The sequence below is a fragment of the Triticum urartu genome, chromosome 6, assembly GCF_003073215.2.
Source record: "Triticum urartu cultivar G1812 chromosome 6, Tu2.1, whole genome shotgun sequence".
Classification (NCBI taxonomy): Eukaryota; Viridiplantae; Streptophyta; class Magnoliopsida; order Poales; family Poaceae; genus Triticum; species Triticum urartu.
In genome coordinates this window covers 29948807-30020895 of record NC_053027.1, presented here as the reverse complement: position 1 = coordinate 30020895, position 72089 = coordinate 29948807, and the positions used below count along the sequence as shown (strand labels likewise).

The following is a 72089-nucleotide window of genomic DNA, read 5'->3' as shown; positions in this document are numbered from 1 at the left end:
AAACCAGCACATTCGACGCCAGGAGAATCAGATGTGCGCAGACATGATGGAGTTGAAGAAAGCGAAAACCAAGATTATTGAGCTAGAAGGAGAGTTGAAGGCCACTCGCAAGGACTACATGGATGAGATAGTGGCTCTAGTGAGACAAAACGGCGATCTTAAGGAGAAGATTGAAGAACTCATGGGGAATTCCGCACCCGAAAGAGAAGATGAAGATTGCACCTATCCAGATAACTACATCATCATCAAAGACACCGATTCCGAACCTAGTGATGATGATTTCGAAGACGAAGCTGGAGCAGATATGTCTTTTCTTCAATTCGGCGATCTTCAGTCTGCATAATATAGTGAGGATAATTATAAATACATGCAATTAAAGAGCTGAGCTATATAGAGAGACTTAATGACAAAAGTAGTAGTACTTACAGATAGTAGCAGGTGACCGTTGCTTTATCGAGGGCCAATTGATGGAAAAACTGATAGAACTCCTCAAATGGAATAGGCAACAGTTCAATTCCAACGAGGTCATGCTCCGGTTTAGCTCTCGCATACAAAGTACTCCTCCCCCCAGACTCTCTGCAGATTTTCAAGTACCAATCATGCAATCTTCGCATCATCGTTGATAGAGATTTTTCATCTTTGACGAGAGGCTTCCCGTACTCGTATATGTGTATCTGCACCTCCATGGGATCATAATGTACATCCTCGGGCAGGTAATCGTCAAGATTGCTATAACCGGGCACCATCCTCGGATCGACGATGTCGCTAGGCACCTTGAGCGGGGGGCACGATTGCTTCGCTTGTTCGCCGAGCTGGGCAATTTGTTTCCCAGCTGCTCGTCATTCTTTCATCCTTTGATCACTGACTGTACTTCCTGATAGCTCCGCTTCGGCCCATGTCTTTGCAATAATGCGCTCATAGTTGCCTTTCGGCGGAGACTTGGGTGGTTTTGCCAGGGCAGCCAGAGTGCGCTTCACTTTCACCGGATCTACCTTCTCCTCCAGAGGTGGATGTCTCTTTGCTTTCAACCCTTGAAACCAGTCATCCACTTCGGTTCGCGTGATCTTCGTGTTCTCCTCTGGGGTCTTCTCGTATGGTAACTTCTCTAGAGTCTTCAGAGAAGGACCGAATCTGTATGTCCTCCCGCCTCTGGCTGTACTGCTAGACGCCGGCCGAACATACGGAGCGGCTGTCTTCTTTACTTGCTTACGAGGCGGAGGAGAAGGACTACGACGCGCCGGAGCAGCTGCCGGAGTGGCGGCGGGTCTCTTCCGCCCTTGCTGACGAGGCGGAGAAGGAGGAGGCTGGCTGCTCGGGCGCGCCGGCTTAGGCGGAGAAGGAGGCGGAGTGCCGCCACGCGCCGGACAAGGAGCCGGCCGAGGGCCCTGATCGTCACTTGCCGGAGGAGGAGGCGGTGGAGGAGGCGGAGTGCCCTGACTCGCCGGAGGAGGAGGAGGAGGCGGAGGCGTCCAGTTCGGAAGGTTGATGAGCTCCTTCCGCCATAGGCATGGAGTCTTCAGAGAAGAACCCATCCGAGTCTCCCCTTCTCCGGTAGGGTGGCCAAGCGGGAGGTCCTCAAATCCCTCCGTTATTTCATCCACCATCACCTTAGCATATCCTTTTGGAATCGGCCGGCAGTGAAAAGTTGCGCCGGGTTCATTAGGAAAAACAGAGCCAACAGCTGCCTTGACCTTCATATTAATCCATTGCGTCATAAGGTGGCAATTTTGAGCCTCCGTGATAGCATCCACGGGATAGCTGGCAGGAGCCGTCAAGACAAGCTCCGGCTGAAGCAGCTCGGTGGAAGCCACGCTGCTTCTCTGCTGAGATGGCGGGGTAGCTTCAGGGGAAGCTTCGGCAAGTCGTTTGCTGCGATTTGCTTCTCGTTCCTCTATCGCTTGTACCCTTGCGTGCAGCGCGTGTAGTTCGGTCTGCTGCACTTTTTTCCTCCTCTCGTGGCTTTTGTAACCGCCTGCGTCCGGAAACCCAGCCTTCCACGAAATGGAGCCTGGCGTGCCTCGTGTCCGTCCAGGGTGCTCAGGATTTCCGAGGGCCTTTGTGAGCTCGTCGTTCTCTCTGTCTGGAAGGAACGTCCCTTTCTACGCTGCATCGATATAGTACCGAAACTTCTTCAAGGGTATGTCAAGTTGCTCGTCCGTCCAGATGCACTTTCCTGTTACAGGCTCCAAGGTTCCGCCAGCCCCGAAGAACCAAGTCCGGCAACGGTCTGGCCAGTTCATTGTCTCTGGTTCGATCACTTTTTAAACCAGATCATTCTCAGCCTTGGCCCACTTAGGCCGGGCTATGAGGTAGCCACCTGACCCCGTGCGATGGTGAAGCTTCTTCTTCGCAGCATTTTTCTTGTTTGTCGCCGACATCTTCTTACTCTTTTCCGATGTCTTGTTGGCCACAAATGCGGGACAGTGATCTCTGATCTTCTCATATCTGCCCTTGAATTCTGGTGTCTCTTTTTTATTGAGAAACCTATTCAGCTCTTTCTTCCACCTCCTGAATAGGTCTGCCATCCTCTCAAGAGCAAAAGACTTGATTAATTGCTCTTTAACTGGCTTCTCCCGATCATCCTCTGGCGGTAGGGTGAAATTTGACTTCAGCTCAGTCCAAAGATCATTTTTCTGCATATCATTGACGTAAGACACCTCAGGGTCTTCTGTAGCCGGCTTTAACCATTGCTGGATGCTGATCGGGATCTTGTCCCTAACCAAAACCCTGCACTGAGCAACAAATGTGTTCTTTGTTCGGATGGGTTCAATCGGTTGGCCGTCAGGCGCGATTGCTATGATCTCAAACCTTTCATCTGAGCTCAACTTTTTCTTCGGGCCTCGTCTCTTTAACTCAGTTGTGCTCGATCCGGAGGGCTAGAAAAAGAACAAAGACTTAATTAATATGTGTACATACCAAAACAATGAATGCATCAATTAGCTAGTCAGCACAGGCTTAACTAATATATATACCTGGCCGGACTCGGTTCGGTCACCGGAGCCGTCATCACGGTCTCCTTCTTGCACCGGCATTGGGTCACCGGAGCCGTCCTCACGTTCTCCTTCTTGCACCGGCATTAGGTCACCGGAGACAGCTTCTTCACCCTCTCCTTCCAGACCATCGGTGTCGTTGAGAAACAACGAGACATCATCACTTCCTTCTGCGATTATGTCCCTCAACAACGCTTCTTTTGCTTCGTCTCGGGCGGTGTCCATAGTTTCTACAAATATTTACAACATGGCAATTATTATTCAAACATGACAGATGGATATATTAGTGGCAAACGTAGAACCAGCTAGCTAATCATAGTAAGGAATCATATATATTAATTAGTGGCCTCGACGCTGCTTCTCTAGGGTTTGGGGTGGCCTCGACAACGCTTCAAGGGTTTGGGGTGGCCTCGAGAGAGTTTGTCGGGTAGGGGCGCGGCGTGAGGGGGTAGGAGACCGACATCTTTTTTTCTAGGGTTTGGGTGTCCTCGAGAGTTTTGGTCGAGCGAGAGGGTCGGGGGGTGCTCCCGTGGTATAAGTTATCACAGTCGAGAGGGGGTATATATATCGACCGCCCCTCATTTCGAAGTTATCCGAGGGGTATATCGACCCCCCCTCGTGTTGAAGTTATCGGGAGAGGGAATAGAGGAGAAGAAGAAAGGAATAGAGGAGAAGATCGAAGAAAAAAAAAGAAGAAAAAAAAGAGGAGAAGAAGAAAGGAATAGAGGAGAAGAAGAAAAAAAATAGAAATTTCTATTTTTTGTTCTTCTCCTCTATTCCTTTCTTCTTCTCCTCTTCTTTTTCTTCTTTTTTCCTCTTCTTATTTATTTCTCCTCTTCTTCCTCTCCTCTTCTTCTTTCTTCCCCTTCTTATTTTCTTCTTTCCTATCCTTCGTTTTCTTCTAAATTTTAGCATATTGTAAATTTTTTCTAACTTTCTATATATGAACAAAAAACTTTATATATATATATATATATGAACAAAATTTCTATGAACAAAAAAATTAAACTAACCACATACACATATACATTATACATACACATATACATACACATACTGTCGGTGTACTAGAGTAGGGGTACCCTTGTACCCCGAACTTGTGCACGGGCAGTTGCAGCGTCCCGCGGCAAGGCCTGCCAGGTCACCGCCAAGATTCCTTGTGGTCCCTCTGAAGACCATTCAAGAACAAAGTACTCAAGACAAGACCCCGGCAAGAGGTGCTTGCCGGGAAAAAGGCAAGACCCCGGCAAGAGGAGCTTGCCGGGAAGGCCATCAGAAGCGTCCCAAGACCCCGGCAAGAGGCGCTTGCCGGGAAGGCCGTCCGAGGCATTCCAAGGAACTTGTCGCGGCGCGCTACGCGCCCCGACAAGGCCCGGTGAGCGACAAGCTCCCGGAAGCGACAAGTCGACAGCCGCGGCAAGGCGCTTGCCGCGGCAAGCCCCCACTCCACGCCCGCGCTCCAGCACATCCACCCACGTGTCGCTCCGGGGCCCCTCCCGAGCGCACGTGGCAGGAGGCTGTGCAGCTAGGGGCGTGCGGTGGCACGAAGGCGCTGACAAGACAACCACCGTGGCAAGACGGTGGCGTCCCTAGCGGTCCCTTTCGGTGCTGTCTAGGCGACACAGACGGGCATTTAATGCCCTTGTCCCCTGCCGTCAGGGTTAGGTATGATAACACTGTAGCAGCTAGCTGTGCCTACTACAGCACCTAGCTGTGCCTACCCACGGCACCCTTTCCACTTTTGCCCTTGGCCCCCGTTGCTCTATGTCGGTAACCCCTTGAGTATAAAAGGAGGCCCGTGTGCAACGTAGGGGGGGTCGGCGACCTCGAGAGCCCTCGCGAGGTTTAGCATTCCCACACACTCACGCTCGCTCTCGCTCCCGAGCTAGAGATCAATACCAATCCACAAAGCAGGAGTAGGGTTTTACGCATCCTTGCGGCCCGAACCTGGGTAAATCGCTCGCGTGTTTCACCTCGATTTACCCCTCGCACGACCAACCGCCCGCTTGCTCCGCCTCGATCTGCTCTTTGCGCTACCTCCGCCCCCCGCCGAACCAAAAAGGGACTCGGTTCGCCGGTCCCATAGGTGCCCGTGGATCAGAAACCCCGGCATCTCTGGCGCGCCAGGTAGGGGGCGTCGAAGTGGTGTGAATCAGATCTGGCGTTCTTGCGGGCTAGATCTTCATCTTCTTCATCGATCTTCACCATCTTCATCAACACGCCGCCGAAGAAGAAAGTCTCGGAGGCAGCTGCTCCGTCCGCGCCGAGCCACCCACCGCCGGAGCAAACGGACGGCGGGGCAGGCGCCGGCGGAAGGACACGCATCGACGAGGGAACTCTTGGTGCTACCAGGTCCCAGGACAAGGCTGCGCTGCCCATCGGCGGCGTGGCTGGCTCCCACAACGACCGGGCGCACTCCAAGACCTCGGCGTCCGTGCATGCACCGCGCTCATCTCAGGAGGTGCGGGACCGGCAGCGTCATGGTACTCACAGTACCATGCGCTCGCTGGATCAAGATCGAGCTGGTGGATCCCGGAGCGTCAAAGGTCACCATGCACGTCAACACGCCCAGAACAGATAAGTTGCCAAAGCCTGAGCAACCAGATCTCTAATTTTGAGTTACCCCCCCTGGATCGGCTCACCTTGTATGAAAAGCCTGTGCGCGGAGGAGCCGACTCGTAGCTGGCTGCGCACTTGCGTTGTTTTGAGCTTGCTCGACAACATTAGGTGAGCTGCGGCTGGTTGCTACACTAGCCGCGCCCTTGCATTGTTTCGAGCCTGCTCAACAACGTAAGTTAGCTGCGGCTAGTTGCTACACTAGCCGCGCCCTTATTTTGCTTCGAGCCCCGCTCAGCAACTTAAGTGAGCTACAGCCGGCTGCGACAAGGTTTCTTGCCGGTAGCGGCACTGCCAGTTCCGCGCTCAGCGCTCGCGGTCTGGATGCCTGCGCCGGCAAGTTCCCTAAAAGCGTGGGGTAAAAACATACAAAGTTGACGCCGGAATGGGAAGGCCCTTACCGGGTGAAACGAGTCACTGGGCCCGGCGCCGGCCGCCCTGAGACCGAAGATGGCATCCCAGTGAACAACTCCTGGAGCATCGAGCATCTTCGTGAGTTTTACCCGTAAGGCGCGGTTGCCGGAACCCGTTCCGGCAACCACCTCTTGTACAAAGTCTTGCCGCTGTTGCATGTAATCCTTTGTACGAGGCCGGGCGCAGATCCCGTGCGCAGCAGAGCCCGCGTGCTCCGCACATCTTGTCGATTTTATGCTTTCTAATTTCTGGCATATATGATCTGACATTTGTGCAGCACCAACACCACGGCAAGCGTTGACGAGCTGCTAGGCTCTCTATCTTTATTTTCTCTTCTTTCTTTTCTTCCTTCTTCCAAGGAAAGAAAGGATCCCCCGCCCACAAGTTTGCCGGGGGGAAAGGGGAGAAGAGAAGGATATGGGCCAGGCGTCGTTCAAGAATTTCGTCTTGCCGGGAAGCAAACGACAGAAAAGCTAAGTTGCCAAAGTTTGAGCAGCCAAATTTTTTAAATTTCAAGTTATCTCCCTTGAACGACTGCACTTTGTATGGGAAACCTGTGCGCGGAGGAGCCAACTCGTAGCTGGCTGCGCCCTTGCGTTGTTTCGAGCTCGCTCAACAACATTAGGTGAGCCGCGGCTAGTTGCTACACTAGCAATGCCCTTGCATCGTTTTGAGCCTGCTCAACAACGTAAGTTAGCTGCGGCTAGTTGCTACACTAGCCGCGCCCTTACTTTGCTTCGAGCCCCGCTCAGCAACTTAAGTGAGCTGCAGCTGGCTGCGACAAGGTTTCTTGTCGGTAGCGGCACCGCCAGTTCTGCGCTCAGCGCTCGCGGACCGGATGCCTGCACCGGCAAGTTCCCTAAAAGCGTAGGGCAAAAACATACAAAGGGAGGAGTCAAGTAAAGGGAATAACATTGCAATGGCTATCCAGAAGAAAATTATATTACAAAGTAGCTTGTCGCAGCTCTAATAAATGTTTTCTATAACATCGCTAGCAGCGACAAGGAAAGAAGGAAGCCGGTGGCCTAGTCGACGCGGTCGCCCTCGACCCTCTTGATCCCGCTCACCTTGTCCATAATGGGTGCGACAAGGGCCTTGAGCTCTTCCTGATCGATATCAGGCGGCAAGGATCTGAGGACGTTGTGGAGGCGGAGGCCTGGATTGCGGAAGGCCACCTTCATCAATACCTTCTGAAGGGCTCCCGCACAAATCTCGCGCGACTCGTCGGCCAGCCGCTTCGGGATCTCATCCCGGAGCCGCTGGAGCGCCGTCGCCACGCCTTGGAAGAACATAGTGAGCTTGGCGCTAGGTTGGAGGTTTTCATCGGAGGAGTACCCGAAGTCCTCCACCCCCAGCTGCGCCAGCTCCTTGTCGATGTCCCCGGCGGCGTTCACGAGGCTCTCTGTCCAGTGCTCCACCGTATCCCTAAAGGCGTTTTGGGTGGTGGCAGCACTCTCCAGCAACGCCTTGTCGGCGTCGATCTCCTTCTTCAAGGCCGCCTCCCGCTCCTTGGCGCCGTCCAGCGCCTTGGTCAAAGCGACCAGCCTCGACTCGAGGGCGGCGTTGGAGTCCTTGGCGGCGCTGAGCTCTTCGCCATATGCCTTGCGGTCAGCCTCCAGCTGCACCACCTTCATCTCCAGCACCTTTTTGGCGGCCTCGGCAGCGGCGGCAGCGTCCTCCGCTTGCTTGAGGGCTCCGCCCAGCTTCTCCTCGCGCGCGGCGAGCTCCTCCTCGTGAGTGTCGAGGTTGACCTTCCGCTGCGCCTGCTCGCCCACTTCCGCGGCTAGCTTCATGGCGGCAAGTCCCTGCAGCTCTTCGGCTTCGGCCTTCTCGAGGAGAAAGGCCTTCTTTGCCTCAGCGAGCTGCTCCCGCTCCTCTGCCAAGGATCGGACGGCTTCCCGGTGGAAACCCGCGAGCTCGTCTGCGCGCTTCTCAATGTCTGCTCCCGCCTTCGCGACAAGCGCCTCGCGGGACTCCAGCTTGGCTTGTCGCGCGCGGTAGAGCGACATCAACCTGCGCAGCAGCCGCTCCTCTTCGGGCTCGTTGCTACTGCTGCTTGGCGCATCGACCAGCTTCAGACCCACAGAGGCAAGCACTTCCCCGTCGAAGACCTCCCCCTCGACCGGCGCCCTGGAGCTTGATGCCCAGGGGAGGTTGATGAAGACGCCTTCACCGGCTTTCAAGTAAACGCCCGGCCGGGGCTCCTCGATGCTTGGCGCTACGGCTTCGGCGGACGGGACGGCGGTCGGTGCAGCGCCTGGCGCTCCTGCGGCCCCTGGGCCGTCAGTACGATCGCCAGACCCCTCGCCAGCCGCCGCGGCACCAGCCTTGGCGGCCTCGGCGCCGGCGGCGTCTCCAGCACCGGTAGCTTCGTCGGCGGCGGCCTCTCTCTCCATCTGCTCCCCAGCGAATGGATCTGACGGCCGGCCAAGGGGAGAAGAGTCAAGCAAAATCCGGCAAAAACTCAAAGAGATCAGAAGAAGAAGAACCCAAGGGAAGATTTGAAGCAAGAAGATTACTTGCGCTGGGCTCGGTGGCCATGGTCTCTGCCGCTGGGGGGATGCTGGCGTCGTCCCTTGGCGGAGAGCTCCCCCTTGCCGGAGAGCCACCCCCTGCCGGAGAATCTCTTGCCGGAGAATTTTCCCTGGACGGCGTAGTTGAAGTAGGTGGCATGCCGGGGGCTGTCTCCGGACGCTCTTGGTGAGGCTGCTTTGCTCCTACGCAAGGCAACAAGCGGATATCAGCAAAGACAAGTACCCATGCGCGCCTCACCGCGGCAAAAAGTTCACACACTTACGCTGGGGGCTGCCATGGAGGAAAGTCGCCAGGTCCGGCAAGGTTGTCTCAGGCGCGCCACCTGTTGTCCTGGTGGGCACGTCCTCAATGATGACCGCTGGAGCCTTAGCTCTCTTTGCCGCTCTCTGGGCCAGAGTCCTAAAAAGGAATAGGCTCAGGAAAAAGCAATTGAGAAGCAAGAACAACAACAAAAATTGAAGAAATGCGAGTGCAGTAAGAAAAGCTTACTCTTCTTCATCCTCCTCGTCGGAGCTCAGAGCGGAGAGATATGCGGCGCGACCTAGGCCGCGCGTGCCCGTGCACTGTTTTGGGCCTGGCCCAACAGCGCTCGGCACCGTGTCTGGCCCAGGCCCGGGGGCTCCTGTCGGTGTACTAGAGTAGGGGTACCCTTGTACCCCGAACTTGTGCACGGGCAGTTGCAGTGTCCCGCGGCAAGGCCTGCCAGGTCACCGCCAAGATTCCTTGTGGTCCCTCTGAAGACCATTCAAGAACAAAGTACTCAAGACAAGACCCCGGCAAGAGGAGCTTGCCGGGAAAAAGGCAACACCCCGGCAAGAGGAGCTTGCCGGGAAGGCCATCAGAAGTGTCCCAAGACCCCGGCAAGAGGCACTTGCCGGGAAGGCCGTCCGAGGCATTCCAAGGAACTTGCCGCGGCGCGCTACGTGCCCCGACAAGGCCCGGTGAGCGACAAGCTCCCGGAAGCGACAAGTCGACAGCCGCGGCAAGGCGCTTGCCGCGGCAAGCCCCCACTCCACGCCCGCGCTCCAGCACATCCACCCACGTGTCGCTCCGGGGCCCCTCCCGAGCGCACGTGGCAGGAGGCTGTGCAGCTAGGGGCGTGCGATGGCACGAAGGCGCTGACAAGACAACCACCATGGCAAGACGGTGGCGTCCCTAGCGGTCCCTTTCGGTGCTGTCTAGGCGACACAGACGGGCATTTAATGCCCTTGTCCCCTGCCGTCAGGGTTAGGTATGATAACACTGTAGCAGCTAGTTGTGCCTACTACAGCACCTAGCTATGCCTACCCACGGCACCCTTTCCACTTTTGCCCTTGGCCCCCGTTGCTCTATGTCGGTAACCCCTTGAGTATAAAAGGAGGCCCGTGTGCAACTTAGGGGGGGTCGGCGACCTCGAGAGCCCTCGCGAGGTTTAGCATTCCCACACACTCACGCTCGCTCTCGCTCCCGAGCTAGAGATCAATACCAATCCACAAAGCAGGAGTAGGGTTTTACGCATCCTTGCGGCCCGAACCTGGGTAAATCGCTCGCGTGTTTCACCTCGATTTACCCCTCGCACGACCAACCGCCCGCTTGCTCCGCCTCGATCTGCTCTTTGCGCTACCTCCGCCCCCCGCTGAACCAAAAAGGGACTCGGTTCGCCGGTCCCATAGGTGCCCGTGGATCAGAAACCTCGGCACATACACATATACATTATACATACACATATGAAAAAAAATTAAAGTAAAAAATTAAGGGCAGGGGCGGCGCGCGGCGGCCGCGCAGGCAGGGCGGCGCGAGGCGGCAGCGAAGGGCAGGGCGGCGACGCGATGGCAGCGCGCGGCGGCGACGGCCAGTACAGGGGGAGGAGCAGGGGAACGGGGCGGCGCTCACCGCAAAGTGGCATGGCGACGAGGAAGGCTCGGGTGGAGGCGCGCGCACTCGGGGGCGAGGGCAGGGGTGCGCGGGCTCAGGGAAGACGTCGGCGACGGCGACGGCGAGGCACGGGCGACGGCGACGGCGAGGCATGGGCGACGGCGACGGCGCGGTCGGGGGCGATGGCAGGGGCGGCGGACGGCGTCGGGGCAGCCTGGCGGCGTCGATGTGCTCGGCGTCGTCGGGCGGGCCAGGGGGCAACTGGCGATGAGTTCGTCAAATTTTCTTAAGTGCTACTTATATACCCAGGCCTTTGGTCCCGGTTTATACCATGAACCGGGACCAATGCCACCCTTTGGTCCCGGTTCGTCCCACCAACCGGGACAAATGGCCTTGTGCTGCCCCGCGCCCAAAAGTTTAGTCCCACCTCGCTAGTTGAGAGGGCTCGGGAGTGGTTTATAAGCGCTGCTGTGCCCACCCTCTCGAGCTCCTCTCAACTGCAGGCTTTCGGGCCTAATTTGTCACTTCAATGCCTGTGGGCCTACTGGGCCTGCTGCGGGCCTGAATCCTGGCCCATGGTTGGGTTTCTAGTCATATTCAGGCCGTGGTGGCCCAGTAGGTGGCATTTTTTTGCTATTTTTTCATTTCTACTTAGAACTAATAAATACTTATAGTTTTGTAGTGATTTCTTTTTTATTTTATGTCACAAAAATTATAAACTTTCTGTTACTGCAATTAGTTTTAAAATTAGAATAGTTTAAATTTGAATTTTTTAAAATTTGTGTGAATCACTAGTTTATGAATAACTTTACTATAAAAATTGATTTTTGAGTCATTCTTTTTCCTGCTATTTAATATTACTGTGTTTTATCATTATACTCAATTTGGTAATTTTAGTTAGTCATAACAAATATTATAGGCATTTTTTTCTTTTTTGCTATTTATTTTTTCATTTCTACTTAGAACTAAATACTTATAGTTTTTTAGTGATTTCTTTTTTCTTTTAGGTCACAAAAATTATAAACTTTTCTGTTAGTGAACATAGATGCACCTATAGAGAAAATTCGACCTAAATTCATAGTTTTCAAATAAACTCAGAAAAAGTTGGCATAGCATACTCGTTTGTTACAAATTTGGCATGGTATCATCATAATAGTTGCGGGAGAAAGTCTTCACTTTTTCTTCGCTTGTGTCATTTGCTTATTGCGCCGTAACCATGGATAATCTTCAACGTTTATCAGGATGCTTGGGTCAGCCTTGACATTGAAGGGAGGAATTTCATGAAACTTTTCATAATCTTCAGACATGTCTATCTTGCCCTCCACTCCGAGGATGTCCCTTTTTCCTGAAAGAACTATGTGGCGCTTTGGCTCATCGTATGATGTATTCGCTTCCTTATCTTTTCTTTTTCTCGGTCTGGTAGACATGTCCTTCACATAGATAACATGTGCCACATCATTGGCTAGGACGAACGGTTCGTCAGTGTACCCAAGATTTTTCAGATCCACTGTTGTCATTCCGTACTGTGGGTCTACATGTACCCCGCCTCCTGACAGATTGACCCATTTGCACTTAAACAAAGGGACCTTAAAATCTTGTCCATAGTCAAGTTCCCATATGTCCACTACGTAACCATAATATGTGTCCTTTCCCTTCTCGGTTGTTGCATCAAAGCGGACACTGCTGTTTTGGTTGGTGCTCTTTTGATCTTGGTCAATCGTGTAAAATGTATTCCCATTTATCTCGTATCCGTTGTAAATCAATACAGTCAAAGATGGTCCCCTGGACAACAAGTACAACTCATCACAAATAGTGTTGTCACCTCTGAGACGTGCTTCCAACCAACTGCTGAAAGTCCTAGTGTGTTCACATGTAATCCAGTCGTCGCACTGCTCCGGGTGTTTGGAGCGTAGACTGTTCTTATGTTCATCGACATACGGGGTCACCAAGGTAGAGTTCTGTAGAACTGTGTAGTGTGCTTGAGACCAAGAATGCCCGTCCCTGCATATTATTGAGTCCGCTCCTAGCGTGCCTTTTCCAGTCAGTCTCCCCTCATACCGCGATTTAGGGAGACCTATCTTCTTAAGGCCAGGAATGAAGTCAACACAAAACCCGATGACATCCTCTGTTTGATGGCCCATGGAGATGCTTCCTTCTGGCCTAGTGCGGTTACAGACATATTTCTTTAGGACTCCCATGAACCTCTCAAAGGGGAACATATTGTGTAGAAATACGGGCCCCAGAACGACAATCTCGTCGACTAGATGAACTAGGACATGCGTCATGATATTGAAGAAGGATGGTGGGAACACCAGCTCGAAACTGACAAGACATTGCGCCACATCACTCCTTAGCCTTGGTACCATTTCTGGATCGATCACCTTCTGAGAGATTGCATTGAGAAATGCACATAGCTTCACAATGGCTAATCGGACGTTTTCTGGTAGAAGCCCCCTCAATGCAACCGGAAGCAGTTGCGTCATAATCACGTGGCAGTCATGAGACTTTAGGTTCTGGAACTTTTTCTCTGGGATATTTATTATTCCCTTTATATTCGACGAGAAGCCAGTCGGGACCTTCATACTGAGCAGGCATTCAAAGAAGATTTCTTTCTCATCTTTCGTAAGAGCGTAGCTGGCAGGACCTTCATACTGCTTCTGAGGCATGCCCGTCTTTTTCGTGCAAACGTTGCAGGTCCTCCCGTGCCTCAGGTGTATCTTTTGTCTTTCCATACACGCCCAAGAAGCCTAGCAGGTTCACGCAAAGGTTCTTCATCACGTGCATCACGTGATTAAGAGCGGACCTCTAGGTCTTTCCAGTAGGGTAGGTCCCAAAATATAGATTTCTTCTTCCACATGGGTGCGTGTCCCTCAGCGTCATTCGGAACAGCTACTGCGCCGGGACCCTTTCCAAAGATTACGTAGTGTAAATCATTGACCATAGCAAGTACGTGATCACCGGTACGCATGGCGGGCTTCTTCCGGTGATCCGCCTCACCTTTGAAATGCTTGCCTTTCTTTCGACATTGATGGTTGGTCAGAAGAAATCGACGATGGCCCAGGTACACATTCTTCATGCATTTGTCCAGGTATATACTTTCAGTGTCATCTAAACAGTGTGTGCATGCGTGGTATCCTTTGTTTGTCTGTCCTGAAAGGTTACTGAGAGCGGGCCAATCGTTGATGATCACGAACAGCAACGCCTTTAGGTTAAATTCCTCTTGTCTATGCTCATCCCACGTACGTACACTGTTTCCATTCCACAGCTGTAAAAGTTCTTCAACTAATGGCCTTAGGTACACATCAATGTCGTTGTCGGGTTGCTTAGGGCCTTGGATGAGAACTGGCATCATAATGAACTTCCGCTTCATGCACATCCAAGGAGGAAGGTTATACATACATAGAGTCACAGGCCAGGTGTTGTGATTGCTGCTCTGCTCCCCGAAAGGATTAATGCCATCCGCGCTTAAAGCAAACCATACGTTCCTTGGGTCCTTTGCAAACTCATCCCAGTACTTTCTCTCGATCTTTCTCCACTGCGACCCGTCAGCGGGTGCTCTCAACTTCCTGACTTTCTTACGGTCCTCACTGTGCCATCGCATCGACTTGGCATGCTTTCCGTTTCTGAACAGACGTTTCAACCATGGTATTATAGGAGCATACCGCATCACCTTCGCAGGAACCCTCTTCCTGTGGGGATCGCCGTGAACATCACCAGGGTCATCTCGTCTGATCTTATACCGCAATGCACCGCATACCAGGCATGCGTTCAGATCCTTGTATGCACCGCGGTATAGGATGCAGTCATTAGGGCATGCATGTATCTTCTCCACCTCCAATCCTAGAGGGCATACGAACTTCTTTGCTGCGTATGTACTGTTGGGCAATTCATTATCATTTGGAAGCTTCTTCTTCTTCAATATTTTCAGTAGCTTCTCAAATCCTTTGTCAGGCACAGCATTCTCTGCCTTCCACTGCAGTAATTCTAATACGGTAACGAGCTTTGTGTTGCCATCTTCGCAATTGGGGTACAACCCTTTTTTTGGATCCTCTAACATGCGATCGAACTTCAACTTCTCCTTTTGACTTTCGCATTGCGTCCTTGCATCGACAATGACCCGGCGGAGATCATCATCATCGGGCACATCGTCTGGTTCCTCTTGATCTTCAGTAGCTTCACCCGTTGCAGCATCATTGGGCACATCGTCTGGTTCCTCTTGATCTTCACCAGCTCCCCCCGTTGCAGCATCACGGTATTCAGGGGGCACATAGTTGTCATCGTACTCTTCTTCGTCGTCTTCCATCATAACCCCTATTTCTCCGTGCCTCGTCCAAAAATTATAGTGTGGCATGAAACCCTTGTAAAGCAGGTGGGTGTGAAGGATTTTCCGGTTAGAGTAAGACATCGTATTCCCACATTTAGTGCATGGACAACACATAAAACCATTCTGCTAGTTTGCCTCAGCCGCATCGAGAAATTAATGCACGCCCTTAATGTACTCGGAGGTGTGTCTGTCACCGTACATCCATTGCCGGTTCATCTGCGTGCATTATATATAATTAAGTGTCCAAATTAATAGAAGTTCATCATCACATTAAAACCAAAGTACGTACATAGTTCTCATCTAACAACATATAGCTCTCCAGAGCATCTAATTAATTAAACCATACATTGAAACTATGTAAAACATTTTAATGCAAAAACAAAGGCGATCATAATCGCAACCAAGGTAACAATTGATCCAATGGCATAATGATACCAAGCCTCGGTATGAATGGCATATTTTCTAATCTTTCTAATCTTCAAGCGCATTGCATCCATCTTGATCTTGTGATCATCGACGACATCCGCAACATGCAACTCCAATATCATCTTCTCCTCCTCAATTTTTTTATTTTTTCCTTCAAGAAATTGTTTTCTTCTTCAACTAATTTAACCTCTCGACAATAGGGTCGGTTGGAATTTCCGGTTCACATACATCCTAGATAAATAAAATCTATGTCACGTTGGTCGGCATAATTTTCATAAACAATAAATGAACCAATAGTTATAAAGATAATATATATACCACATCCGAATCATAGACAGGACGAGGGCCGACGGGGGAGGATACCAAAACCATCGCACTATATAAGATGCAATAATAAAAGTAAGAAAATGATACAAGTATCTATCTAAACATACAAGTAAGAATATTTTTTCCTTTCAGAAAGAAGATAAGAACAAGAGGCTCACCACGGTGGTGTCGGTGATGATATCGGCGCGGGTGATCGACGGCGGTGAAGACGGGGGTGGGGCGTGACGGACCGCTAAATCTAGACAAATCTCGAGGAAAATGGAGCTTTGAGGTCGAGCTTCGAGAGGAGAAAGCTTAACTACTGTGGCTCGGGCATTTCATCGAACACCTCATGTGCATAGGAGGTGAGCTAGAGCACCACAAAGCCCTCCCCTCGCCGGCCAGAGAAAAACAGGGCACTGGAGTGCTCTACTCGCGGGCGAGGGTATATATAGGCACCTCATTGGTCCCGGTTCGTGGCATGAACCGGGACTAAAGGGGAGCCTTTGGTCCCGGTTCAGGCCACCAACCGGGACCAATGGTGGTGGGCCAGGAGCTAGGCCCATTGGTCCCGGTTCGTCCCACCAACCGGGACCAAAAGGTCCAGACGAACCGGGACCAATAGCCCACGTGGCCCGGCCGGCCCCCTGGGCTCACAAACCGGGTCCAATGCCCCCATTGGTCCCGGTTCTAGACTGAACCGGGACTAATGGGCTGACCCGGCCTGGACCTTTGCCCCCTTTTCTACTAGTGACCCCCGCACCCTCCCCCGCTCCACCGCCGCCGCCGATGATATTTTCAAATAACAATTTTGATGATATTTTTAAAAAAAATTATTACTGTTTTTATAAAAAATATTACTATTTCATATTCATATTCATTTAAAAATAATAATAATAATAAAGTGTAGACTACAATTGTTGTTAAACAACAATTATTACTGTTTTTATAAAAAAAATATTACTGTTTCATATTCATATTCATTTTTTTTAAAATAATAAAAAAAAATCTTACTTATGGCGCATGGGTGGCTGGTGCGCCATTGCTAATAGGTAGAAGAATCATCAATCAAGCGCATGTACCAACACGATGGTAGATTTTTTATTGGCTCTTCTCTAATCTGCAAGTCCTATACTGAGGCAGCGCTGGGTAGACTCTTATTGAGGCAGCGCTGGGTAGACTTATTGGCCCGTGTTGTGGTGCAAACATGCTGTGGCTGATTGCTTCATCTGCTGACACTGATATATGTATGCTGCTGATGGGTCCTGATATACACTGCCTATTGCTGCCAATATTAATATTGCTACTCAATTTGATAGGTAAAGTGGTAATGGATGGCGAGATTGTGTAGTGCTCATATGCCAGTTAGTCAATTGTCCTTTCTGTGATGAATTAGAGAATATTTCCCATATGTTAATCAGCTGCTCCTCCCTAGCCTTGCTGTGATATGAAATGATCCACGTAGGTCTTAATGGTGACAATACTAATTTTAGTATGTTGGTTGAGACCTGAGTTGATTTGTGCTAGTTCTAGGCTGATGAAAAAGTATCCTTTTGATATACACGTGATTACTGTGTAGAAAAGTACTACTGTTTCTTGTTCAGTGCACTGCTTCTCTGCTTCTCTACTGTCAATACCGCAGAACATTCATCTTTATTTTTCAATCATAGGTAAGTGTCACGTGATCATTTGTGGTGCAGTATTGCTTGAGATGATTTGTGGTGCAAGATATCACGCGATCATTTCCTGACACTCAGAAACAGAGATGTGTGCATGTTTTGAAATATTAGTGTAAGAAAATAGTACTGACTACAAAATATTACCACTGGCCTTTTAAGGTCCATTGTATCTAGAATTAATAATACGTACTCGTTATTTATCATATATATTACTACATCAAATCTTATTGATGTCAAATCTCACTGACAAACAACAGATAGTGTTCAATGATCAGTTACCGCTCAGTTTTTTGGTAAAATCCGCACAAATATATCTGTCAAGGTGTTCGAGGTAGTGCCCAAACAACAGATAATGGGCTGTAGTGCTTTCTGTTCTACCTTAGTATGATGTCACTTAGCATGGCAGATTAATCTTCCCTCTGTATGTGTTTAATTATATTCATGGTTGCTATATGTGTTTGTTGATTATGCAGGTTCCCTGGCTAGGCCTCTGGGTGAGTGCATCATCGGCTCCTGCTGCAGCTGCTCCTGCTGCTTCCGAGGTTTGCTCCTACATGTCCCTTTGACAGTTTGAGCAGTACTTGAACTGTGGCTTTATTTGCCCCTTGAAGGCTTTTATTGTTACGTTAATAACTTCTATAGTGGCTGCAGCATGTGCTATAAATCCAGATTGCTGGTGTTTTTTTATGTTTAGAGTTTAAGCACGTGTAGTGTAGTGTAGTGTAGTGTAGTGTAGTGAGCTTGTTCTAGTGTAAAATCAGACTAGTATGGCCCTGGCCACAATCTGTCAACTTAGCCTTCTGTGATTTTCAAAACAAGTTAACTGCATTCAGATCTCTTGATGCTCAAAACCTGTCAATTTCTATCAGCTTTTGATCTATCAAGTTGATATTCAGTCAAGTTGATGTCAAACTTGACACATAAACAACAGCTTTAATAAACAGAGAGACAAGTGTTAAATCGGTGAAATTAAAAAAGTGTAGTAGTAGTAGTACTTGGTACCAGTAACTCTCTGGGCAAAGCAAAAGAGCAAGAGGAGGGAGACATGGAATAAGTCTTGACCTGAAATGTAAACTGAACCCAAAACAAGACTTTCTGCATTTAAACGAGTCCCACTGGACCTACTGCTAGCTTATTTGTTCTAGGACAGTATAGTTTTACAAGCTTCGGCAACTTTTTCCTAACTGCTGCTGCTGCTGTTATGCCTGTATTCACTGCTGCTACTGCTGTACTTGTCATGATGTTGTACTTGTGATGATGCTACTTGTGATCTTCTGAATGACCCATTGGCGGGGATAATGATTTTGCAGGTACCCCGAGAGGCCCTTGAGTTTGCCGTAATGTCGATTAACTTACGTTCCGGCAAATTTGGGTACTCCATATGTCCTATTTTCAGCAAAGATGTGGCTGAAATTTTCCGTGAATTTTAGCATGACTTTGCTAAAAATAGGACATATGGGGTACTTGCGACTAATGTTGATTATCTTCTGCTCAAAATTTATGCTGCTATAATGTTGTAAGGGTACTAATTGGTCTCTTCTGCTGCTTATCAGAGATGGGGGAAGCAGCCACCGCCGCTCTGCCTCACCGGAGTACGAGTTGGATGCTTTCGAGTTCTTCACTATCATACTTTCTTCTTCAGTATCAGCCACGAGGCAGGTATATAAAACGAGAGATCTCCCCTTCACCCATCTCATTATGATAACTCTGTTGTTTGCTACATCACTCCTTGTCCCAAATTGCAGAGGCTGCCTGACGCTTTTATAAAGATGCTAGGTGAAGATCCGCCAGATAATGTGAAGCTCCGACAGGCCGGCAGCGGGGTTCGCAGGCTGTGGGACGTGGAGTTGGTGATCGAGGAGGGCCACATGTACCTGTGTCGTGGCTGGGAGAAGTTCTACAGTGCCTACGACCTGCGGACCGGGTACTTTCTTCTCTTGAGGTACGACGATGACGCCACAATGCTCATCGTGAAGGTTTTCAACACGACTATGTGTCGCATGCGCTACGCTGAAGACGAAGATGCCAGTGCGTTCTGCCTCTTCTTATTCCTCTACATTTGGCTTTGTCTCACATCGATTGTTAACGGTCATTGTTGCATTTGGACAGGCAATGGGAGCAGCAGCAGCGACACTGGCTACAGCGATTCTGGCAGCAACGATTCTGGCAGCAGCGATGATTCTGGCAGCAGCGATTCTGGCAGCAGCGAAGACAACAAGAAGGATGATCCGGACTGGAGTGGGGGAGAAGAGGAGCAGAGTGGGGATGAGGAGCTGCAGGATGACGATGGGCATCAGGCTGAGGATGACCTAGCGCTGGTGGTGGCTGACCAAGGGCAAGAGATGATGGTGGCTGACCAGGTGCAAGAGATGGTGGTGGCTGACCATGGGCAAGAGATGGTGGTGGCTAACCATGGGCAAGAGATGGTGGTGGCTGAGGGTGGCCTCGCGATGGTGGTGGTGCCTGACAATTACCACGCACCGGTGGTGGCGCCGGCGATCCCACAGCTGGGCGACATGACCACGCCAATTGTGGTAGAAGACTACATCCCACAGCTGCCTCCACCGCCTCGCCGCTCTTGGCGCATCAGGCTGAGGAAGGAGAAGGAGAAGAACAATGAGAACTGAACTATGTCAGGTAATATGCTTAGTTTCCTATAGGTTAGCTCCAAAATTACTTATGTTAGCACAAAATGATCAAGTTTACATAATAAGCTTATAGTCTTCTTCTTATTCTTCTTCTTATCCAAAATGACATAGGTTAGCTTCATTTTACCTAAGTTGGCTCTAATATGCTAACTTAGAGCTTATATGCTTAGTTTCCTATAGGTTAGCTCCAAAATTACTTATGTTAGCACAAAATGATCAAGTTTACATAATAAGCTTATAGTCTTCTTATTATTCTTCTTCTTATCCAAAATGACATAGGTTAGCTTCATTTTACCTAAGTTGGCTCTAATATGCTAACTTAGAGCTTATATGCTTAGTTTCCTATAGGTTAACTCCAAAATTACTTATGTTTGCATAAAATGATCAAGTTTACATAATAAGCTTCTTCTTATTCTTCTTCTTATCCTTCTTCTAGTCTTCTTCTTCTTCCTCTCTTCTTCTTCTTCTTCTTCTTCTTCTAACTTATTGTTTATCATTTTGCAGATTTGATTTAATTCACGAAAGCTTGCATGGATGGAGTGCTTCTTTTCCATTTGTGTTTTTATTTTGTATCAATGCGAAACTTTTGTGAATTGATGGATAACGGTGTTGAATGAACATTGTGAAACTTTCGTAATATGTAATGATGGAACTATGTGTTGGCTATGTATGTATATATGATGAAACTTGTGTGTTGGATATGATCTGGTGGACGCAGGTAACATCGTTAGATATGGCCCCCTGTATGTAAGCTAAGCAGATCTGTGTTGTATGTTATCTCTAATATTTTTTAACATGTGAAAAATTCAGAAATGAAAAAAATCCCTAATATTCATACTAGTGGTGCACAACACAAGACACTAATGGCGCATTGTGATAATCACACTAATGGCGCATCACCCAACAGTGCGCCATTAGTATGCCAAAGCACATGGTTAAATATGCCCCCCTGGGAGGCATACTAATGGCGCATGGTATTCTATACTAATGGCGCACTGGGTGGTGCGCCATTAGTATACCAGATACTAATGGCGCACCAGTGGTGCGCCACTAGTAATAAATACTAGTGGCGTGATACTAATGGCGCACCAGTGATGCGCCATTAGTAGGCAAAACTGGTGCGCCATTAGTGGGCCTTTTCCTAGTAGTGGAAGAAGAAGGGGAACTTCAAGAAAAACAGCAAGCAAGTTGCTGCTCAGGAGAAGAAACCCAAGTCTGGATCTAAGCCTGAAACTGAGTGCTTCTACTGCAAGCAGACTGGTCACTGGAAGCGGAACTGCCCCAAGTATTTGGCGGATAAGAAGGATGGCAAGGTGAACAAAGGTATATGTGATATACATGTTATTGATGTGTACCTTACTAGAGCTCGCAGTAGCACCTGGGTATTTGATACTGGTTCTGTTGCTAATATTTGCAACTCGAAACAGGGACTACGGATTAAGCGAACACTGGCGCAGGACGAGGTGACGATGCGCGTAGGAAATGGTTCCAAATTCGATGTGATCGCGGTCGGCACGCTACCTCTACATCTACCATCGGGATTAGTATTAGACCTAAATAATTGTTATTTGGTGCCAGCGTTGAGCATGAACATTATATCTAGATCTTGTTTGATGCGAGACGGTTATTCATTTAAATCGGAGAATAATGGTTGTTCTATTTATATGAGTAATATATTTTATGGTCATGCACCCTTGAAGAGTGGTCTATTTTTTATGAATCTCGATAGTAGTGATACACATATTCATAATGTTGAAGCCAAAAGATGCAGAGTTGATAATGATAGTGCAACTTATTTGTGGCACTGCCGTTTAGGTCATATCGGTGTAAAGCGCATGAAGAAACTCCATACTGATGGACTTTTGGAACCACTTGATTATGAATCACTTGGTACTTGCGAACCGTGCCTCATGGGCAAGATGACTAAAACGCCGTTCTCCGGTACTATGGAGAGAGCAACAGATTTGTTGGAAATCAAACATACAGATGTATGTGGTCCGATGAATGTTGAAGCTCGTGGTGGATATCTTTATTTTCTCACCTTCACAGATGATTTAAGCAAATATGGGTATATCTACTTAATGAAACATAAGTCTGAAACATTTGAAAAGTTCAAAGAATTTTAGAGTGAAATTGAAAATCATCGTAACAAGAAAATAAAGTTTCTACGATCTGATCGTGGAGGAGAATATTTGAGTTACAAGTTTGGTCTACATTTGAAACAATGTGGAATAGTTTCGCAACTCACGCCATCCGGAACACCACAGCGTAATGGTGTGTCCGAACATCGTAATCGTAATTTACTTGATATGGTGCGATCTATGATGTCTCTTACAGATTTACCGCTATCGTTTTGGGGCTATGCTTTAGAGACGGCCGCATTCACGTTAAATAAGGCACCATCGAAATCCGTTGAGACGATGCCTTATGAACTATGGTTTGGCAAGAAACCAAAGTTGTCGTTTCTCAAAGTTTGGGGCTGCGATGCTTATGTGAAAAAGCTTCAACCTGATAAGCTCGAACCCAAATCAGAGAAATGTGTCTTCATAGGATATCCAAAGGAAACTATTGGATACACCTTCTATCACAGATCCGAAGGCAAGACTTTTATTGCTAAATTCGGAAACTTTCTAGAGAAGGAGTTTCTCTCGAAAGAAGTGAGTGGGAGGAAAGTAGAACTTGACAAGGTAACTGTACCTGCTCCCTTGATGGAAAGTAGTCCATCACAGAAAACTATTTCAGTGACACCTACACCAGTTAGTGAGGAAGCTAATGATGATGATCATGAAACTTCAGATCAAGATACCACTGAACCTCGTAGATCAACCAGAGTGAGATCCGCACCAGAGTGGTACGGTAATCCTGTTCTGGAAGTCATGCTACTAGATCATGATGAACCTACAAACTATGAAGAAGCGATGGTGAGCCCAGATTCCGCAAAATGGCTTGAAGCCATGAAATCTGAGATGGGATCCATGTATGAGAACAAAGTATGGACTTTGGTTGACTTGCCCGATGATCGGCAAGCAATTGAGAATAAATGGATCTTCAAGAAGAAGACTGACGCTGACGGTAACACTACTGTCTACAAAGCTCGACTTGTCGCAAAAGGTTTTCAACAAGTTCAAGGGATTGACTACGATGAGACCTTCTCACCCGTAGCGATGCTTAAGTCTGTCCGAATCATGTTAGCAATTGCCGCATTTTATGATTATGAAATTTGGCAGATGGATGTCAAAACTGCATTCCTGAATGGATTTCTGGAAGAAGAGTTGTATATGATGCAACCGGAAGGTTTTGTCGATCCAAAGGGAGCTAACAAAGTGTGCAAGCTCCAGCGATCCATTTATGGACTGGTGCAAGCCTCTCGGAGTTGGAATAAACGCTTTGATAGTGTGATCAAAGCATTTGGGTTTATACAGACTTTCGGAGAAGCCTGTATTTACAAGAAAGTGAGTGGGAGCTCTGTAGCATTTCTGATATTATATGTGGATGACATATTACTGATTGGAAATGATATAGAATTTCTGGATAGCATAAAGGGATACTTGAATAAGAGTTTTTCAATGAAAGACCTTGGTGAAGCTGCTTACATATTAGGCATAAAGATCTATAGAGATAGATCAAGACGCTTAATTGGACTTTCACAAAGCACATACCTTGACAAGATTTTGAAAAAGTTCAAAATGGATCAAGCAAAGAAAGGGTTCTTGCCTGTGTTACAAGGTGTGAAGTTGAGTCAGACTCAATGCCCGACCACTGCAGAAGATAGAGAGAAAATGAAAGATGTTCCCTATGCTTCAGCCATAGGCTCTATCATGTATGCAATGCTGTGTACCAGACCTGATGTGTGCCTTGCTATAAGTTTAGCAGGGAGGTACCAAAGTAATCCAGGAGTGGATCACTGGACAGCGGTCAAGAACATCCTGAAATACCTGAAAGGGACTAAGGATATGTTTCTCATATATGGAGGTGACAAAGAGCTCATCGTAAAAGGTTACGTTGATGCAAGCTTTGACACTGATCCGGACGATTCTAAATCGCAAACCAGATACGTGTTTACATTAAACGGTGGAGCTGTCAGTTGGTGCAGTTCTAAACAAAGCGTCGTAGCGGGATCTACATGTGAAGCGGAGTACATAGCTGCTTCGGAAGCAGCAAATGAAGGAGTCTGGATGAAGGAGTTCATATCCGATCTAGGTGTCATACCTAGTGCATCAGGTCAAATGAAAATCTTTTGTGACAATACTGGTGCAATTGCCTTGGCAAAGGAATCCAGATTTCACAAGAGAACCAAGCACATCAAGAGACGCTTCAATTCCATCTGGGATCTAGTCCAGGTGGGAGACATAGAGATTTGCAAGATACATATGGATCTGAATGTTGCAGACCCGTTGACTAAGCCTCTTCCACGAGCAAAACATGATCAGCACCAAGGCTCCATGGGTGTTAGAATCATTACTGTGTAATCTAGATTATTGACTCTAGTGCAAGTGGGAGACTGAAGGAAATATGCCCTAGAGGCAATAATAAAGTTATTATTTATTTCCTTATATCATGATAAATGTTTATTATTCATGCTAGAATTGTATTAACCGGAAACATAATACATGTGTGAATACATAGACAAACAGAGTGTCACTAGTATGCCTCTACTTGACTAGCTCGTTAATCAAAGATGGTTATGTTTCCTAACCATGAACAAAGAGTTGTTATTTGATTAATGGGATCACATCATTAGGTGAATGATCTGATTGACATGACCCATTCCATTAGCTTAGCACCCGATCGTTTAGTATGTTGCTATTGCTTTCTTCATGACTTATACATGTTCCTATGACTATGAGATTATGCAACTCCCGTTTGCCGGAGGAACACTTTGTGTGCTACCAAACGTCACAACGTAAATGGGTGATTATAAAGGTGCTCTACAGGTGTCTCCAAAGGTAGATGTTGGGTTGGCGTATTTCGAGATTAGGATTTGTCACTCCGATTGTCGGAGAGGTATCTCTGGGCCCTCTCGGTAATGCACATCACATAAGCCTTGCAAGCATTACAACTAATGAGTTAGTTGCGAGATGATGTATTACGGAACGAGTAAAGAGACTTGACAGTAACAAGATTGAACTAGGTATTGGATACCGACGATCGAATCTCGGGCAAGTAACATACCGATGACAAAGGGAACAACGTATGTTGTTATGCGGTCTGACCGATAAAGATCTTCGTAGAATATGTAGGAGCCAATATGGGCATCCAGGTCCCGCTATTGGTTATTGACCGGAGATTTGTCTCAGTCATGTCTACATTGTTCTCGAACCGTAGGGTCTGCACGCTTAACGTTACGATGACAGTTATTATGAGTTTATGCATTTTGATGTACCGAAGTTAGTTCGGAGTCCCGGATGTGATCACGGACATGACGAGGAGTCTCGAAATGGTCGAGACATAAAGATTGATATATTGGACGACTATATTCGGACACCGGAAGTGTTCCGGGTGATTTCGGATGAAACCGGAGTGCCGGAGGGGTTACCGGAACCCCCGGGGAAGTAATGGGCCTTATTGGGCCTGAGGGGAGAGAGAGGGCAGCAGCCCAGGAGGTGGCGCCCCCCCCATGGGGAGTCCAAATTGGACTAGGGAGGGGGGCGCGGCCCCTCTTTCCCTCTCCCTCTCCCTCTCTTTCCTTCCCCCTCTTCCTTCCTAGTTGGACTAGGAAAGGGGAGTCCTACTCCCACTAGGAGGAGGACTCCCCCTCCCTTTGGCGCGCCCCATAGGGCCGGCCGGCCTCCCCCCTTGCTCCTTTATATACGGGGGCAGGGGGGCACCCTAGGACACACAAGTTGATCCTCGTGATCGTTCCTTAGCCGTGTGCGGTGCCCCCCTCCACCATATTTCACCTCGATCATATCGTTACAGTGCTTAGGCGAAGCCCTGCATCGATAGAACATCATCATCGTCACCATGCCGTCGTGCTGACGGAACTCATCCCCGAAGCTTTGCTGGATCGGAGCCCGGGGAGCGTCATCGAGCTGTACGTGTGCTAAGAACTCGGAGGTACCGGAGTAACGGTGCTTGGATCGGTCGGATCGTGAAGACGTACGACTACTTCATCTACGTTGTGTCAACGCTTCCGTTGTCGATCTACAAGGGTACGTAGATCACACTCTCCCCTCTTGTTGCTATGCATCACCATGATCTTGCGTGTGCGTAGGAATTTTTTTTGAAATTACTACGTTCCCCAACAACTGCTGCATCCACCACCACGCCGTCGTGCTGCTGGATCTTCATCAACCTCTCCTTCCCCCTTGCTGGATCAAGAAGGAGGAGACTTCATCCGCTCCGTACGTGTGTTGAACGCGGAGGTGCCGTCCGTTCGCCACTTGGTCATCGGTGATTTGGATTACAGCGAGTACGACTCCATCATCCACGTTCTAGTGAACGCTTCCGCTCGCGATCTACAAAGGTATGTAGATGCATCCGATCACTCGTTGCTAGATGAACTCATAGATGGATCTTGGTGAAACCGTAGGAAAATTTTTGTTTTCTGCAACGTTCCCCAACAACTTGCACTTTATTTTATAATTTTTCTTTGGGGCAAGCAAGCTAATGAGTTTGATGCAGAGTCCATTTAGTCTTTGCTCTTCCTTACTTATCGATTTTGGGGGTCTCTAAGAACCATAGGGCTAGCTTTGGGTGTAGGAGATCCGAGATCGGGATGGAGTGCATAAGCACCTAATAGGGGTGCAGGACCTGAGGCGTGTTTCCTTTTTCTGCTTGTTTTGTTGCAGGGGGAGCACTAAATTCTAAAACAATGTCAAAGCAATGTTTTCGAGGTTTTGTGTACATGCCATAGCAAGAAGCTTCAACAGCCACTCCTAGGTAAGCTTCGCACAACCACAAAGAACTACTGAATCTATTTCTTAGCAAAAAAATAGTTGCCTCAAACTTATATGCATTTTGCCTGCATTCCAGAAGTACTTGCTTTTTAGTACTCCCTCCGTCCCAAAATAAGTGACTCGACTTTTGTACTAGCTTTAGTACAAAAGTCGAGTCACTTATTTTTACAAAATTCGAGTCACTTATTTTGGGATGGAAGGAGTAGTATTTTCCATCTTTGCAAGCAAGAAGCTTTGCCAGCCACTTCTAGGTAAACTTCATAGAACCCTAATAGCTTTGCAACTAGTATTTTTCTGCCTCCTGAGTAGCTCGCTGTTACCTTTCCTGTTACAACAAAAAAATGAGTTGCCTAAAACTTATATACATATTGCCTACATTACAGGAAGACTTGCTTTTAATTTTCCCTTCTACTTTTTTTGGCAACAAACAAATTAGCTAGCTGCATAAATTGGTTTTCAACTCATAAAATTTGCCTGCACCGCAAGCACAAATTGCCCAAATAGTAAACAAACCAAAAGAAAACTATCCTACTGTTGTTTTTGTTTTCAGAAACAGAAGTTGCCTGGAAGCATTATGAAAATTGCCTACAACACGACAAAACTTGTCTAACCGAAAAGCGGAGTGTCAGACAAATCTAGCAAAGTGTCTCACAACCATTTTACTAGGATCTTCACTACTGTAGGCAAATCTTTCTTGTTGGATCCCTGTTTTTCCTGAACAATTAGATCATCTTTTCTTAGGATTTTTAATGTCTATTTTACTGCTGAGTTGGGGGGGGGGGGGGGGGGGGGGGGGGGTGTATGGATGGGGTGGATGTGCAGGGGTACCTGTAGCGCAAAATTGATGTGAGTTCCTTAATTTTTTATGCAGTTCTTGTTGCATGGTGGCCATCAGAGGAGGCAGGGGCGAGATGAGCTTTCATGTGGTTCGAGATCTGGGAGGAAGAAGACCAGTGAGAAGACAAGGCATGCGATGGGTTGGTGGGAAGGACAACATGTGGGACTTTTTCTGCACGGGGAAGGGGAGTGGTGCTAGTTGGTGCGCGAGAGATCTTTTCTTTCTGCTGGTTGGTGTGCGGGGGCACCAGGTGCTAGGACTTTCCTTTTTTGGTTCCTCTTTCTGGACGGGGGATGATATCTTCCTTAAATGGGGTGTGTGCCAGGAAACTACAGGGAGCACGCGTTTGCTGCCTAGACGCGTCCTTGTTCTTTTGCGTGCGAAGGGACTATGGAAGGAGATTGAAGAAACGATCCTTCTTTTAAATCTCAAAAATTGTCAATCTTTGCGCTTTACACAAAATTAACGATAGAAAGGGGTGACGGAAGGAGACCAAGAAATCTTTTTCTCTCTTTATTCTTAGGTATAGATATAGATATCTACTCCTTCCATTTTTAATTATAAGATGTTTTAGATGTTACAATTTGGACGGCAAACGGATTAAAATGAGTGAATATACAAACTAAAACGTGTCTAGATGCATATGAATATGATAAAATCTAAAACATCTTATATTTAGGAATGGAGGGAATACAATTGAACGTTGGGACCGTGAAAAGCTAACTTGGACCATCTAAGAATGAAATACATGATAATAAGTGTTTCCCATACATAGCTCAGTAGGTACTTGTTTTTTTAAAGACTAGTACTAGCTAGTAATTTGGAACCTTAACGGTAGATAAATATCTTCAATACAATGTAGAGATCTCCTGATATTGTTAATAATCTCAAAAAAAAAATCCGTAGTAAGGACATGGTATGGATTTTATGAAGTACAGTATTGTTCATTTTTCAAATCCAGAAAATTATTAATTTACCTAGTAAGGCAATTTGTAACTATTGTTCCTGCGTGTGGCAAGTCCATTCGTGACTAGGAAAATAACAAATTTGCTCCATTTAGATTTATTTTTTTGTGGGATTACTCCATTTTGATTTTTGACGGGCTAAATTTGTATCTGGATTATTTAAATCATCCCTTTGAATGTTTCATAATATGAGGTATGTGGGACTCAACCGGATCCTAGGTTTGAATCAGAGTTCAGGTTGTATACGTGTAACATACGGTTGTATGTAGATTTATTTTAAAGTGTATATTAACACAGTTTACTCCGTATATAATCATTTATTGGAATCTCTAAAAAGACTTATGTTTGGGAACAAAGGAACTAGAAATTTAGTTTGAACCGTGTTCGGATTGTTTCCTATGGGATATAATCGGACTTCAGTACGGTCACGTTAGTTGCAAAGAAGTTGGTCACGTCCTACTACATACTCTCTCTATCCCAAAATTCTTTTTTTAGATTTATCTAAATACGGATGTATCAAGTCACGTTTTAGTATTAGATACATCCATATTTAGAAAAATCTAAGACAAGAATTTTGGGACGGAGGGAGTATATGATGAGATGTACGCTGTAGCATCTACTAGGGATTCAAATATTTATCAATAAAAAACTCTCGAGTTCCACTCAACAGTTTATCCGGCAACGAACCAATCTTTGGTTGAATGGTTAGAGCATCTCCAACCGCGCCTCCAACAGCCCCCCCTCCCCCCGGATGATTTTTCCACGCCAGCGCCTAAAAATCGCCCCAGTCGCGCCCCAAGAGCCCGTTTTTTGCCGGTTTGAGCCAAAACTGGTGCCGGTGTACCCAGGCCGAACCCGGCGCGCTGGGGGCACCCTGGGGCGTCGGGGCGAGCGGTTTTGGCGCAAACGAAGATGGACCCGCCGAGTCAGCGAGACGCCGCTTCGTCGCCCTCATCGCCTCGGTTCCCGCGGGAATCAATGCGAAGGCTGCCGCGCTGCCGCGCCGTTCAGCCTCCATTGATGCCTCACGGGCGGCGCAGTGAAGGCGCCACGATGCGCGTCCCGCCCTCTGGCGCCACGCGTCGCCCGACATGCAGCCTCTCGCCGCCCCGGTGCGGCTATAAAAGGCGACCTCCTCGCCGGTAGACGCCACAGCTCTCATCTCCCCCCTCTTCGGCGCACAAAGCAACACTCTTCCCCCCTCTCCGGCGCACAAAGCAACACTCTTCCCCCCCTTCCCGCCGACGAACAGATGCCTGAGAGGTTTCCAGGCAACGGCGCGGCGGCGAACGGCTTCGGCCGCCGCCATCTCCAAGAGCCGGAGGCGCGCCTCCCGTACGAGGCTGAGTATCCGTCGCCGCCGGACATGCGAGTGTCGGGGGCGTGGAGGCTGAGCGCCGGCGGTGTCCCGGTGCCATCGGTACCCGAAGGGGCGGCGCGGCAGGCCGAGATCGCCCGCATCCGCTCGTCCCTGACGAAGGAGCAGCGGAACGATCCGCGGTACGCCACCGACAGCCACACGATGTGGTCCATATACTTCGCGCGCTGTAGCGAGGAACAGATGGCCTCCACCAACGGCGTCATCCCCCACGGCCGCCTCTACGCCGACGGGCGGCGCGAGTGGTGGGGCGTGCCAGGCAGCACCCTCGAGGTTGTCTCGACCACATCGAGACCGGCAACGTGCCGTGCCTCGAGTACCCATCGCGGTCGTCCTTCTCTCGCCGCTCTGGCAGCTCCTGGACGCCGCGGCAAATGGAGCCAGGGTCGTCCTCGTCGTCGGGATCCGGCTCGCAGGCGATCCGCCCCGTCAAGCCAGAGCCGGAGGAGACGCCGCTCGGGTGCCGCACCCGCAGCGCCGCCCTCGTCATCAACGAGGGTCCCCGGCCCTCCCCGCGCTCCCTCCGCCTGGTACGGCCGATGCCCAAGCCGGGGCTGCTCCCCGTGAAGTCGGAGCACGTCGACATGGTAGCCCCCGACAACGAGTCCGCCCTCAAGTGGGCGAGGGAGGACCATGTCCGCGAGCAGGTGCTCCGCCAGTGCCGGGCGTACGCGGAGCTCCAGGCGCGGCGCCGCGGACGCGAGAAGGACGGCGTCATCATCCTCGACAGCAACGAGAAGGACGAGGCCGGGCCGTTCAGTGCCCCAGCGCGAGTCGGCGACCCTGGCCAGGGCTGCAGCAGGGATGGCGGCGGCACCGGCGAGGCGTGCGACAACGACGACGACGGCGGCGGCGACGGCGGCGACAACACCCGCTTCTAACGGCTTCTCGGCATGTAGATGGCAGGCGGTGGTCGCGGGCGTAGTAGTAGGCGTAGTTTGCATGATTTTAAGTTTTTTTTACAAATTTCAATGAATTTTCGCCGAGTTCGTGCCAAAATCGCCGAGTTTGCAATGTTTTGTATGGAATATCGCCAAGCCTGCGGCGACCTGTGGGCCGACGACTGGGAACGAAGTCACCCCCACGCGCCAATTTGGCGCCGGTTCGCCCCCAGGCGGCTCTTTTTCGGCGCCCTGGGGGGCCGAACGGCTGGAGATGCTCTTAGAGGGACAGTGGTATCCTCAACCCACTAGGGTTCAAGTCCTGGTACCCACATTATTCCTGGATTTATATCAGAATTTTCGGAGATGCGTTTTCATGGGAGCCCGCATCCCCGCTCGCCGGTGTGGCGCCCCTCGAAGATGATGACCTGCTTTTGGATTCCTCCTTCGCCTGCCATCGCAGCCGTCGTCCCTCCCTCGTGCCTTTGTCGTCTGCAGGCATTGGCGCCTCCTCGTCTTCGACCCAGGCTTCTCTCGCCGCTTCCGGCGATACCACCGCCACAACCTTTCCGTCATTGGTTTCTATACAACCAAAATCTTCCGAACATACCCTTTGTACGTGCTCTAAAGGCCCTCGATTGTATCCAACCCGGGTGATTGTCCTTGCTGCTTCAATGCGAAGACCGAAACTTTTCCACCTTCGGATGCCGTCATAGCCTCGTACTTGTCCATGTCGGGCACCTCGAACCGCTAAAGTGCCATGTTCTGGTGTGGGACCCTGTCACTGGTGAGCAGCACAACCCTCGCATTCCCCAGGGGATCGACGCGGGGAATCGCTTCCACATGGAGCGGTGCTTCGAGATTTTGACCACTTCCAGGTGGTCTTGATTTTTTGATAAAGGACGCTTTTATTATCACAAAATGAAGCATAAAGAGGACACAAATCATGATGAGCAACACCCGGTCTCTGCATATTTAAGATGCACACAGGCACAAAAAGAACTGTCTGACAAAGTATGTAAAAATGACAATTCGACAACAATAAAGTAATATAAGACCAACATTATGCTTATGTCGACGAAGGAGGTGGACTGATTCGGAGATTATGCTGCTAGCCAGTTGGGTAAAATCTCCCTGGCCACCCGCTCCAACCGCATACACGCCACCTTGAACAGCGACTGGTACTCCGTTTGGTGCAGCTTAGACCACATACGGAGCCAATGCGTACAAGGGTAGATAACCTACATAGGAGAGGAGGTTTTGCCATTAAAAACACAATCATTTTTGTTACAGTATACGTGGATTGCACTAGTCATTTACATTAGTTTGGCCTTTTGGTTGAGTTGGCTAGTGCATGAAGCTTAACATGATATCGGAGCTAAGGTCTTCGCGCGCCGTCACACTCTTTCGATTGCACGTTTTGACTTGTCTTCCCAGTCACACATGAGAGGGGGTGTTACAGTATATGTGGATCTACATATACGTGAACACAAAGGGGGCAGTGCGATAGTCAGGACTTGAACTCAAGACCTTAGACTCTAATACCATGTTAAGCTTCATGCACTAGCTAACGATACCAAAAGTCCGAATTGATGAAAAGGACTAGTGCAATCCACATATACTGTAACAATTTCTACATAGCCAAAGCGACCATTGTAAGGAATACGTTCCCACTCGAATTAGCGTACTGATCGTATTTGTTATTCCGTCAAGCGAGTGACCATATATATTGGCAACACTTGTCGAAAGATACAAATTGGAAGCTACACTTCTTTTGCCTCATTGCCACTTGCATCTAGCAATATTATCTTTAGTTAGCATAACTCCCCTCTAAAGATACCACATAAAAATCTTAACTTCCAGTGGCATCTTCAATTTTCATATTAGTTTATTATTGTCCATTGAAATCTCTTAGTGCGATAGGGCATGGTACATAGAGTCAACTGTAAAGAACCCCGATGTAGTCAGATTCCAGCGAAACACATCCCGCCTATGTGTTAAGTTAATAAAATCTAAATGGGATAGTAGATGTTGCCATGACACAAGGCGGGGGTCAATCAAATCCCTCCTAAATGATACATCCAGTGGGGACGAGCTGAGAACGTGTGAAAGAGTATCATTCTTATCGCGTACTATGCGGTACAAAGCTAGATATTGTTCCCGAAGAGTGGCGTTTCCTAGGCACTGGTCCTCCTAGAAATGTATCTCAAAGCTGTTCTTTATCGTGAACGATCCGTAGCGAAAAAATTATTCTTTACCGCTATCAAACCAGCCTAAAAATGCGAGTTGCCAGGCTTTCAATATACTTGGGATATCACTTTTTGACCTAAATACTTGTTGCGCAGTAGAGTTTGCCAAACACCATCCTTAGTAAGTAGCTTGAATAGCCATTTACTAAGTAAGGCATCATTTTTTGACCTGGAGATTCTTAATACCAAAACCTCCCTGGTCGTTTGGTCGACAAGCCACGCTCCAGATGGTCTAGATAGGCAACGGCGACAAAAGACGAGCGGTCGCTAGTGTTTACTCGTCGGAGACCAGCGTATGGAGCAATCTCGTTTCAACATCTACATCGTTGCCACTGATGGACACTACGGACCCTTTTTCCGGCTGGGGTTTTAACGGTATATCCTTTGAACCCGCTGTGTTGGTTAGGAATTCACTATACTGGCTGCTTGGAGCAGGCTCGGTTGGAATTCTCGAGTTTGACTTGGAGAGGCAAAGTCTTGCTGTGATAGGGTTGCCGGTGCGTGTGTGTGCTGGGAGTGCGATTGGGAGCAATGATTGGTTCTTGATTACGCAAGCAGAAGATGGTGGGTTGGGTTTCCTCTCGCTGTTAGACTTCAATGCCCAATTATGAAAGCGGAAGAATGAATATGATGATGTTGCTTCATGAGTGATGGAGAAAATTATTAAACGGGACAAACACTAAAAATTCCCTCGGATCCAAATAGATATGGGCACGTTATTAAGGTATAATGGGGTTTGCCAAGGACCATAATGCAGTGTTCCGGACGCCCCCGCGTCGCTCCCGTGCGAGCGGCTCGGGCGGAAAAGCAACCCTAGCTCCCCGCCGCAAAACCCTCCCTCTCCTCGCCGCCGCCATCGGAGGAAGCTGCAGGGCGAAGCCTACACGTCCGACGGCGGGCGGCGGAGACCTTGCTCACGTCATGGGAAGGCCTCGGGCACGGCAAAGCCCTCCCTCGGTGACCGCGGCGGCGTTCTCGTGTGGGTGTCGGATCTGGCACAGCCAGCTCCAGCGACCTGCATCTCGTCCGTGCGGCAATTCTCGTATATCAATGCTACATGAATGATTCACATAAGGGAATTCCAAGTGGGTCGAATAGGACTAGGGAGCTCGCTTCCATCTACTAAAAGTTCTCTACGGGTGGGGACAAGGTTGGTTTACAGTACAGATAGTTTCCTAGCTGGCACTTGAGAAGTGCTCGTCTAGTTTAGTGATTCCTAGCGTAGAACCCTTCTGTGTTGGAATAGTTTCCAGATTATGACCTTCTCTTTTGATTGAGTGAATAGCCATGCCATGGATTCTCTTTTCTGGGCTAGCTCTATACCATTGGACCGTGCCGTGGCTTGGCCGCTCAAGCGCGGCGTTGGGGTGGTGGAGCGGCGCAGCAGATGACCCGGATTCGATCCGTGACTACCCTGTTGCAGCGCGGGCGGGCTGGATCCACCTGGATCTGGTCTTTGGTGGTCCGCGGCGGATGTTGTGGATCCGCTCGGCTGCTTCTGGTCCTGCTGTGTGACGGTCTGCCAAGACAGGCGCCACTCAGATCTGGCGTTTCTCTGGCTCGGGTCAACCATGTCTCACGCCATGGCCTTGCTGACGTCCAGCTCGGACCTCCGGTGGCTGCTGCTCGATGGCGTGGTGGCGGCACGTCTCGGGAGGATCAGCTCTACGCGGCAGGTGGGATGTGGCTACTAGAGGTTATGTTCGTGCGCAACTCAACACACTCAGCCTCGGTTGAGTGGTTGTTGGATCAACTGTGGCGAAAGCCATGCTCCATCGGGAGCCAGCGACGGCGACGCCCGTGGGCACCGCTAACCTCCTTGGAGGCGTCGTCGTCAGGTTGTTTCCTCCTCGTCATCGGACCCCGGAGTGGTTCGATTCTCCCATCAGAAGCCAGGTTAGCGGGGTGTGATCCTCTCTGGACCACCTCGTTCCTGTATGACACCTCTCCCCTCTTTGGGGTGTCGTTGGGTGGCGACCAGACGGCCAACGTTCAAGGCTCTCCTTGCTTGGTCAGATGAAGATGGTAGTTGAGACCCCGGGGGAAACCCCTGGCCCAGGTCCTCCTGGTGCGGATGATGGCGGCGCAACCAACGTCGTGACCCTTCTTGAAGGCATCATCTTGGGGTCTGCTTGGTTGACGTGTGGGTGTCGCTGGAGGGATTGGTGGTGGTGGTGCGGCCGGATGGGTCAACGGTGATATGTGTTCGTATGTGGTGGTGTTCGTCCGTGTCGCCCCTGTTACTGTGCATGCTCAGGACCTCCATGGCTGCCATTGTGGTGCGGCGAGCTTCGTGCTCTTGGCGTTGTCTCGGTTCATCTTTGCTCAATGATGCCGCAAGTTTCCTCCCCAACTTGCTAATTGTTCCCGATTCTCCATGGCGGAGTTCCCAGTCAAGGTTCGTGCTAGTCACTCGTTTATGTGGATGCTCCTCTGTTGCGCCGTGGTGCTCGGTATGCACGTCAGTGTGGTACGTTAGGCTACTTGTCAAGTCTTGGTATTGTGACCCCTCGACTACTCCCTGTCGTCTACTTGTGCCTCTCGTGGTGATGTCCTTCGGTTTGCTAGCTAGGCGTGTCTTGTCTTGTGCGTCTTTTGTTTTGGTTTCTCTTCTTTTACCCTCTCTTGTATGGTTTTTGGCCCGGTTTCCCTCATAAACGGGGTCAAATTGTCTAGGTTTTCTATCCGGTTTTTCTTATAAACTGGATTAATCTCATGGCATTAAGGCCACTTTGAAATATATTCAGGTGGGGAGCCTCCCCCCCCCCTCCCCTCCCCCCGCCCCGGTGACCATTTCAAAATAATAATAATCCAATGTTCCTGTACACAATAATCGGCATCGTCATGATCCATCTCAAGTCGTTGCAGTTCAAGAAGCTTCCTGGATATAGTAGTACTAGATCCATTTGAAAGTGTATGGTGTATGTAATGGCATGACTTTACAGTGGCATATAAAGTTAATTTCTCATTATTTGTTGTTGGAATGCCGTGCACATCCTTTCATGTTAGGAAAGTGATAATAAGTAGTCTCACATCTCTTGTTTTCAAGGCAGACATTGTAGAACTCGTAATCGTCGAAGCCTAGAGCGGCAAGCTAGGGTGATATCAACGATTATTACATGGGAGGCACAATTGTTTTCTTAATTATTTACTTTGAGCAAAGGTTGTTGTCTTTGTTTGTTCAGTACATTTTGTTAAAAATGCATGTACTCTGTGTCCCCAATCGCATCCCCACCAAGCGCTTCTCCATGAAGGGCAAGGAAGTCGACCAAGTGCTCAGCTGCCGCCATGGCCTCGTACTCATGTTCCTCGGCCATGAGTACCAGTTCCTGGTGTGGGACCCTATCTTCACCCCCCTCCAGCACAGAGTCTGTCAGCATGGGTCAATGGAGTGGTGCTTCGCGATGCGAGAGTCGGCGACCACTTCAAGGTGGTCCTAGTGGTCGTTGAGGGTTCACGAGCAATCACCTGCGTCTACTCGTTGGAGACAAGCCAGTGGAGTAATCTCGTCTCAACATTTCTTCCACCCAAGGATTTTATGGGCGGACCTCCTGCCATGGGTTTTTCGAAGATGCATGCCTGCTGGTTGAGAATTCCCTTTACTGGCTTCTCTCTGATAAGCCGACGAGTCTAACCGAGGCTTTCAGCCGCTCTCCTTGTCCAAGCAGTATCCTTGAGTTTGACGTGGAGAGGCAGAGCCTAACCATGGAACATGTGCCAACAGATCTGCATCACACCAAAGACCATGAGATCTCTGCGATAACAGAAAGGGGTGGTGGACTTGATTTATTCACGTTGTCAAGCTGCAACGAACACTTATGGAAGAGGAATAGAGAGCACGATGGTGATACTACATGGGTGCTGGAAAGAACTATCGAATTGCACAATATTCTCTCCCTGAATCCACAGAAGGACGCGGAGCACATGTTCATAGAAGGATTTGCTGAGTATAATCGCCTGGTCCTCCTATCTACATCCATGGACGGAACTAGATGACGACATGGGTGCATTATTTCTTCTTTTAAAAGAAGAGTATACATGTACATCGTTAAACCATGTGGTTTAATAAATACTAGAAGTGTTGAGCGCGCTTTCCTGCGTCATGTGTGTTGTTGAGTTCTCCTAATGTTTTTACTCCTTTTGTTTCAAAATATAATGTGTATTAGTTTTTTTAGAAGTCAAACTTCTTTATGTTTGACCAAATTTAAAGAGAAATATATTAATACCCATAGTATCAAAATGGTATCATTAGATTCATGATGAACTTAATTTTCATAGTATTTTATTTATTTAGATTTGTGGATGTCAATATTTTTTGGCTCTGAACTTGGTAAAAGTTAAATAAATTTGACTTTTTAAAAAACAAACACACCTTATATTCTGGAACTAAGGGAGTATTTTGTTTGGCAAGTGGCCGAGATGATGGAGTGTGTTTTTCATTATATTTATAATATGGTGTTTTCATTGGCTTTTCGAGGTGTTATTCCGTGTTATCTGCTAATCAACTCGTACTTATGTGGAGAAATTTTCTACATGTACTATTTTGGTGCTACAATATCACATGTTGATGCTTCTTTTTCTAGGTGGTGAGAGGGTGTGCGGGATTGATATGTTCTTATAGGCCGTTGCTCCTAATTCATTTTAAAAATCATTGACCCGGTCAAAATCTTGAACTGAATCGAAATTGAATACCTCAATTGAATGAAAAACTCCAAAATTGGTAGCATAGTGAATTAGAAGAAATGAATGAGAGAGCTTTTTGATAAATTGTCGACCGGGTCAAAATCGGATGATCCAGTTTCAAATTTGAGACCTCAATTGATTGTGAGGCCTCAGAAATTAGGGAGCATAGCGTACTTATAGACATGGTTAAATTTGTACATTGTGTAATCCATAACATATGGTTTAATAAATATATTTTAAATTTATACATTAGTTCTTCCAAAACCAGTATATCTGGAACAGTCCCTCACATCGGATTAAATTTTTACTCTAGAATTTTCTATAGATATGTTTTCCTAATCATATAGTACAACTTCTATTACAATATATTTTAAACCATATGTTTAAAGGATACCAACAGAACCCATACATATGTATAAACTATATAATTTACACAAGTATCGAAACAAAATATTTTTTTTACAAAGTAAAATTTGAATTTAGCGCAACACATTAGTTTTTTTTCAATGATGTATATTACAAATATATAATGAATAAATAATAGAACTATATTTAACTTATTTTTTTGTTAAGTATGTCAAACAAGTGTGTTCAAAAAAAGTATGTCAAGCAAGTAATGAAAAAGTATACTCCTTAACATAGTATTGTAGTAAGTATAGATTTTAGTACAAAAAATTATATATATTAAGAGCAGTGCGGCAATAGGCGAAACTGAATTTGGTGACTTGAGAAAACATGTACACCCATTGGAGGTAAATAAATTTCAGAAAGTAGGCTATCGATATCATGTATTCAAAAGTGTGTATATTACATATAAGAGCTTTTATGGGCGGTCCTCCTGCCATGGGTTTTTCGATGATGCACTCCCTGCTAGTTGAAAATTCCCTTTACTGGCTTCTATAACTCCAACAAGCCGACGCGCCTAACCGAGGCTTTCAGCCGCCTTCGTCGCTCAAGCAGTATCCTTGAGTTTGACATGGAGAGGCAGAGCCTGACTGTGACACGTTTCCCAGCAAACCTGAACTACACCAAAGAGCATGATATCTCTGTTATAATACAAAAGGGTGGTGGACTTGGTTTACTCACGTTGTCAGGCTGCAACGCACGCTTATGGAAGAGAAACAGCGAGCACGATGGTGATTCTTCATGGGTGCTGAGTATAATCATATGGTGGTCCTACCTATACCTTCCTACCTCTACACGGTCTAGCTTGAGTCATTGGAGGTTAGGAGATTTCCCAATATAGACTCTCAATACCTTGCATTAGAAAGTGTCTGCACTATAGGTAAGAGTAATCTTTTCATGTTCTATCACTCTGAAACATGGACTTTTTCTGTAGTGTTTCTGTTCCATTGTTTGCATGGTGGTTTTTTATGTTATGTGGATGATCTGGTATCACATTTGTTACTGGTAGATAGTGCCTTATGTTTTTTATGTCACCGGCTCTCCTTCTGTACCTAGGAGAATGGTTTTCAATTGTCACAGCTTTGTCAAACACAGTGAACACCAATATTTGCAAAAAAATCTGTAATTACTGAACTGAAGTTCACTGTTGTCTGTCTATTGACATATTCATAGTGCTGGTGCACTGCTGCAGTGTAGATTTTTCTCATGTTGAAAGCAACTACATGAATAACTAGCTTGAAGCAACTGAAATTTCAAATAAATAGCTCCATGGGTACATTTGGAAGCTTAAAGTAAGTTATATTCACTTCACCCGACATTGTTATCTATGCTGATCATGCTAATAATGTTAAATCCATAATGCCATACTTGGTGGAAATTTACAAGCAAGTGTTCATTTTATCAATTGTAGCAGAGTCCTGTGAGTACCAAGTCCATATGTTGTTGTGTACGTACCAAGGAAAACTTATAAATTGAGTCAGTTTCATCATTAATGCTAAATCTATTTAAACATAATGTAAATCTGAGTAGCCAGGACTTAGGATCACTTTTGTTGCTAGGATTTATTGGTATGCTTTTTTATATCATCAGTTTGGCTTCCATACCCAGACGATGGGATGCCATCAATGTATAGTATCTGCACTGTCAAGAAATATGTAGTGTTCTTCTTTTAATAATTAATATTATCATATTATTGTGATCATCCTCACTGAACTATCTCGTTCAAGTCACCACTAGCAAACTTTATTTGCCAGTTCATTATATGAATAACCATAGAATAAGATAATGGACACCAAAATTGGCAAATTCTTTCTGATTTGAGCGGAATTTCACTATTGCCTTTTTAGTGCATACCTACAGTGCAGTTCTTCTCAAGATATTATTTATTATTGTTGTAGTTGAAGACAGCATGAAAAAATAGCTTAAGCAAACTGAATTGTAAAATAGTCTGCTCAATAGGTATATTTGGATGCCTGGAACTAGTTCTATTTCTTTCATCCAATATTATTATCTCTGCTAATCTTGCTACTCATCGTAAAACATGATGAGTTTATTTAATATTTACGAATAATTGTTCATTGTATCACTTCTAGGATAGTATGTTGCTCCATCTGTACCTGGCAAAACTAATAAATCATTTCATTTTCAGGCTAAATTTATTTTAAGATCTACTCTGTCCGTTCCTAAATATAAGACATTTTAGAGATTTCTACATCTATGAGAGAGAGCCACGTGAGTACAACGCGGCGGTAGTGGCTACCCGTCGGGTTGAGGAGGCCGCACTGAGAGCCTCCACAAGCTATCACTCTGACTATTATCCAGGCCATGGGTGGTGATTACCAAGCTAGGCCAAAAGCCTAAGTTTGGGGGAGTACGTATTTTCACTGACATTACATTCATGTTCACATACATCTGTACGTAGTTTGTATTAAAATATGTAAAAGGGCTTATATTTAGAAACGAAAGGAGTAAATCTGAATAGTTATGATCACTTTTTTGATAGGATTAGTTTGATTATATTTTTATCCTGATATGGCATGGAATAAGCTTAATAATTCTGGATAACTTATCTCTTCTGGCCAGCTAAATAGTCTGAGTGCTTGTTTTTCATTTTTATGATATTCATTAGTTTATACTGTTTTCAGACTATTCTTTAACTTTGAAGCTAGGTGTGGCTTATTTTTTCCCTGTCTATCCCTAGTGTTGTATCAAAACTGGAACTATGAGTATTTGTAAATATCTCGTAGATGCGTCCTCGTATCTATTTGGCTTTTTTGAATGGCATTTTGGTTGTTTGACTTCTGATGCTTGCAAAAAGAGAGGTATTCGTGGTGGGCTGGATGCAGCTGATGTTCCACAAAATGCTTAAGATGATTGTCCGTTAGATATATGATCTACTGGTTGAGCAGGTAAGCTTGTTTTCTGCATGTTTGTTGAGGTATTGGATATGTTCCTTCAAGAAATGCACTGCTATCTTTTTACTGCAATTTCTCAAGTACCAAATTTCTTACCTGTTCCCCACATAGGCATGTCTTATGTTTTGATGGTAGGTTGTATCTTGAATCTTTATTGTAGGCCCTGCTTCCTCATCCCTTCCACAATACCTCTCTGTTCTCTTGCTCATGCATTCACCCAACCTCCATCTCTTTTATTTGTCAATGTTTTACCGCCCTCTCTCTCTAATGGATTTGCTTACCTTGCTGTTAGTTTACCCCCTCCTTGGTACTCCTGCAATTCCTTCTGGTAGTGCGGGTTCTTCTCCCTATCACTCCTCCAATGACTTGTGGTTTGGTTAAATATGAGCCTTCCCCATTCACTATTTGTGCATATGCTCTTGCCTGCTCAGAGATGAGAGTAGTATCATGCTAAGTGGTAGCAAATGAACTCCTTGCACTTTACTGTGCTTCAATGATATATTTTTGTTAGCATTTACTCGTTACTACGTTGCCTTTTAACTTTATTATGTGGTTAGACTATAAAGTCACAGTGTAACTTGCATGCTGGTCCCATCTACGCAAGTAATTGATCATAACAATTCTTGACCATTTTATCGTCTTATAGCTATGACGTTTCACATTGCTTCTTATGTTTGATCATTGTGATACCCGGTGAGCTAATGGTTGTCAGTTTGTCACAATAGTTGTAGAGTACAGCTTCATCGAATCTTGTAATGTTGTCTATCATTTTGCTTGCAGTTATTGTAGTTTATGGACAATTATTCTAGTGTTAAGCTGTTTGGTTAAACATTTTCCAGGATGTCACTGGTTGTCCTCTAAATTTGCGTCATGCATGTATAGATATAATTCACCATTAGCTACACATAGTTCAGCTGGTCCGAAGTCCAACATGTCTGTAGCTATGCTTTGTGGGCAGTTTAGTTTCTTCAAGTTTTGCCACCTGGACCTGTATACTTTATATCAAAATCAAAATCGCATCTTAAAAACGGATTTCATCACTAATACCATTTTGCTTGTTTTATCTACTGATGTTATGCACCCTATGCCCCTATCCATTGGATGTGCTCTTCTGTTTGCCCTCCCTTGCATCCAGTGTCTTTCCTTTTGGTTTACCTCCTCCTTAGTCCGTTGTACCCCCCAAGTGTCTTTTGTGGTGTGGACTCTTCTCCCTCCAGCCCCTCCAGTGACCAATGCACATGTTCATGCCTGCTCAGAGATTGTCATGCTAAGTAGTAGCAAAAGAACTACTAATTCTTTACTGTGCTTCAGGGATATATTTCCATTTTACTTGTACAGCTTTCCTCATTGTTGCATCACCTTTTTTTTACTGTGGCTATAGCTCTATCAAGTCATATACTGTGATTTGCAAGATGTCCTGTCTAAACAAGTAGGAGTAATTGAGAGCTAAAAATACATGAGCATTTGTTTTCAAATTTCCTTTATATATGCGGAACTACAGGATTGTCACTTCATATTCCTTCTCATACCCAGTGAACTAAAAATTGTCACGATACTTGAAGAGTGCGTCTTTAAAGTCTCTTGTTGAATCTTATACCTCCATATTTTGTTTTGCTTGTAGATGTTGTAGTTTTATATATAACTGGTCATTAGCCACTAATATAATTTAGCTGGTACAAACTTAATGCAGCTATGCTTTGTGCGCGGTCTAGTTTCTTCAATTTGGACCACCATGGACGAATATTGGTCTAAGGATCAAAATGGCATGGCTAGTATGATAAAAAAAAATGTTTCCATCCCTAACATGTCCTTCGTTCCAAATTAAGTGTCACTGATTTAGTACAAAGCGACACTTAATTTGGAACGGAGGGAGTATATTTTTACCAGCATTATCAAAGTAGTGGTGAAATTACTCCTTGATGCCCTGCAGAGTAAAGAAAATGCAGTTATTTTGGGTTAAAGGAAATATCAAATGATGCGTGGCTCCTTGCTTGAGTACTGCATGGATTTGATCAAATTTGATTGGTCAGTGACTAGCTAGCTTGTACATTTCTTGAAGCATGGCTACGAGCTATCTAGATGTTCCAACTCCATGGGTCCCTCACATGCCCACTGTTCTTTCGGCCTCTACTCAGACTAGTGTTACCAAATACTCCCTCCATCCAGAATTACTAGTCACATTAATGGATGTATCTAGACGTATTTTAAGTTCTAGAGATAATGTTCTTTGGAGCTTTCGGCACAATTTCCACCATTGTGAAGCTAATGATTACTGTTTGAGTCATACAAAACTTATGAGAACACCTCCACCAGCTTTCCATGAATGAAAGCTACAAAGTTTCTTTGACTGATGATGCTATTACTTGCTCCGCGGGTTTGTTTTGGTAGCTGGAGATGAAGAAACGGGCTGCTGATGGCCATGCTACAAATTTCCTATTGTCGTTCTCTGCTGATAAACATTCTGGCATGAAGATTGAAGGCACACTGGCTTGCTTCTGTAAATCAGTACTTACAATGCGCTGGGCTCGCTTGTGAATTGATCTTGTTTGCAATATATTGCGAGTGCATCTACAGGTGGGTTTGATTACCGTCCAGGTTCAAGGCACACTGGCTTGCTTCTGTAAATCAGTACTTACAATGCGCTGGGCTCGCTTGTGAATTGATCTTGTTTGCAATATATTGCGAGCGCATCTACAGGTGGGTTTGATTACCGTCCAGGTTCAAGGCACACTGGCTTGCTTCTGTAAATCAGTACTTACAATGCGCTGGGCTCGCTTGTGAATTGATCTTGTTTGCAATATATTGCGAGCGCATCTGCTGATGGGTTTGATTACCGTCCATGTTGTGTCAAGCATGGATTTTTCGATGTTATGTTTCTGCATATATGTGTTTATGCTGAGTTTTTGACGTTCTGAGCTCGATATTTAGAAGGTTACTACTGAATGTCAAATCGCACTAACCTGCTGGCAGTTGGTGAGAAGTGTGCATGCACTAGACCTGCTGCTATTTGCAACTGCATAAATAGCTTCTGATTCAACCAGGGCCCGGTTTCATTGCAATTTTGTTTTCTTTGGGATGCTGGGAATGCTTCCTCAAGAAAAAAAAGATGGTGCGAATGCCTTTTCCTGAAAAAATATTCTTAAACACTGACTTTAGCGCTGTGTGATGAAGCAAGACACATTTTATAACCAACGCGGATATTCTATTGATCATGGGTTGCCCTCTTCTTTTGAATTCAGCTCATGTTTGTTTTTCCCTATCCTTATGAAGCTGCTGCACGTGCTATGCGGAAATAAAACTGATTGCAGTACTTGTAGGTCATTGCACGCTTACTCATCTCTGGTTAGTCGTGCAGCTGCATAGTAAACCGCATTGCCAAACTGCTCAAGATGAGTGCATGCCCACTACCCGCAGCTACCTGATAGTAAGAAACAAATATACTTCGCATACGTCATCAAACCTGTGAGCACCCCTGACATGCCAGCCCACCTCCCAGTGTGACTGGAGCCATCGGCACACGACGGGCCTCGTCGCACACATAGGGAAAACCCCAAGTACCAAGGGCCTGGGTGGGTGAACGCGACCACCTCTACCCCAACAAGTACTTAGTACAGTTCTATGATCTTTGCCTCCGATGGTTTGTCCTTGGCGCAGAGAGTGAACTCTTTAGTTCGTGATCGCTTCGGTGGTGGGCTCGGTGGTGGCCGATATCAAGCATGCTGCATCGGGCATCTCTTTTGTGGTTTTCAAGCATATTCGTCGGCAATCTAATGTTTTAGCTCATGTTCTCGCTAAATCTTGTATGAACTCTAGTGGTCTTTGTGTTTTTCATTCTACCCTAGATTGTACCACGGAGACTCTTTGTAATTTTTTTGCCTGATTAATAAAGTGTCGATGTTTCTAAAAGAGAAAAAACTAGCACTTAAGCCAGTGACCTCTTTTGTGGTTTTCAAGCATATTCTTCGAGTGACCTCTTTTGTGGTTTTCAAGCATATTCGTAGACAGTCTAATGTTTTAGATCATGTTCTGGCTAAATCTTATATGAACTCTAGAGCCAGCCAACCAAACCAAACAAAAGAGGCATGTCCACTCACCGCTTTGCTTTATCTCTCGAAAGTCCTCCCATCTAGAAACCTTTTCTTTGACTTTCCAACCACCTCCACACCGCCGCAGTCCACACACACACAAACGGGCTCGCTGCAGACCACACCGTCAGTGTCACGCGTTACCCAGGAGCATTGGTAGCATACACCTATCCTTCACCACCTTCTTAGCCACCCGATCCACGACCAGTGACTTGGGTCCACATCAAGTAGTGGATGGTGCTGCCAGTCAACGGTTCCCAATGTCGATCTCACCCAGCGTGACCCCAGTATACCTGGCGGTGGCCTAGGTGCTCGGCGCTGACGCGTAGTATACGCGTCGGCGGGCACATCACGGTGTCACACACGTGGCCCTTCTCCTCGACGACAGCCACGAACTGGAGTTCATTTGTGTCATCTCATAGTACCCACACACTTCCGAAAAGTTCATTTGTGCCACCTCACAATACCAACACCCAACCATTGCAAATCTTTAGTTGCTTCGGAAGGATCCTCGAAAGATAAAGTACACTATGTTGAGTTATTTCTTTTGGAATGCAGTCTGAAAGATGTGAGGTCGTTACAACCAAACTGGCTCCAAATTTGCTTACAGAAGATAGCAGTCATGATGTCATTGTGTGCATTCAGTTTAACGATAAATGATGTCTATCGAAAATGAATAGTTATGGAACAAGTAAACAAAATAGTTCAAGTTGGTGCACCAGAGTGTTAAATGTTTAGTATGGTATCCGGTAAATCTTTACCCTTTGCCCTTAAAATCAGACAAATTATTCACGCCTTATTTCACTTGGTTTGTGCCAAAATTGAACACCCGCCACCAGCGACACGACAAAGGATGAGTTGGTTCCCGCAACATCCCCATCTAGGCTCTTTCTAAGCTTCAGTTTAGTTTAATCATAACTTGCTATGGTTTATCTATATCCAATTAACATATTTGAGGAAAAAATATATTTTAAGATAAGATGTAACCAATAATGGATTTAAATCAAGATTCCATCATGTTCATATCAAGTAAAGAATTTAAGGACTTATCTTAACCAAGTTTCTCAATCTGATGGTATGGTGTGGTCCTTTTTAAGATAGGGAGGGATACGTAGAAAGGAACATTTGGGTTTGGAAGGGTTGTGAACTCCAGTTTACCCCCTCTGTCCTTGAAAGAGTGTACTTCCAACTTTTTGAAGGGTCAAACTATCTCAAAGTTTGACCGAGTTTATGCAAAAATATATCAATATTTGTGAAACCAAATACGTATATATGATGAAAATATTTTTTATCATGAATCTAATGCTACTAATTTTATGACATAAATGTTGGTGTATTATTGTATAAATATGGTCAAACATAAAAAAGTTTGACTTTCCAACAAAGTTGGAAGTAAAATCTTTCAAGGACGGATGGACTAGGTTGTTTGAGGTACCCATGTACAGATGCCCTTGCATATTTATGAAAAGAAAATCTCTATGTATCCCTCAGTTTTTGTTTTTTTGGATTTGCACATAAATCATATGTCTTATGCTTTATTTTTTAAGCATCATATTTGTGTACATTCTACTTATATTATGGGTCCTCTAATCCTGCTATGTGATATTATATGCTCTAGATATCTTTCTGGATTAATATACTTTGTTTGGATGAGTCAAGAGAAAGAGAAAACCGAGAAGTCCCGATATCTTTGGGAAACAATATGTTGAGTACCCATAGTATTACATAGATCATTTATGTGTTTTATCCCGACAATAGTTCTAGGCATAGGTCACACGGAGTACAATTTGTAATAATGGGCAAGATTACCTTATGGTGCTCAATGTTCCTTGTTGTTATTTCATGCACTGTTGTTACCCTAGGGTCAATTTTGCTGTGATTTGTGTCTGTTCATTAAAAGAAAGCAACTGATTGATATAAATTCAGAGGAAGAAGAAATGTAGGTGTTTTTTATGGTTTATGCCGATTGTCCGATTCTTTCAATTTTCATTTTCAAATGACAAAGTGCATTTTTGTTTTGCAGCTTGCTTATCATTCTTACCAGACCAGTTGGCTTCTCATAAGGTTACCATTAGTCTTATGTATTTATAAATTGAACCATTTAGTACATTCAAAGTCCAAAAAGGTATTGAGCAGTTACAGTTGCAATTGCAAGATCATGCCTGCTGGAAGTCACATTTCAATTTTTGATTATCCAGGAGATTGCTCACATGCTCGCTAAGAAGCTCTGACTGTTCCAGCTATAGCATTTTCATAATACACCTAATTAGATAAGAATATGAATGGTTGTCCTTGTGATCCCGTGAGGGGCTATTCTGTATGTAGAAATAATCCATTTGCTTCCACTGATATTCCACATTAACATATATGCAGAGAGATAGATAAAGAACGTGTACAAAGTTGTTGTTAAATGCTCAATCTCATATATTATGCTTATTTTAAAAAATAAAACAATAAGGGTGATGAGTTCGAACGATCTCATATATTATGCTTATTTTAAAAAATAAAATAATAAGGGTGATGAGTTCGAACAGCTTCAATTAATACTCTTAATTTTTGTTGGATGTACCATGCAGGGTTATAAATTACTTCAGTTGAATGTACTTTGTTTTTTTATATAAGAAATGGAAATAGCGTGAGCAACCAGCTCAACCTCTATACCACCACCACGCCTTCTCTTACTTCAAAATAAAAACAACACACACGTACGCACGGGTTCAACCACGGGCGCGGTGTGTCGCTGTGCCTTCTACCTGCTAGTGATGGTTAAAAACTCCTATCATAAACGCAGTAGCGAATCATCGTCTTGTGATAGTGTGCAATAGGGGTGCATCACACATGCTATGAAATAACCGTGTGCAACATATACGATGCCCGAACATATCTTAATTTGTAGAAGAAAAAAACACAACGGTTGAGAAGTACGGTACGATATTGGAATTAGCAAGCGAGCGGCGATGGATTGATTAGCTTCGTGGTCGAGGTATCCATCGATCTAGGTTACACTTGAACTCTCTGTATGCAATGCACTAATGCTAGGCAACTAGTGCATCTGTTGTAATCTCTAATTGAAAAACCAGATTCCAGTGTATACTAATTAAAAGCTTGAACGAGAATCCAGCATAACGTGCCAACGAACGGCAGCTGGCTAGGAGAAGACTTTGCTTTATTTTTCCTTTAGATGATGATAAGTATAATTAAAGGCTTGGTGGTTCTGTGCACAAAGTCTTCCCTAGCAAGTTGTATGCATGCTCGTCGTTGCATTAATTTGGTGATCACTAGCAAGTTAATTCACTCAGAATCTTATGACGTTCTCCGGCTCCTTTTGGCTTGTCTCGGGATGCAACGGAGCTGATGGCTCTTTCTCTCACCGCCGGCCGGTGTGCATGCCATGCCTGCCCTGAAGAACATGGACATCATTTTGAATTTGTACAATCTTCCTTTATCTTATTTTCTTTGCCGGAAAATGAGCGCAATCTTATCTTATGCCAAGTGGTGATGAAGGTAAAGCCTCTTTCTCTTCATGTCCTATATAAACCAAGCTGGGAAGGACACAGGCAACGACCTACATACACACAAGAAGAAACAATATGAGCACTGTGTCGATCAGCAAGTCCCCGTCGGTGTTAGTCGCACCATCGGAGGCGACGGTCAACGGCGGCGACATCATTCTCTCGTCTTATGACAAGATGTTTGGTGGTAGATCAGTTACGGTGTTCTTCATCTTCGAGTATCCAATCCAAGATCCCATCGAGACGATCAGAAGGGGATTGTCCCAAGCACTTGTCCACTACTACCCTATCGCCGGCCGCCTTGCTGCCGGGGCCGCAGCCGGCGAGTTCGTCATCAGATGCACCGGAGAGGGGGTGTCCTTCGTTGCGGCGTCTGCCAACTGCGCCATCAAGGACGTCCGAGAGTTTTGTGACTCGTCGCTGCAAGAGGAGCTCGCCGTCTTGTACGCGGACGAGGGTTTCAGCTACTCTGAGCCATTGATGCTGATGCAAGTGACCGTCTTCTATTGCGGCGGGTTCGTCATTGGGGTGACGTTGAACCATTCCGTTTGTGATGGCATCGGGATGGCGCAGTTCATGCAGGCGATGGGAGAGCTCGCCCGCGGGCTACCGTCGCCGTCAGTCATCCCGGTGAGGTCCAAGGATTCGTTCGTGTTGGACTTGCCTCCATTTTCCACAAACTTTGTTCGCTTTCTGGGCACCCTCCAGCCCTCTCCAATGGAGTTCCTGGACATTACTGTGCCATCAAGCTTAATCAACCGCATCAAACGCACGTATACCATGAATTACGGGCAGCCATGCTCCGTGTTCGAGGCAGTTGCCGCAGTTCTGTGGCGGTGCCGAACCCGTGCAATCATGTCCGATCCGGCGGCCTTCGCCGTTCTTACATTCCCAGCAAACGCGCGAAAGCATGCGGTTGCCAGGAAGGGCTTCTACGGCAACTGCGTCACCGCACAGCTGGTCACGGCGACGAGTGGCGCGGTGGCGAACGGCGACCTCATGGAGCTAGTGAAGATGATCCAGCATGCCAAGGATCGGGTGCCCGGCAAGACGGAGATCGACGAGCTGCGGCAGTTGGATGGGTACAATCTTTTCCTCATGTCGTGTTGGCGAAACCTCGGCATGGAGGAGATTGACTTTGGCTTTGGACCGCCGGCGAGATTGATGGAGTACACGCAGGTAAGGACGAAGCTGCCGAGCTGCGCGACGTGCGTCCCTTGCAAGGACGAGTACAACGTGCAGTCCTGGTGCGTGAAGGAGGAGCACGCCGACGCTTTCCTCCAAGAATTAGCTCAAATCCACCTCACGTATAATCCGCTTTCAGTTTCATCCAAGCTTTGATTTTCTTTCGGATGCATGGAGGGATCGTTACTTGAATTTATTTGCTTGCTATATACTACTACTAGCGTTCTGCGTTGCCTCTGCTTTCTTCTTCTGATTTAGTAATATGTATCTTTTTTTTCAAAGCATTTTACAAGATATGTTACAATTCAGGGGGGCTGACTTTGACTCAATGGAAGTATGCTTTGGATCTTTTACACCGTGTGAGGGTTTTGGCTCAGGTGCAGGGGTCACAGCACGGATTAATATGCAGGGCCAATAATGGAGTGACACATGTCCCGATGGGACCAACTTTTTTATTTCTCTTTATATATTTTTTCTAGCAGTTTCCTAATTCTCAATCTTCTTCGTTCTTCTTCTAGACTAGAGACCATGAATCCGATCGAGGCCAAGGCGGCGGCGGCGCGAGGCTGAGGTGATGGTGTGGGCGGCCAAGGCGGGGCCGCGGAGGACGACATCGCGAAGCTGAGGGGCGCGCAGCGATTAGACTTCAGTCAAAAAAATGTCTTCACGCAGCGTGGGGAGCTTCATTTGTGTGGCGGCCGGCGGCGACGGCCTCGTCGTCAATGGGATGACAGCTAGCTACTCTCTCGAGGAAGCACCCTAGTATTACAAACGTTGATTTCATAGGACGTGAAGGTTCGTGGTCTCTACCCTTATTAATGGTGGAGTAGAAGATTGAGAACCAGGAAACTGGTAGAATAAAAAGAGAGAAATAAAAAGGCTTTATTAGTTGGTCCCACCAGGACACGTGTCACTTGATTATTGACCCTACATATTAATCCGTGCTGTGACCCCTGCACCTGAGCCAAACCCGCCGTGTGAGTATGGAGAATTTTAAGCCCACTTCCACACCGTTGTCTACATCAGATCAGCTTGCACGAGTGTCTAGACAACCCCTTAGTACCGTGGATTCTTTCGGTATCGCAGTGTTGTTGGTGGACTGCAGTATTTGACACTCACTCGTCCGAATATTTTGTTTGCAGTGAATAAGGTGTTGGAAATATGCCCTAGAGGCAATAATAAATTAGTTATTATTATATTTCCTTGTTCATGATAATCGTTTATTATCCATGCTATAATTGTATTGATAGGAAACTCAGATACATGTGTGGATACATAGACAACACCATGTCCCTAGTAAGCCTCTAGTTGACTAGCTCGTTGATCAATAGATGGTTACAGTTTCCTGACCATGGACATTGGATGTCATTGATAACGAGATCACATCATTAGGAGAATGATGTGATGGACAAGACCCAATCCTAAGCATAGCACTAGATCGTGTAGTTCGTATGCTAAAGCTTTTCTAATGTCAAGTATCATTTTCTTAGACCATGAGATTGTGCAACTCCCGGATACCGTAGGAGTGCTTTGGGTGTACCAAACGTCACAACGTAACTGGGTGGCTATAAAGGTACACTACGGGTATCCCCGAAAGTGTCTGTTGGGTTGGCACGAATCGAGACTGGGATTTGTCACTCCGTGTAAACGGAGAGGTATCTCTGGGCCCACTCGGTAGGACATCATCATAATGTGCACAATGTGATCAAGGAGTTGATCACGGGATGATGTGTTACGGAACGAGTAAAGAGACTTGCCGGTAACGAGATTGAACAAAGTATAGGGATACCGACGATCGAATCTCGGGCAAGTACAATACCGCTAGACAAAGGGAATTGTATACGGGATTGATTAAGTCCTTGACATCGTGGTTCATTCGATGAGATCATCGTGGAACATGTGGGAGCCAACATGGGTATCCAGATCCCGCTGTTGGTTATTGACCGGAGAACGTCCCGGTCATGTCTGCATGTCTCCCGAACCCGTAGGGTCTACACACTTAAGGTTCGATGATGCTAGGGTTATAAAGAAAGTTTGTATGTGATTACCGAATGTTGTTCGGAGTCCCGGATGAGATCCCGGACGTCACGGGGAGTTCCGGAGGTAAAGATTTATATATGGGAAGTCCTGTTTTGGTCACCGGAAAAGTTTCGGGGTTTATCGGTAACGTACCGGGACCACCGGGAGGGTCCCGGGGGTCCACCAAGTGGGGCCACCAGTCCCGGAGGCTTGCGTGGGCCAAGAGTGGTGAGGGACCAGCCCCTGAATGGGCTGGTGCGCCTCCCACAAGGCCCAAGGCGCAGCAAAGGAGGAGAAGGGGAAACCCTAGGCTTAGATGGGCCCTAAGGCCCACCCTAGGGGGCGCCCCCCTTCTCCCCCTCTTGGCCGCCTCCCCTTTCCCATCTAGGGCTGCCCCCCCCCTAGGGGTGGGAACCATAGAGGGGGCGCACCCTCCTCCCTCTCCCGTATATATAGTGAGGCCTGGGGCTGCCCATAACACACGCGATCTGATCTCTGCCTGTTGGTGCAGCCCTCCCTCTCTTTCTCCTCATATCTTGCGGTGCTTGGCGAAGCCCTGCAGGATTGCCACGCTCCTCCATCACCACCACGCCGTTGTGCTGCTGTTGGATGGAGTCTTCCTCAATCTCTCCCTCTCTCCTTGCTGGATCAAGACGTGGGAGACGTCACCGGACTGTACGTGTGTTGAACGCGGAGGTGCCGTCCGTTCGGCACTTGGTCATCGGTGATTTGGATCACGACGAGTACGACTCCATCAACCCCGTTCACTTGAACGCTTCCGCTTAGCGATCTACAAGGGTATGTAGATCCACTCCTCCCTCGTTGCTAGATGACTCCATAGATTGATCTTGGTGACACGTAGGAAAATTTTGAATTATTGCTACGTTCCCCAACATAAGGTATGTCAGTTCCTTTCACAACCCACTGATGTTCATTGGGAAGCGGGCAAGCGTATTCTGCACTATGTAAAAGGAACATTACACACAGGACTAAAGTTTCGGAAAGCTGCCTCCACAAGCATTAGCATTTTTACTGATGCAGATTGGGCAGGGTGCCCTGATGATCGCCGATCCACAGGAGGCTTTGCCAACTTTGTTGGTCTGAATCTCATTTTCTGGAGTTCTAAGAAACAGCCGACAGTGTCGCGATCCAGTACCGAGGCCGAGTACAAGGCATTGGCAAATGGAGCTGTTGAAGCCATTTGGTTAGAGTCACTGCTAAATGAGCTTGGTGTTTCACGGCAGCGAGTCCCTGTTCTATGGTGTGATAATTTAGGAGCTACATACCTGACTGCCAACCCAGTTTTCCATGCACGCACCAAGCACATTGTGATCGATTTCCATTTTGTGCATGAGCGTGTTGCTTCTGGAGCGCTTGAGGTCAGGTTTATTTCTTCAAATGATCAGCTGGCTGATGTGTTCACTAAACCAGCCACTCGACAGATGCTAGACCATTTTAGTACCAATCTAAACCTTGTACAGAGTAGAAGTTTAGATTGAGGGAGGGTGTAAAATAGGTCTAGCGTGACATGTACATGTATTTTGTACGTATCTAATTGTATGTGCTGATCATTATATATTGAAGGACATGGAGAGGCTTTGCCCTACGGGAAACCCTAAACCTATTCTTCTAACTCTTCTTTGGATTCATTTAAGGGTTTTTAGTTAAGTGCCTTTGCCAAATTTTATTCGAGCCATATTTCTGCGATTTAGTTGAAATATTTGAGCATGGCTATGGCAGTTTTTTTTCTCTTCTAGAGGTTTGAAATAAGAAATTATAACATGTGTAATTCTTTTAGATTCCTTGACTCAAAAGATTCATGTGCTATGAATAACACATTATCGACCTTTTTGAAAGAGGTTTAGAAACATAAGTACTTTCAAACATTTGTTTTTTCGAAGTGGGAGAAAAGATAAAAAAATATTTATAATAATTTTTTGTTTCAAAAAACTTTAGGGTTTTGACAATACCATATGTTTTCAGGTTTTTAAAAAGAAGAAATATTTTAGGGTTTCGACAAAATCATAAGCTTAGGATTTCAAAAAAAATAGTTCTAGGGTTTTGTAAACAAGTGAAACGATTTTGGGATAAAACTCACTTGCAATGATTTCATAATCTAGGGGGCATCTTATTGAGTTTTAATTGGATGCAAACCAAAGTAGTTGGTTAAACTAGTCGGATCCAAAAGGAAGCAACTATCTCAAATTTAAGAAGGAAATCACTCATTTCAAACAACTGATTTCACTCATTTCAAAAACTACTTGTACTCGTTTCAATTGGAAGACATGTTCCAGTTGTCGTGTCTCAAAGGGACCAAGAGTTCTGCTCTTCTAGAACCGTTGTGGTTCTGGCTGAGGCAAGTGTGTTAAATTCATCTAACATATAAAGCCTTCTAGAGTGGTAGTCACTACGAAGGCCTCGAGCGCACGGTACCACGCGAAGGAAAAAAGACCACCGCACCGTGCCCGCGTGTGGGGTTGCAGCGCACCACGCGAGCAGAAAAAACACCGCACCGTGCGAGGTAGAAAACGGCATCGCGCCCCTCGCTCCTCCCTCCCTCGTCCGCCCCGAGCCACACGCACACCCAATCCCCTCCCCTCCAACCCTAGCCGCCCCCTCCCCTCCCTCTCCACGGCGCCGCCGCCTCCTCCCCTTCTGCCCTGCTCTCCACCGTGCCGCCTCTTCCTCCTCTTCAATGCCCTCTCCAGCGGCGGCAAAGAACGGCGGTGCTCGATCCGATCTGCTGAAGAGAAAAGATGAGAGAGGGAGAGAGACAAGGAATGAGAGGAGGGAGAAAGATAGAGGAAAGAGGAGAGCGAGGTGTGATGGCGGATGAGAGAGGGTGACCGGAAGGAGCGTGACGACCTGCAGACAAAGGGCGGTGGCGGCGCCGCTCGATTTGATCTGCGGGATAGAGAAGATGAGAGGGAGAGAGAGAAGGAAGAACATGAGAGGAGGGAGAAAGAGAGAGGAAAGAGGAGAGGGGGTCGACGGCCGACAGCAGAGGACCACCGGAAGGAGTGCCGCTGGCTCGTCGTCTTCCACACCGCACTATAGCAGAGCTACCTCTGTACAACCCACACGCACGCAGGTTCGTCCTCCTTCCTTTCTGCTATTACCCTATTTTTTGCCTTTTGATTTCCCTGGTTCGTTGATAATGCGATTTTAATTTTTTGATTTATGTGTGCATATCGGATGAAGAATACAAGAGGAAGACTAAGAACAAGGTGAGCTCTCTCTCCCCCTAATCTGCCTAGATTGCAAGTATACATGTGCATACTTAATTACTATTTAGCTGTTCTATTGCGTTCTTAGTTCTTTCTTTTTTTAGCCATGCATTTCTTCTGTCTATAAGAGTACACCATTCTTCGATTGATCACTCTTGGATGATTCCTTTTGTTTGAGGAACTCAAATTTTCAGTTGCAAGCATGCAGTTTGGCCAATGATGCAGGGTGATCTGGTTGTTCTGTTGGAGCTGAAAGTTTGGACGGGTACTGAATAGTGTGAATTACATCTGTAAATAACAACATGAGGATCAGGGATGCAAGCGGCTGGATTCCAAAACTACCCCCCCCCCCCCCCCCACCCCCCATGTTTTGCTCGATAAATCAAGTTTTTTTTTTTTGCAATGCTCAATGGCCTGAATGTACGAAATGAGACAATTCACACCCTTGATTTCATAGCAGGTCTCATGGTTCAGTAGCAAGTATCGTTAATCTAACTACCTTCTCCAAAATGTCATTTTTCAATTGATTTTAGTTCCCTTTTGTATTCAGTTTTTAAATTGGTTTCAACTGTCTTTTGGCACTCAAATGTGATTAAGTGCAGTAACATGTAGCATTTAGTTTATTTGGTTGACAGTTTATAACCTCAGCAAGGAGCACGTGACATTGATGCCATCACTGAGCTCAAGATGGTGCCTTGCAATGGTGATATCTCTTCCCTGCCTCTTATCATCTCCTTAATTTTTTTGTACTGTACATGTTGGGTTCAGACAATGATGGTTGTAATCCATGATTTAATTTTCAAAGTAAGAGAAGGAAGCTATGGGTCTGGAGAAGATGATGGTTTCTTAAATTGTTTATTGGCTTGGTGCTATCATATACTAATATGAAGAATAATCATTCCATGCTTTGATCTTAAAAATCAAATGAGGAACCAATGGGTTTGGACAATAATGATGGGGTTTAATTTTTTTCTAGGTGTAGATTGCTAATATGAACGATTATAATTAGTGTGACTGGTTTATAGTTATATATAACTGAACAGTTAAAAATATTCTCTATACAATGAAATTGAGCTCATAAAATTTTATTTATCCTGTGCATTTTCTGCTGCAGATCATTGCACTTCTCTTCCATACATCAGTGCCACTTCCAAAGCGGAGTGCCTCCTAGAGGATAGTCTCTATTATCAGAAGGGTGAGTGTCCAGTTTGCTCTGCATAATACAACGAAGCCTTCAGTGTTGGAGGGGTAGGGATCATTCTGATATTAGTTCTCTTTTTTGTTGTGGTAGTTTCCTTTTTTCGTACTTCTTCAGTTAATTACCTTTTAGTCTTGGAATGCGTAATCACACCTTTTTTTCATACTTCTTCAGTTAATTACCTTCTGCTACATCTGCTTCCAAATAAAAACATGTCAGAAATGCTTATGCTGTCAGAAACATGCTACTGAATACATTTTTTCCATTGTAGGATTTGCACGATAATGGGATGTATGTGTTTTTCTTTTGGAACTCTGGCACTGCCATGTACTATAACATATGATTACTGTTTTGTTGATCAGGAACACACTTTCGAAATAATAACATTATAGGAAGAAGAAGCTGAACTGGAATATGTGTCTTCTCTTCCTGAAAGTTTCCTTAAATGATTCAGTGCCCCATGAAATTAATCTGGACTGAAATTACATATTTTTATTAGGTGAAGCAGCACAGAAGACAAAGAAGGCATATTGTGCGAGAGCGGCGATGGCATGGACGAGCTTGCCTGCTCCCGGTTCGGGTACCAATGGGACAGCGACACGTTCTACCTTGCACTAAATGCGATCGTATAGAGACACGATGGATATGCCCAATCCTACAGTGGCATACGGAGCCAGCTTCGTGTGAGATGACGGTGGGTTAGCAGTCCATCATGCACATGTTCCGTTGGTACAAATCTCTTCTCGCGGTACACAGCGACTACCATCAGTTGCGGCCTGGCGCGCAAACGTCGTCTTCCTAATAAACAGATAAGGGTGCACAACATTGTGGATCCAACCTTGCCGGCGACGCTGAGAAAAAAAGGCAAATCTATCCATTCGGGCACCGCACGAGGCGAGAAGCTCGGAGCTATGGTGATGGCGGCGGCGGGAGGCGACGGATTCGAGTTCCTAGCAGATCCGGTTCACAGGTATGTTTTGCTGCAACCCCTTTTTATTTCCGGTGTCGGCCGCTGTAACTATATAGGAAGCTTATTAGTGTGCTTGCATCTTTTCCACAGGTTTCCCTTGCTGGATCTCGCCGCCGGCGGCTCTTTACTGCGCAGTGAAGCCAAGCAAGCTGTGGTACACACGCCCGCCGAATCCAGCATTTGTGATGTGGGCGATGCGGCGCCGACACCTGACAGTACAACTATATTTGAACATCGCTTGCAATGGGATGGCCCTGTCGACGCCGAACTCAGAGCAATCGATGGGCAAGGACGATCCTCAGCCGCCTGGCTGGACCAAGAGGTATACGGATGTGGCACTGTATTTGTAGTTCGAGCATACCTTAAATTTGAGTGAACTATATAATATTTTTATTCTCTGAACCATATTGATCTATGTTGTGGTTCGCGGTAAACATGGCAGGCAATCATAGTTTAAGTGCAATTTTTTTGTATTTTCTGAATATACTTATTGAAACACGTTTCTCAATTACATATTTCTAAATTATGCAGGGTGCGTGTTGGGCATGCACCTGATGAACGTCCCCCATGTGCTGGCAGAATGAGTGCCTTGAAAAAACATTTAGAAGATATGTAGTTCCTGCGGTAGGAAGCCACTTTAATTCACTTGGAGAAGCATATGTCTATTACAATCTGTATTCTAGGGACACTGGGTTTGGAATAACGTACGGCAAGAGCAGGCTTAATGTTGAAAGGATAAATGCATGCAGGAGATACTATGTGGCTGCTCCTGCTCGGTAAGCGCTGTTTTCAATGGACCATCACATACCAAATTGGCCGGTGTATCGGACATAACATTTAGCGTCAATGAAAAGAGAAATGAATAAGTTTGACACACTGTTGTACATGCAACTTCTTTTTGATAGGGAAGCAAGTGAGAACTATGAAGAGAGACGTACAAAGATAGTAAGTTTTTGAAATAACATATGTTGTTCCTATATCCTCACTTCCTGCTGTTGTATCATGAAACTAATGCGTCCTCTATACTTGCAGCTAGCCCCCGTAATGAAAATGAACACACCACTGGAGTTGCATGCTAGCGATATGTACACACGAGCCATGTTTGAAAAGTTTGGCGAAATTATGTATGAAGCAGGGCAGTACAAAGTAGAGGAGGTCAGTAAAGGGAAAATCTATTTCGTGCGACGATACCATCCAGAGAAACATGAAAAGTGGTGCGGGGTGTGTACAAAGTGGAAGTTGTTGAGGAAGGGAGGGAACTGATATGTGAGTGTGCTAATTTCGAGCACACATTCTTGCTCTGCTGCCATGCAGTTAAGGTAACAAAGATTTCATTCTGATGATAACACATTCCTTGCAAGAACTATTTCTTTTTTGTTAAATGAGACAATTAAGAATACCAGCTATGGGTTTTGTAGGTCCTTGATTTCCTCGGCATATACCAGATACCAGCAAAACATATTCTGAAACGTTGGACAAAGGATGCAAGAGATGTATTGTCAACCCACTTAAGGATGCAAGAGATGTATTGTCAACCCACTTATCACACCTTCAGAAGGATAGCATTTCAGTGAATTCAATAACCTTTAGGCACTCAAATCTTCACACACATGCACTCGAAGTGGTGAGGCTGGAGACGCAAATACAGAGGCCTATGACTATGAGTGTGCAATGGACATCTTGAAGATAGCAATGGATAAACTGACACCGATAGCCGCCATGCGAGATGGAATGTGATTGCATTGGAAGACAAAATTCAGCCAAACAAGGGATGTCTACACCTGATTCAGGCGGGGGCTCTGTTAGCCATGTGTCTTCCAGCTCTAGATCGACTGCCCTTGCAGTCAGCGATGAGCACTACCTGCATCTTCAGTTCTTGCAATCTGATGATCATGTCGCTGGCGGCAGTGCTCCAGGGCATGCGGCTTTCGTGCAGGTCGGTGATTGAGGTACGTGCCACTCTTGTTTTGACTGCCCTTCCCCTTGCTCATTTGCAACCCAAAGGGTACAGATCTATAAACTATCCACTCCTGAATGCAGGATACCGTGTACGGGAGGGCTGATGGTGTATCGATGGCAGATGAAGGTTGCGAAGATGAGTCACAAGTCCAGTCCCGTTCTTCAACCGTGGAAGAGGTGGGTACCTATGATCCAGAAAATCAGAGCTACGCCGGCGGTGATAACTGGTCCGAGACAGGAAGCTACTCCGAGTTAAGGACCAAGGTTGCTGATGGATCCATCAGCGGCGTCGATGGTGAGAGACGCGCAGCAAAGCGAGCAAGAGTTGAGGACTGATGTGTTCCGAAGATGCTTAAAGCTGTTACCCTTAGTAACCGCTGAACTCAGCGGTGAAATCCTAGACTAAAAAAGGTGTTTGTGTTAAGATTAGTGGCGTACAAGTTTGCGCCAGTGTGTTGCGGTGGGTTCAATGTCGATCTAGGAGTCCTGGTAGGTTTGTGTGGAAAAAATAAAAGGAGGTTAGGTTTTGGTTTGTCGAAATCCACGTATGTTGATTGGATTATGTTTTCATGTGTGGTGTCTGCCCCCAATGACTGGTCAACTCATGCTCGTTTGCAACTTTGGTACATCGAACATATAAATCGTCGTAGACTACCCGCCGTTCTGAGGGCGTTGCGCGCGCCAGACATTTTTGACCGCCCGATAAAGTTACAACAGTGAAATTTTGTCTGGTGGCGGCTGGTCAACTGTCCGCTAATTTTCACATTCGCTGCCGCTTCAAGGGAGTATGAAGGGTGGGGTCGTCAGCCTGTAGGGTCAGCAAACTGAGGGTGGGTTTATTTGAGGACTACGTGAATGAATGGATGAGGGTGGGCTGTTCCCGATTGACAAGGGCGAGAGAGCGGCTTGAAGAGCCACGACCAATCCTTTCCCAAAAACATAGCGCAAAAGGGACCAATCATATAAGCAGAGTATTCCGATTGAGTAATGCTACAGATATAGACACATTCTATATACATTTTGATGTTTTAGCTTCCATAATGAGAGCAAGTTACAAGACCAGATGCGGTCTTATGTTTGAGAGTTTTGTAAATTTCTTAGTCGGTGGATCTGACTAATGCATATATATTTGTGAGAGGTATTATTCATGTGTCAATTTTGTAATTCGAGTAGGCTGAAACTAATGGTTTCAGATGGTCTGCGTATTAACTTTGATCAGAACCTGTATCTAAAGAAACTGAGTAGAGGGTCGCCTTTTATGATGGAATTTGCAGCAGGTGTGATCCCTTGCTCGTGCTCTCTGCTTGTCCTCATGCTAGAGACCTACCCTTTGCTTGTCGCCCTACATTTTATTCAGAGCGGTGTCAAGACTCATCTCCGGCGCCTACATGGCGGGCAGAGGGCCTAAGCTCTAGATGAGCTCCTCTTCACCCTGCAAGTGTTGTGTTACTCTGCTATTTTTATTATCTCAACATTTCTAATTTTATGAGTCCGAGATTACTTGAATGATTCGTGGGAATTGGAATGTGGGGATAAGATTTTTTCTAAAGAAAAACCCAGTATCAACATGTTATATCGAGGGCCTTGAAACCTAATGGTGTCGCAAGATGTCTTTTTTTTTTACCTTTTCATTTTTGTTGGGAGAAAGGCGATGCTCTTTCTTGGGCAAAAGGATGGTAATCTCTCACAGATACTTTGTTATGTCTTATACAATAATATGCTGACAAATCACATGCTGAATAACCTTTATCCTCATCTGTAGTATTTTAGGACACACTTTTCTAAGAACAGCCTCTTCCCACACATGGATGCTGATCATGGTGAGCTGCCAATAAGCACTGGAGACACGGAACTACCAGTGTCACATCCCGTTTTATAAAGGGTGTTGACAACAGGGCTACTATCACTAAAAACTGGAGCAGCTTTTTTGTAAGGCAAAGATGAAGAAAGGCCATGCCTATGCCTTCGCCTTCAAGTGCACATCAAAGGGGTTGCACATGATTGTCTATCCTATCCTATATAAGCAGATCGCAAAAGCCCTTTGCTTTATAACTCAATATTAGTATAAGCACCTACCAAGACTTCTATATTTAGCATCCTTTTGGATCGTATGTAAGCCACCTAAGATCATCCTGTACGTATGACTATTGGTTGTTTGCTGGTAAGACCATCATGAAGTGTGCTTTTGGGGCAGCAGTGCAGAAAGAAATATCTTCTTGTGTCTGTTGGATGTTTTTCCCTCTGTTGCAGATCAGCACTAGGTTCTCTTAAAACACTATGTATCAGCACTAAGTTTCTATTTGCTTATGATCTAATCAGTGTTCAATTTTTTATGTCTTTAGACTAATCCTACTACAACTTGCTTTGTCAAACCAATGTATGCTATTATCAGTAATCTCATTACTTCCTTTTCATCTGTCATGATACCATATAATGAGATAAAAGTATATCCCTTAAACTAGCACATACACATGGTTTGAAGACTCGTCTGACCGATGCTTTTTGCGCCATTGGCGCAATGAGTCATGCCGGCTTTCGAGTATATTCGTCGCCCACGCAAAGCAAGCTCAATCCGAAAGTTCAAAGGCAAGAAAATCCATATAAAGCCTGGAAAGTACATTCTCCATGATAAGGGCTACATTACTCTTCTCATTCCAACAACTCTCGCAACAACTACTAAACGATATAACTTTATATAATTTAACATAGGTGAGCCTTGCATCCACTACTTAGATGAGTTTAGTCACCACATTGTGTGGGGCAACACAGTTACGCTCTACAACCATAATGTTTGTAGACTGCGAAAGATCATCTGCAGCACCACCACGCCTGATCGCTACTATGTGTGCCACATGACAGAGACATTTGCAACACACGGCAAAAGAATGGTAATCCTTTGTAGTTGCTCTGTCCTATTCATACAATAACTAACCTTTACTGTTATTTTCAGTACGTTAGCATTCCCTTTTCTACTGGTTCCCTTTTCCCACACATGTATGTTGACCATGGTGAACTGCCAATCACTACTGGAGATAGAACTACCGCTGTCACAACACGCTTTATCAAGGGTGTTGACAAAAGGGCCACCATCACTAAAGGTTGGAGCGACTTATTCCGTGAGGCACAAATGAAAAAAGGCAAGCATATGCTTTCAGCTTCAAATGCACTTCCAAGGGACCGCGCCTGATCGTCTACTCAATATAAGCAAGTTGCAAGAGCTCCTTGTTATATAACTTAATATTAGTATAAATGCCTATCAAAACTTCTATGTTTATCATACTTTTGGATCTTATGTAATCCCCTAAGACCATCTTGTGCATTTAACTATCGGTAATTTGCTGCTTAGACTGCCGTGTAGTATTCTTTTAAGACAGCCATGATAAAAGAGATATATGCTCACTCTTTCACTACTTGGCTTACACTCGGCCTTTGCGCCATTGGCGCAACGGGTCATCTAGTAGTTTTAAATAGCCAGCTATAGCTCCGTTATAGCCCGCTATAGCCTTTTCAGCAGGGTGCCGTTAAATGGTCGCCTTCAAAAATAGCCCTCTATAGTCCGATATAGCTGATTTGCAGGCCCGACGCTATTTTTCATAGCCCGCTATTTAAAACATTGATTAAATTTCATCCTATGTGACTCCCGAGTTTGGAAAGCTTAGCTTCACGTGTGGCACCATAGTTATAAATGCACCTATGGGAAGTTTTTAAACACTTTTCAAGAAGATCGATAAATACTCTGAAAATTTTAATATAAGAAAGCAAGATATGAATCATAAAAGTACTAGCTACATGTGCAGGAATTTGAAATCAGGTCATGTTTCCCGGGTCTTGAGTGAAGGCACGATATGCAAGGAGCTACATGTTGTAAGGTCTGAATCTCACCCGAAAAAAAGAAGTCTGAATCTGAATCCAAAATTTTCAATCGAGATTATGATAGGAACAGAAGACTTTGCTGGGGCTAGGCTACGACTTGGATTGGATCCAATCCAATCGAGTCTGCAGTTCTACATTTAAAAGTGTAACTAATGAGGGCATCTACAGCTGGCGCAGCCACTAATTAACTCCGTAGCAGGTACGACTATACATAACGTCCACTTGGTCACATCGATCGTGAATCCACACAAAGGGAAGGGAACCAATTCAGCATGGCAAAAGTCCATTTTAAAATTTTAAAAACAAACCCCGACGTCGAAATCCCGATCGATTGCACCATGAACTATGCAATCCCTGTGTAAATCAAACCCTGTCATCGTTAGAGGCATAAAAATGCTGACGTAGCAAATGTCAATGGGAATTCGTCTAGCTAGTGGGACAGCCCGCTTTAAATAAATTTCGTACAAAAACAAAAATTCCAAAGGGTGCACACCCTGCTACCCACTGGACCGGTTCGCAATAGCTTCTTTTAAAAAAAAACAAAAAAGTTACACGCAAGGTGACACAAGACCCCTTGTTACTGATGGAAGCAACAAACCACCAGGACACCACATGCGTTGTGTTCACTTGCTTCCTTTTTTCTTCTTTTCTTTTTTCTTTTCTTTCCTTCTTCTTTTCTTTTAATTATTCTTCATTTTCCTTTTTTCTTAAACTCCTGAAATTGATGAACTTTTTTACAAATTCGCATATTGTTTTCAAATCCCGTAAATTTTATTTTTTTGAATGCTCAAATTGTTTTAAAGTATACCCAAGCCACTATATCTAACAAAGTTTACGCTCCCAGGTTTACCCAATTGTTTGAAAAGGACTTCTTGGTTCTCAGCTTACCGACGCGTGTATTATTTTGGGTTCTTACTGTGTAGAGTTACCTGGTGGACGTAGATCGCTGTTGAAAATTTTCTTAACGTATGTACCGGCTATGTTGGTGTGCCTAGCGAATTTGATTGTCCGTGGGCCAGCGTATCCCGTTGACTTCGCCTTCCGAGGATTTTTCCAGGACACGTGTTCGAGTGGGCTTACACCTCTATCTGGGCCGTGCTCTTCCGACAAGACAGGCAGCGGTGCCGCGTCAACGGTCTTATCTAGATGAACGGCGCCGCTTTTACCGATTATTCAAGAGTTCGGTCGTCCCTCGCTCTAGAAATCCTGCCGCTTACCGCTGCCGCCTATGCCCTGCACAAGTACGTATCATGCTATGGTGTGGGGTTATAAATAGGTCGTCTTCCTGCCCGTACTGCCTCGGGTCTTCTTTCGTGTCTCACCTCATACATTAATTTTAGGATGCTGATAAGTGCCACATATGTGGACGTTAGGAGCTGCCCATACATTTTGTGTGGTGTATAAAAGGAACAGCCCACACACCCACGTGTGGGCAAAAAAAGTAATGCCACACACTTTTTTTCCCCTCCCGATCCCTCTCACACGCGTGCGTGTGGGCTAAATAGATAACGCCCACACGTTCCGTACGCCAGGCCTCGTACCTCGTGGCCCCGCACGCCCGGGTGACAGTCACCGCGCGTCTCGCAGTTGCCATGGTTCAGACCCTCGTCCATATCCGTTTAACTACAGTTGCCATGTCGCTGAACTTCGGTTGCCATGTCGGACAACTACAGTTGCCATGTATGGTCTGATCTACTGCAGTTGCCATGATTTCAAAACTTTAGGAGTTGCCACCCACTAAAACACTACGCAGTTGCCATGTAGCACTAAAAAAGGCATGGCAAGAAAACATGTTCGGGTAAAAGAGAGAGTTGCCATGTGCTCACAAAAACGCTAGGGCAGTTGCCATGTAAAAGAAAGAGTTGTCATCTGCTTACGTGCACGCTACAGCAGTTGCCATGTACCATGCAAAAACACATGGCAACTCGGGAAAAAAGAATTGTCATATGCTTACAAGCAAAGCTAGGGCAGTTGCCATGTACCTGCAGAAACACATGGCAACTGTCAGTTTTGGGTGTGGGCCAGGAGACGGGCGTGTGGGCGAATTGCTAAACGCCCACACACCAGCCCCCTCTGTGTGCGTAAAACTAGTGTGTGGGCGAATTGCTAAACGCCCACACACCAGCCCCTTCTGTGTGCGTAAAACTAGTGTGTGGGTGAATTGCTAAACGCCCACACACCAGCCCCCCGTGTGGTGAAAAAAGAACGTGTGAACGACCGGATGAATGCTCACACACCAGCTTAGTCCTACGTGGCACACAAAAACTGTTAGAACGCGTCAAGATTCGTGCAAAATTGGTTGGACGAGGATTCATACATGTGGGTAAGTTGCCAGACGCCCACACGTGTGGGCGTTAATGTTTTCGTAATTCTACTATGGTTGCTCCTTTCTCCGGTCGTAATGGGGACAGCCATGGACGCCTTAGAGATCCACAGCGCCGCCGTTGGGTGCGGTTCTCTCCGCATGCGCGGCATGGAGCAGCTTCTTGAGGAAGGGAGAACGGCGAGGTGGCTGGTGACGACGGCACCGGTGGAGAAGGCGGCGGGGGAGCGGGTAATAGGAGTACGATAGTCGCGCGTGGCTTGAGCTGTCCCGCACGCCTGCGCCTCAATCTTGCGCCTGTCCGGACGCCGGCGTCCCAAGCCCTTCTCGCGTCGTCGTCGTCAGGAGCTGTCGCTTCTCAGCTTCTGGTATGCTAGCGCCGAAGTCGACGTGATGAGCTACCTCAAGCTCCCCGTCGATGCGTCTCCGCGTCAACTGCAAGACAGCTACTACCGCGCGACGGCTGCATCTTCCTCGCTCACCTGGCCGTTGCAGCCGGCCGTCCCGTGCACTGCGTCACGCGTGTGTTTTCAGCTTGCGTGCTGCTGCGTCGTCGCATGTGGTGTGCTTGGGCTGGATGCAGCGGGCGAGAGGACCATCCTGTACAAAAGCTGCACTTTGAGGAGGTCCTCTTGACTGTCCCTATTGTACAAGCTGCATGTTGGGCAGTACGACCATCCTGTACAAGCTGCATGTTGGTCAGTTATATTGGTAAAAAAGAAACTGTATCAACTGAATTGTCTGCTGGCTCGCCGGTGTTAAACTGAAATTGTATCAATTGGCCTCACTGATGTGTGATAAATTGTTAGTGAGGCAAGGCAAGAGAGTTGATGATGTTGGGAGACTATGTTGGTACTTGGTAGTAGTGGAAGAAACGCATTTTTAATAATAATAATAATAATAATATTCTATGTGTGCATGCATGTATTCTCTTTTCTATTTGAGATCGTACTACGTAATACAGATGGAGATATCGCATGTTCATTTCCTAATCAGTGCGGTTGGCTGCAATGAATCTCTAATAAACTGAAGTAATAAATATGTTAGAGTTTATCTGTAATACGTTTTGTAATTTCAACTAAACCTCTCTTTCTTATCCCGTAGCACTCTCTCTCTTATCCCGTAGCACATCTTAAGCACCGAATCCAAGAGATCGGTAGATTCTCAACTTGTACTCCAAGCATGGCCTTGAGCCCAATCAATATAAACTCAACGCGTCTCCCTTACGAGGGAGTAGAAACGCTTCCTGACATGGTATACAGAGCCAACCTCTTCTCATGTAGCTAGCCAGAAAAGTTTCTCCTTCGATCACCACCAGATCGCAATCACCACACCACCATGTCTTCCTCGGCCACCATCGTCATCAACCTTGGTGCTCCACCAGCCGAGAAACTCACCAGAACCAACTACATCCTATGGAGGACCCAGGTCATGCCGGGACTGCGAGGAGCGCAAGTCATCGGCCTCCTGGATGGATCCGACGCTGCGCCACCGAAGACAGTGCAGCAGCAGCAGGCGGACAAGACCATGGCAGAGGTGCCAAACCCTCTGTATGCGCAATGGATCTCGAAGGACTAGCAGGTCCTGAGTCATCTCTTGAACTCTCTGTCAAAAGAGATTCTCGCCCAAGTCACAAGTAAGGAGACAACTTTCGATCTTTGGACTGCTATTACTACTATTTTTGCCTCGCAGTCCCAATCTCGCATCACAAACCTGCGGATTGCCATCACCAACACCAAGAATGGCTCCATGTCGAGCACCTCCTACATCGCCAAGATGAAGAACTTGGCGGATGAACTCGCCGTGGCGGGTCGCCCTGTCTCTGATCCAGAGATGGTCGACTACGTACTCGCTGGTCTCGACAGAGACTACGATGCTGTCGTGGCGGCTATCGGCGCAGTCAAGGCGACGATCTCGGTTGATGATCTCTTCGCCCAGATCGCGGCGTTCGACCAGCGGGTGGAGATGCTGGGCGACAGCGTCGATCCCGGCTTCAACTCGTCAGCAAACATGGCGTACAGAGGACGCGGGCGCGGCTACAGCAGGGGGCGCGGTCGTGGCTACAGCAGAGGCCGTGGCCGAGGCAGGCGCTCCTCCCCAAGTCCATCTGGCGGAAACGGCGGCGGCGGCGGTGGTCGCGGCCGCCCACATCAGCAACGGCAGCAGCAAGCTCGTGATTACCCGGAGTGTCAGATATGTCACAAGCACCATCCAGGGGGCGCCCGTGACTGCTGGCACAGATATGATGAAGATGAGCTTGAGGATAAGGGGGCCAACATGGTCACCTACTCCTACGGGGTTGACACGAACTGGTATGCAGACACCGGCGCGACGCACCACATCACCGGAGAGCTGGACAAGCTGACTATCCCGGACATGATTAAGTGCACACCACGAGTGGTTCTGGTATGCAAGTTTATCATATTGGTCATTCAATTGTTAAAACCCCTAATAAAAATTTACATCTAAACAAAATCCTTCATGTTCCTGAAACTTCAAAAAGCCTTCTATCTGTTCATTGATTTACTCGTGACAACCATGTCCTTATTGAGTTTTATCCTTATTTCTTTCTTGTCAAGGACTTGGCCACAAGGAGAATACTTCTGAGGGGCAGATGTGTGGGAGGACTCTACCCACTCATATCTTCTTCATCATCGTCAACGAATAAACAAGTTTTTGCGGCTATCAAGCCTTCATCATCAAAGTGGCATAGCAGATTAGGTCATCCTTCGTCAATTATAGTTAAACGTGTTCTTAGTGAAAATAAACTTCCTCACTCCCATGAAGTTAGTATTGAGTCAGTTTGTGACCCATGTCAACAAGCTAAAAGTCATCAGCTACCATATCCTGTGTCTACTAGCATCTCCACTGCACCCCTACAACTTGTATTCTCAGATGTATGGGGACCAGCTCCCACTTCAGTTGGTAGATACTAATATTATGTAAGCTTTATCGATGATTTTAGTAAGTTTACTTGGATCTATCTTCTTAAGAAAAGGTCTGAAGTATTTCAAGTTTTCTCCAATTTTAAAAATCTTGTTGAGAGAAAACTGAATACTAAGATTATTGCTATGCAAACCGATTGGGGGGGGGTGAATACAGGAAGTTAAATTCTTTTTTTTCAGCAACTTGGCATTTCTCATCATGTTCCATGCCCACATGCTCATCAACAGAATGGGTCTGCAGAGAGAAAACATCATCATGTTGTTGAAGTAGGTCTTGCCCTACTTGCCAATGCGTCTATGCCACTCAAATTTTGGGATGAAGCATTCCTCACTACTACATATCTCATCAACTTGCTACCTAGCAAAGTCATTAATTTTGAAACACCCATCTGTTGGGGAACGTAGTAATTTTAAAAAAATTCCTACGCACACGCAAGATCATGGTGATGCATAGCAACGAGAGGGGAGAGTGTTGTCCACATACCCTCGTAGACCGACAGCGGAAGCATTATAACAACGCGGTTAATATAGTCATACGTCTTCACGGCCCGACCGATCAAGCACCGAAACTACGGCACCTCCGTGTTCTTGCACACGTTCAGCTCGATGACAATCCCCGGACTCCGATCCAGCAAAGTGTCGGGGAAGAGTTCCGTCAGCATGACGGCGTGATGACGATCTTGATGTTCTACCGTCGCAGGGCTTCGCCTAAGCTCGCTACGATATGACCGAGGTGGAATATGGTGGAAGGGGGCACCGCACACGGCTAAGGAACGATCATGAAGATCAACTTGTGTGTCTTGGGGTGCCCCCTTGCCTCCGTATATAAAGGAGGGAGGGGGGGTGCGGCCGGCCCCCTAGGGGTGCGCCTGGAGGAGTCCTACTCCCACCGGGAGTAGGACTCCCCCCTCTTGCCTTGTTGGAGAAGGAAAGGGGAAGGGGGAATGATGAGAAGCGAACCTCGAGACGAGGTTCGTTCCGTTGTTGGCCCGATCTTTCACGACACAAAACTCCATCGCAGCAAGAACTCGTCGCAGGTTTACGAAGATGAGACGAGGGTCGTTCCGTTGTTGGCCCGATCTTTCACGACACAAAACTCCATCGCAGCAAGAACTCGTCGCAGGTTTACGAAGATGCTCGCAAATCCCACGGAAACAACACGCCAACCCCTCGATCCGAAGGAATAACGTGGACGAACCGTATAGGCTCAGCTTGTAATCTCCTACGCGTCGTGTCGCAGGAACTCACACGCCAACAGAGATTTTTGACAAGGTTTCTCTAAACTCGATAATGGCCGGCGGCCGAAAAACACACACGTGTCTAATTCATCGTAACATAATCTACTCTCTTACATGACGCCTCATGGCTTTATATATAAAGTACTATATTTGGCGTGACCAACAAGCTGGACGCACCCCTACTTATCTCATCTTCTTAATTCAAAAGGAAAACAATCTGGACCTGTCTAAACAACACTAGGACTCTCTTTTTCGTTGCTGATATGCCTTCTCGTAAAATCTGTAGGTGGACCCCAACCAAGCGTCTTCAAGGATAATAATCTCCACCATAAAAACCTGTAGACATGCACCTGTAATTTTGGTGGTCTCGTGTAACAGAAATAGGAAATACAATCTCCTAGTATTTTCTTCGAACGATCTGATTCTGGTGGCCGTACCCAACCGAAGTAATACTCAACCAGGACTCCTTCCTGGCTGTTAGCAGCGAACAGGACTCCTCCCTCGTGGATACACATGCTCCTCCTAATCTCTGGCCCAAATGAGAATTGACCAAACGTGCTAGTGTAGGAATACATCCATGCATGCACGCACATACACATCTCCTTGGGTAATGCATGCATGTTCAACACCCTCTTTCCATCTTTACGTGAGTGCATCCTTATCAATGGCATAGTATGCATGCATGTAACTTCTACAATGGAAACATCATTGACCACTTGAACGACTACTGGATTAATAGTGTCAGTTATGGACATGGTCATATCAGGGAAAGAGGAAAGGGGGGCGGCGCCCCCCTTCCTTGTCCTATTTGGACTAGGGGGGAGGGGCGCGCGGCCTGCCCTGGGCGGCCCTCCTCTTCTCCCTTAGGGCCCATGTAGGCTCATTAACCCCCGGGGGGTTCCGGTAACCCCCCGGTACTCCGGTAAATTCCCAATTTCACCTGGAACGATTCCGATATCCAAATATAGGCTTCCAATATATCAATCTTTATGTCTCAACCATTTCGAGACTCCTCGTCATGTCCGTGATCACATCCGGGACTCCGAACAACCTTCGGTACATCAAAACATATAAACTCATAATGAAACTGTCATTGTAACGTTAAGCGTGCGGACCCTACGGGTTCGAGAACAATGTAGACATGACCGAGACATGTCTCCGGACAATAACCAATAGCGGAACCTGAATGCTCATATTGGCTCCCACATATTCTACGAAGATCTTTATCGGTCAGATCGCATAACAACATACGTTGTTCCCTTTGTCATCGGTATGTTACTTGCCCGAGATTCGATCGTCGGTATCTCAATACCTAGTTCAATCTCGTTACCGGCAAGTCTCTTTACTCGTTTCGTAATACATCATCTCGCAACTAACTTATTAGTTGCAATGCTTGAAAGGCTTAAGTGATGTGCATTACCGAGAGGGCCCAGAGATACCTCTCCGACAATCGGAGTGACAAATCCTAATCTTGAAATACGCCAACCCAACATGTACCTTTGGAGACACCTGTAGAGGACCTTTATAATCACCCAGTTACGTTGTGACGTTTGGTAGCACACAAAGTGTTCCTCCGGTAATCGGGAGTTGCATAATCTCATAGTCATAGGAACATGTATAAGTCATGAAGAAAGCAATAGCAACATACTAAATGATCGGGTGCTAAGCTAATGGAATGGGTCATGTCAATCACATCTTCTCCTAATGATGTGATCCCGTTAATCAAATGACAACTCATGTCTATGGTTAGGAAACATAACCATCTTCGATTAATGAGCTAGTCAAGTAGAGGCATACTAGTGACACTCTGTTTGTCTATGTATTCACACAAGTATTATGTTTCCGGTTAATACAATTATAGCATGAATAATAAACATTTATCATGATATAAGGAAATAAATAATAACTTTATTATTGCCTCTAGGGCATATTTCCTTCAGTCTCCCACTTGCACTAGAGTCAATAATCTAGATTAGACAGTAATGATTCTAACACCCATGGAGCCTTGGTGCTGATCATGTTTTGCTCGTGGAAGAGGCTTAGTCAACGGGTCTGCTACATTCAGATCCGTATGTATCTTGCAAATCTCTATGTCTCCCACCTGGACTAGATCCCAGATGGAATTGAAGCGTCTCTTGATGTGCTTGGTTCTCTTGTGAAATCTGGATTCCTTTGCCAAGGCAATTGCACCAGTATTGTCACAAAAGATTTTCATTGGACCCGATGCACTAGGTATGACACCTAGATTGGATATGAACTCCTTCATCCAGACTCCTTCGTTTGCTGCTTCCGAAGCAGCTATGTACTCCGCTTCACATGTAGATCCCGCCACGACGCTTTGTTTAGAACTGCACCAACTGACAGCTCCACCGTTTAATGTAAACACGTATCCGGTTTGCGATTTAGAATCGTCCCGATCAGTGTCAAAGCTTGCATCAACGTAACCATTTACGATGTGCTCTTTGTCACCTCCATATACGAGAAACATATCCTTAGTCCTTTTCAGGTATTTCAGGATGTTCTTGACCGCTGTCCAGTGATCCACTCCTG

At 46.4% G+C, this 72089-nt stretch overlaps 1 protein-coding gene and 1 long non-coding RNA gene across 15 annotated transcripts; both read left to right on the top strand.

Moving 5' to 3' along the window:
- The first annotated feature begins 48675 nt into the window (after nt 1-48675).
- LOC125515919 (acyl transferase 15-like) lies at nt 48676-50654 on the top strand. The gene has a single exon (XM_048681404.1). The coding sequence runs from the start codon at nt 48681-48683 to the stop codon at nt 49941-49943; it is 1263 nt and encodes a 420-aa protein (XP_048537361.1). The 5' UTR covers nt 48676-48680; the 3' UTR covers nt 49944-50654.
- A 3723-nt stretch (nt 50655-54377) lies between these two features.
- LOC125512355 lies at nt 54378-59814 on the top strand. 14 transcript variants are annotated; one of them, XR_007285330.1, is made up of 11 exons: nt 54378-54897; nt 55008-55736; nt 56148-56228; nt 56731-57201; nt 57292-57523; nt 57733-57825; nt 57951-57977; nt 58107-58146; nt 58234-58520; nt 58620-59150; nt 59242-59814. It is a non-coding gene; the product is annotated as an uncharacterized LOC125512355 (long non-coding RNA). The 14 variants fall into 14 exon arrangements; XR_007285322.1 differs by having other exon boundaries at nt 55008-55033; nt 55669-55736; nt 57733-58146; XR_007285319.1 differs by having other exon boundaries at nt 55008-55033; nt 55653-55736; nt 57733-58146.
- The last annotated feature ends 12275 nt before the right edge of the window (nt 59815-72089 follow it).

Coding starts and splice junctions, on each gene's coding strand:
- LOC125515919 (XM_048681404.1), top strand. CDS start 48,681: ATGAGCACTGTGTCGATCAGCAAGTCCCCGTCGGTGTTAGTCGCACCA.